We start from the raw sequence: 72,089 nt of genomic DNA on the forward strand, positions 1-72,089 counted from the left end.
TGCCGATGGCCCACACAGGTTCATACGCCAGCACCACTTTCCCCCAATCATTCACATTCTCTGGAAAACAGAAATCAATATTTAAAGTATTTCCTTATACTAAACATGAACCATGCGCACATTAATACTGAAGTTAAATACCCCTGAACACTGAACCATCCTTCAAAGAACAGAAGAGAAACATTTGTACTGAACAGCTGAATATTATGAAATTTATTTTATTATGAAGAGTTGTTTTTCAGTCCTTTTCCCCATTTTCATAAGGGAGAAAATGCAACACAAATGGTACATATATTTCAAAATAAGACACATCGTAAAAGGCAGAGCTACGCAGAAAAGATTCCTCAATCCTTTAACTTGGTTTCTGTGGGAGAAAATCTCACATTACCAGAAAAACAAGACAAATGTGTCTCCAGATATTCCTCTAACAGCAACTGACCTATTTGCATTTTAAATCAGCGTGTAGCCCACTTTGACTGCAGAAGTAGGCTGCATGAAGATAGAGAGTTGACCAGGGAAAGATCATCAATAAAATACTATACATCGGTCGTAAGAACTTACAGGCAGACCCACGAGCAAAGACCGGCCACCACAATGAGATTAAAATAATAAATAATGGAAAAACCTCCTCAGATCTTGATACATTTTAAATATAGAAAAATACAGGTGAAACCTACATTAATGTAAATAATAAATCAGTGAATTCTATCCATAGAAAAGTAAATCAGCAGGCTAAAAGTTACCACAGTACAAAATCCACAGGACTAACATTAAGTAATATTGCATAAAAAAAAAAAAATAAAAAATAAAAAAATATATATATACATATTAATATATCCAATAGAATGAATGAAAAAAAGAACGAAAATAAAAAGTAATCACATATCAGAAAGTGCTAAGAGAAGAAAATTAGATACTAAAATGTTATTGTATTAGATACTCTTACATTTACTATTTTTATCATGTTTGGTTAGTTGCATTTATGTGCTATTGATTATTTGAAATGTCTTCCTACTCCTATTCGGAAATGAAATGATTATTTATTTTGCCTACAAAGTCTGTTGTCTATGTTCATTGTTATTTTTTAAATGTTTTAAATAAATGTATATGTATTTCTCTATATTCATTTCAATTTCCTTCATTTACCTGCAATGACCTGCGTCTGAGCGTAGACAACTTCTTCTGTCGTGCCAGCCTCCCGCTCCTCCAGCTTCTCCCCGATGCAGGCGATCACACTCAGGTCACTCTCCATAGCGTGGGCCACCTGAGGATCAACCACAGCCTCAAGTCTTTACCTTACGTGTGTGCACCATGTAACAACAGGCAGGATTTAACTTACCGAAAAAAGATTTGTTCTGGCTATTATTAATCTCGAGAAACAGGTGGAAGTGAACAGCTGTAGAGTCCGACTCATCTGTAGATGATTTTATTTGCTTTATCTTAAAATATAGTAGATGTTATCCTCAAATCCGACAGGTGTAACCTATTTTCTTCCCTACAGACTAGTCAGTATTTCTATTGGCTTATTTATTTTTGATAAATACTAAACAGCATCCACCTTCAAACATTTCCTACAGAAGCAGGAGGAAGTGCCCCACCTTCTGACCAATCAGCTCGTCACTTTCCCCAAAAACATGGCGGCGCTCAGAGTGTCCAAGTATCACCCATTCTGCCCCGCAGTCCTTTATCATGGCCGGACTGGAAGGAGAAGAAATATGTGACTTCATGTGATCATTAATTTAAATATGCATCAGCCTGCAGTATTATTAATAAATAGGATGCATGTGATTAATTCATAGTGCATTCATTCTGTGGGTGAGATACCTGATCTCCCCTGTGAAGGCTCCCTTGGCCACCTTGTAACAGTTCTGAGCTGCGACTCCGAACCTGAGATCCAGCATGCAGCGAGCGAAATCCAGGTAGATGGAGGGGGCTCCACACACCACCTCTGAAAAATGAGTTCAATGTGAATTTAATTTCATCCTCGTCTGATTTCTTCTATTTCCATTCCGCTAGGCTAATGTTGATGTCGAAAGGTGCCATTGGCCCTGGACTGAAAAGGTTAATACAATTAGATTTAATTGGGTTACAATTATTTTCAGGGGACTTCCATCACTTAAAGCAGCCGAGTGGAAACAAGGGCTACTCATGTTAGAGCACTGGAACAGATTTGCGTTTCTGTGTTTGTTTGTCCTTTTATTGAAACTATATTGGTGTTTTCACTTGTAAAATGACAACTGTTGAATCAATATCTTAAACATATTCACTTAACACCTCAAAAAATATTTGAGTTTGTGAATACATAATGTATATGCCCTGGTATATCAAAAAATATTTACCTAAAATTTGAAAAAAAGTAGTATCTCAAAACAATACATATAATCTCGAAAATATTAGTCTTATAGCTCGAAATGATGGCTAAGCATCCACAAATATTACTCAGTATCTTAAAAATATTGATATAAAACTCAAAATAATAAGAATCTTTCTTGATATTTTGACTAAGGCATACCAGTCCACTGATGTATTATTGTGAGCTTCTAAAGTATTACAATAAAGATCATCATCATGATTAACAGGGTCTTTTTTATAAGTTTCCAAACTCAATAAAACTAACACTTGTTTTATTTTTTAAATGAAGTGGTACAAAAAAATACAATCTTTTCCAAAGAGATGTAGTGGAAGACAAGTATAACATGGCAACAAAATGTAGTGCACTAAATTGAGACTTAACGACACCAGTTACTTGAGTACATTTACTTAGTTACTTTCCAGCCCTGAGGGTAAGACAGAAACGTCAGAAGCCTTTATGCAACTCATCCTGATCACATGACTCAATGTCAGTGTGTCATTCGAGCAGCAGCATCTTCTAACTGTCGCATTCTTTAACGATGGCTTTTCATTATATGTGCACCCTATAACCTGCAACAGTTAATGTGCAGCAGACAGTGTATAAACCCACAGACACATTATGAATCCGTCAGTTACCGGTCTGGTCGTGCAGGCTGGCGGTGTTCAGGGTGGAGATCAGCTCCTCCAGGCTCTCCTTGTTCCCGTTCATCTTCCAGTTCCCCCCCACGAAGAAGTTTCTCTGCGCCATGGCCGGCTGAAGTTGTCTGGTACCCGGAGAGGAGAGAAGAGGATGTCTGGAGGTTCACTTCAGCTGCAGGAGGGTTCCAGCTGGTGGGTATGTCAGGGGATGTAGGAAATATCAGAACTCAACGCCGGCAGGGCTAAAACATCCCTCTTCTTCTTGTTTGTGTTTGTTAAGAGTCACACTGCACATTGCATTAGCGCCATCTGTTGTTACAAGGAAGTATGACAACCCCAGTGGACTGACTTTTATTGGGGCACTATTTTTATTCTAGGGGAAAGTGTGTTTAATTTAGTTTAGAGTCAGTCCATCTCTTCTCGACTGTGACATTTTCCTATACATTTCTTTTTATTGTAATAACTAATAATTAAATGTCATAAAAATGTTGTCTTTCCTTTATATTTTCCATACAACTTCAACAGAATACTTTATAATCTAATGCATGTGTAGTGTAGGTAATTTGTCATTTTGCTATTGTTTTGCGACATATCTTATTTTAAAATCTTACATCGCTTTTCTTAAATATGTCAGTGCCATTTGAATGACCATTTCAATACCAATAAAAACCCTAAATAACCCAGTGCCTACGGTTGTTAAATTTAGATAACAAAATAAAAAAATCTAAATGTAGAGCCTTTTGCTATCAAGCTCCTCCTCTGTAGAATCAACTTCCAGTTTGTGTTAGGGTGGTAGACACTCCATCCATTTGTAAGAGTGCTCTTAAAACCGTCCTTTTGAAAAAGCTAAGGGCTAACTAGATTCAACCCCTAGTTTAGCTGCTACAAGCTTAGACTGTCGGGGGACACCTTACTTCTTTCTTCTCTCTCACTCTACCTGTGTACTCTCATGTTCCAAATAACCCTGCTTCCCTGAAATGTATTTTTGATGTCTGTTTACGCCGGGTACCTGAGTCGTGGCTGTACCTGCTGCTGTGGTCCTGAGTCGTGGTCCTAAGTCGTGGACCTGAGTAGTGGTAAAATGTACGACATTGGGCTATATAAATACACTTTGATTGATTGATTGATTGAAATGTATGATACAGGCCTGGAAATATCCACCAATTCTCAGATTATGACGTACACCCACAGCATGCTAAAAAAACAAACAAATGCCAGAGTGATGTGCTATTTCTGGGTTCATTTCAAGGTCCTTCCACCTCATGGCTTTGTGCAAACAAGTGTGTGCCTTTACTAATCACAACCAATCAGTTTAATTTACCACAGCTGGACTTCCCTCAAGTTTATTAATAATATTAATAATAATAATAATAATAATAATAATAATGCTAATAATACTAATAATACTAATAATACTACTACTAATAATAATAATAATAATAATAATAATGCTAATAATAATAATAATAATAATAATACATTTTATTTGTATAGCGCTTTTCTAAAAACTCAAAGACACTTTACAGAGATACAATTCATAAAAACATAATTAAAACAACACACTTCTAAAACACAACACTCATGTACAGTTTAAAAGCAGTTTTGAAAAGGTGAGTTTTGATCTGGGATTTAAAAACGGTGAGGTCAGGGCAGTCACGGATGTTTTGGGGAGTGAGTTCCAGAGGGAGGGGGGCAACGACAGAAAAGGTTCTGTCCCCCCAGGTCCGGAGTTTGGTCCTGGGAGGAGGTGAGAGGAGATTTGCGTCTGACGAGCGGAGGCTGCGGGAAGGAGTGTGGTGCTGAAGCAGGTCTGTAAGGTAGGAGGGGGCCTGGTGATGGAGGGCTTTGTGGGTGAGAAGAAGGATCTTGAAGTGGATGCGTTGTGGGACGGGGAGCCAGTGGAGGTTCTGCAGGACAGGGGGGATGTGGTCACGGGAGCGGGTGTGGGTGAGGAGACGGGCGGCTGAGTTCTGGATGTACTGGAGTTTATTGAGGAGTCTGGATGGTGTACCATAGAGGATGCTGTTGCAGTAGTCCAGTCTGGATGAGATGAAGGCATGGATCAGGGTTTCGGCAGCAGAGAAGGAGACTGATAAGCGGAGACGGGATATATTTTTGAGGTGGAAGAAGACAGTTTTGGTGATGTGCTTGATGTGGTTCTCAAAGGAGAGGTTGCTGTCGAAGATGACTCCAAAGTTTCGGATGTGAGGGGAGGCAGTCAGCATGGTGTTGTCGATGGTGAGGGATAGGTTGTTATTGTTTTCAGTGAGGGATTTGCGACCGATGATGACCATGTCAGATTTATCACAGTTGAGTTTGAGGAAGTTGTTCTGTATCCAGGATTTTATGTCAGTGAGGCAGTTGGTGAGAGTTGAGATGGTTGAAGTGGTGATGGATTTAGTTGAGATGTAAAGTTGCACATCATCAGCGTAGCAGTGGAAGTGGATGCCATGGCGGTGTATGATATTACCGAGGGGAAGGCAGGTAGAGGATGAAGAGGAGAGGACCAAGCACCGAACCCTGGGGGACACCTTGGGGCAGGGCAGCAGAGGGGGAGGTGCAGTTGTTGATGTTGATGAATTGCTGTCGGTTTGTGAGGTAAGACTGTAGCCAGGAGAGTGCAGTGCCAGTGATGTTGGGGGAGGTTTCGGGTCGGGAGAGGAGAATGATGTGGTAGATGGTGTCGAAAGCTGCAATGAGGTCAAGGAGGATGAGGATGCTGAGGTGCCCAGAGTCTGAAGTGAGGAGGAGATCGTTGGTGATTTTGAGTAGGGCTGTTTCTGTGCTGTGTTGTGATCGGAAGCCAGATTGAAAGGGTTCAAACAGGTCGTTGGAGTTGAGGTGGGCTTTGAGTTGGATGGAGGCTACACGTGTATTTTAGACAGACCGTTCTTTACGAGATGGGAGGGGATGGGATCCAGGATGCAGGTGGAGGTTTTCATGCTAGTCATGGTATTGGAGAACTCAGTCGGGGAAACAGGGGAGAACTGAGACAGAGTCTGAGTGGTGAAGGGGGGGTGAGTGGAGGGTGGAGGCGGAAGGTGCAGATGAGGTGTTCAGGTTGCTGTGAAAAAATGAGAGGAAGGAGTTGCACTTGTCGGTTGTAAAGGATTTTGTGGTGGTTTCACTTGGTTTCAGGAGTTTGTGAATGGTGGAGAATAGAGCCTTTGGGTTGGAGGAGCTGTAGTGAATGAGTTGGGAGTAGTAGGCGGACTGAGTGTTGTTGAGGGCAGTTTTGTATTCTTGCAGGTAGTCTGTGTATATTTGGTGATGTACTGTTAATCCGGTTTTCTTGCAGAGTCTTTCAAGTTGGCGTTTTCGGGATTTCATTGTGTGGAGTTCAGGAATGTACCAGGAAGCGGAGTGAGTGAACATGACCGTTTTGATTTTTTATGGGAGCCAGCTGGTCGAGACAGGAGGAGAGTGTGTTGTTGTAGAAGTGCACACGATCAGAAGGAGTATCAGACATCAGTGGGGGGGCAGCGGATAATATTGTAGAGATGGCAGCAGAGAGAGCGTTAGGGGAGAGAGATTTTATGTTTCTGAAGCGTATTTGACATTTTTCTTTGTGGGCAGGGACTGGTATGTCAATTTCCATAGTGATGGTCAGATGATCAGAGATGTTGAGGTTGAGGCTGGAGAGTTGATGAATTGTTAGACGATTTGAGCAGACCAGATCCAGAATGTGTCCATGGCAGTGAGTGGGGAAGTTGATGTGCTGGGTGAAATTGAAGTATTGTAGCAATTCCAGGAATTCTGTGGCAGGTTTGCTGTTATTATCATCATTAACCTTTTAAAGATGATCAGGAGGAAGTGAAATGCACCTGAGCTCAATTCGTGTCACAGTTAAGGGCCTGAACACTAATGTCAATGTCACATTTTAGCTTTTTAAAACGTTTTGCAAACACTTCTGAAATTTAGCTTTCACATCGTCATGAATTGGCATTGAGGTAAATTAATGGAGAACAATTATTTGGCCCATGGTTGCCTCAAAACTAAATGTGAAATTGAGGATGTCTGAATGATTTCTGAACACAATTTTATTTGCTGGATATGATATACATGGTGCAAAAAGTGAGTAATGACAGTGATGCTGCAGTTATTTTAGCCAACTGTGCAAAGTATGCTCACGTGTAAACTAATGTATATGTGATCAACCAGAATATTTGATCAGATGTTTTCCTTTACTGAGAGATTTGTTTAAATTGCTGCTTGTATGCTCGGGTTGGATGGTCTGCTCTGACCACCCATAGAAATAAGCATTGGAATACCCTTATATATTAGGCTTTTCTTGATGTTCTCCTGCCTTAGTTGCATATTTACGTCCGTCGGAAAAGTACAGGAACCCTTAGGCTATATTCTGAGGACTCTGCTAACTGTCCATTAAGTTCATACCAAGCTGGGGAAAAGGGCGTTTAGTTACGCTGCTAGGGATAGGTTGTTATTGTTTTTGGTGAGGGATTTGGGACCGATGATGACCATGTCAGATTTATCACAGTTGAGTTTGAGGAAGTTGTTCTGTATTCAGGATTTTATGTCAGTGAGGCAGTTGGTGAGAGTTGAGATGGTTGAAGTGGTGATGGATTTAGTTGAGATGTAAAGTTGCACCTCATCAGCGTAGCAGTGGAAGTGGATGCCATGGCGGTGTATGATATTACCGAGGGGAAGGAGGTAGAGGATGAAGAGGAGAGGACCAAGCACCGAACCCTGGGGGACACCTTTGGGCAGGGGAGCAGGGGGGGAGGTGCAGGTGTTGATGTTGATGAATTGCTGTCAGTTTGTGAGGTAAGACTGTAGCCAGGAGAGTGCAGTGCCAGTGATGTTGGGGGAGGTTTCGGGTCGGGAGAGGAGAATGATGTGGTTGATGGTGTCGAAAGCTGCAATGAGGTCAAGGAGGATGAGGATGGTCTGCTCCATTAAGTTCACACCAAGCTGGGGAAAAGGGCGTTTAGTTACACTGCTGGATTTTGCTGGAACCAGCTAACACAAATTTTAAAGTACTTCTTAATGAGCGAGAAGCAGACCACTCTGTTTTTAGTGATGATGTTCTAATTGTGACCATGATATTTTCCCGATTCTAGTTTTAACCTAACCCTAACCCTAACCAATCTTGGCTAGGACTTTCTTGAAAGCCTAACCCTAAAATTAAACTTACAGAACAAATCTAGAACATTTTAGAACAACATGAACGCTGTGATGATACACACATGCCTCTTGTATTTGCTTTTAAATGGAAAATGCATTCATTTGGAAAAAAGTATTTTTTATATTCTGGAACATCAGATGTTCAGTCACATTGGTTTGCTCTGTGACGGAGATGATAGTGTCTTATTGTCATGGTGGTATTATTACAATGACATCTATTCTGCTGTATTGCTGTATAGTCAGGCGATGCATTAACATTTGCATGTCCGCCTGCTGCAGTGTGCAGCTGTGAGTCATGCTGCTGCTGTGCAATGACCTGGCAAATGAAACTTCCCTGCAGACTAATTTGTCCACCAGAGCTCAAGAGCTGCACCTGCAGGGGGGAAAAAACCCACCATTTCCTATATGTACATGTAGATAATAATTAATAATCATTGTAATTATTTCACAACATATTTAAGATCATCCCACAGAAATTACCACTCACAAACACACCGACTCGGACATGGTGTTAATGCAGAATTCTATGTTTATTAGAAAGATCTTCAACAAACATTTCGTCTTTTGTGTAAAAGTACTACAAAATGCAGCTGAACCCAGGGGATTAAAATGAAGTTACGGGTCTTTACAGAATGTTTTTACAGGTTGGACCTTCTCACAGCCTGCTAGCCTGGCTCCACCTTCAAAGCTTAATTTCTCTGGGTACCACATTGGATTTTCCATGTTGAGACAGGGAAACAGCAGCGGCCATGTTGGATCAAAGTCTGCTGGTGGTTAGCAGGAGGAAAATGGCAGCTCTACCGTACACACATACACCGGATATGTGCAGCCCAAAACAAAAATAAAGTACAGAAAAAATAAAGACACTGTACATCGACTCTCCATCCTAATGTGTTAACTATAAAATACAAATAAATGTACATATCAATCTTTGATCTAAATAAGTGCAGGGCTCTTTTACAGGTCACCGACAATAATAAAAATAAATCTGTACGCCTACAGTCTTATTTTCAAGTGTTCTTTCTTTTTTATTGTCAAAAATCTATATGCGTTTAATTGATTTTCAATAGGAGCTTCTGCTCTGTAATCACTTTTGATTAATGTGCTCTTTTATGTTTATTTTTTTATATTATCAGTGTTTGAATAGTCCCGCCAACAATAAAACTCTCTTGTACATACAGCGGGATGCATCGTGCACTGTTTACCTGATGCCATTTATACAACGTGACTCACTCGCAACCTCTCATATTTTGCATACATGAATGAGGAAGAAACAGAGAGGGAGAGAGAAAGAGAGAAAGATCTGTGCTCAAACATCTGCATCCCCCAACCTCACTCGTCTCCAGGTTTACTTTCCTCTCCTCTCCTCCTCCCATCTCCACACTTTTACTCTCCCTTTCCTCATCTTCCTCTCCTCCTCCTCCTCCTACTCTCTCTCGTCCGGTGTTTTTCCGGGGCGCTTTAGTTCCACAGTTTGAGGAAGCTGTCCCAGGATCCTGTGCAGACACCCATACCGTCACCAGGGACACCGGTGCAGCTCACCCTGTTGTCGTGGCCGGACAGCACACCTGGAAGAGAAAGAGTAGAGGAATCGAGGGTATTAAAAGAAAGGAAAGGAAAGGAAAGCATAGGAAAGGAAAGGGGAGACAGTTTGCAAAAAAAAGAAGATAGTGAAGGAAAGGAGAGCGACTTCCCTTTATACACTAATATTAACCTCTATTCTAAAACCTCTACAGGACATTTCTCGGTCTGAAAGTAGATTTAAACCTTTTTCAGTGACTTTAAAAAAAAGGTATCTTTAAAAATTCCAAATAAGTCCAGCCAACTCACCAACTTTCTCTCCCTTCATTGAGTCCCAGATGTGGCAGTTGAAGTCATCGTAGCCAGCAAAGATAAGGCGGCCTGAGTTGGAGAGAGCCAAAGACGTGACGCCTGCATTCAAGCTTGTGTCCTGGTAGCCGATCACTTCCTGGTCAGAGCGCAGGTCGTACATCTTGCAGGAGCAGTCGTCGGAGCCTGTGATGAAGGCATTTCCACTGGGGAAGAACTGCCGGCAAGGAGAAAAGAAGAGAATTTAAAGGCCAGCCTAAAATGCCATCTCACTTTTTAACAGTGTATGCAATACTTAACTTAACAGAAAATCAATACATCAATTTAGTTTAGTTTGGATAGGTGCTTTACAGTAGTTAGCTAGCTCACATTTATATTTGCAGGAGTGCTGAGGACCCCTTAGGGGTCATGGGCAGCGTGTTTTAGACTACGATTCAGATCTTTATGAAAGATATTTTGTAACCCCAGTAAACTGTGTTATCCTAGGAAGTGTTGCAAGCAATCGTTTAGCTAAACCAACAGCAGGTTAGTGATCAGGTTAGTGATATAACATAAAAGTGATTTCAGGTGCCAGTGTGTGTGATGCTTCTTGGCTTCCTCACATTGATAGCGTTGATGTCGCTGGTGTGTCCAGAGAAGGTCTGCTTGCAGGTGCCTTCCCTCAGGTCCCACAGCTTGGCCAGAGAGTCACAGGCTCCGGAGACGAAGGTTCTCTCGTCTTGGGAGAGGGCCAGAGACATGCAGTCTCCAATGTGGTTGGTGAAGATGATCTTCTGCTTGCCAGTCTCCAAGTCCCACAGACAGCTGGAGAGGAGAGAGAGGGAGAGCATTGATGGCAGAGAAAGAAAAAAAAGATCAGCCACATTTTTGGGAAGATTGTCTGATCATCCTTATCTGCAAATTCTTTAAAAAATTACCAGGTCTCTTTTTTTATACGACAATTAATTTAAAATGCCAGTTTTTGGAAGGTTTTCTTCAAGTTTTAATAAAGAACTTATTTGATCATGTGTGAAATACACATTTTTGTTTCAGATTTTTTCCTTAAATGGGAACACAGGACAATGTTTGATGTCGGGCATTAATAAGTTATAGCTACAGCCAAAAAAGACATATAATTTTGTTGATGTTTCCAATGCGTTTGCAGTAAATTTAACTAACCATAATATATTTTGTAACTGATTTACTCACCAGGTAGTGTCACCGGAGGCTGTCAGGATCTCAGTGTCGCTAAGGAAACGGCAGCAAGCCAGGTAACCTAGGAGGGAAGACAACGTCAGGGTCTGATCTTACTTCAAATCATTTCTTTGTATGCTTTTTAATAACAAGTTGAGTATCTGTTAAAATGCGGCCGGCGAGTGTTGGATCCTAACCTGTGTGTGCATCCAGCTCCCTGAGGGTCTTGGGGCTGGCAGACTTGATGTTGTACACTGTGCACATGTTGTCCAGACCACCGCTGGCCACCAGGTTTCCAGAGGGGGCGAAGGCAACACTCATCACCCAAGCAGACTTTAGTGGGACAGCAACCATCTGGGGAGTGAAAATGTAGTTTGGTTGGTTTAAAGCCTCCCATAAATTTCAGTGTTGCATGGGCTACTTCAAATCAGTGTAGATACAATTTGAACCAAAAGCAACAGGACAAAGGAAAAAAAAAAAGCATTATGCAAGTTTTATTTTGAGAATCAAATACAAATTTTGAGAATGGAGTTCAGTTGTCAGGTTTATTCTCAAATGTTTCTTTTTGATCTTGAATTATTATTATTTTTCACATTTTTACATTATTCTCAATATTTAAAACTATAATTTTATATTTATAACTTTAAATCAAAAAGACATTATAGACATAAATTAAAACCTTCCGTATTTAATGGCTGGCATTAAAGCTGAAAGTTTTTCTTTATTCTTGATATTTTTAGCTTATTTAATTTGAGAAAATGTATTCATCCTTTAATTCTTTCCCCTTATGCCTGACCCTAATACTCAAGCGTGAAAATCAGTCAATCTTCCCATCATGACTTTATTCTTGACAAGCAGAAGTTAAACCATCCCTGACATGACTTATCTCACTGCTAAAATCCAGACTAATCAAATTATTTGAGGATTAGAAGCTCCTACAGGAAGGGCAAACCAACCCGACCAATCACAGGCTCAGATCAACTCCTTCACCTTAAACACTGATATTCAAAAATCCTGATCAGAGAATAACTTCCCTTCCTTAGCAAAGAACCAAGAATCAAAGCACTAAACCTAATATCAAGAATATCAAGAACATCAAGACAACACAGCCTTACACAAATACAATAAGACAGCTGATTTGATTGTACTTAAATATTACAAGAACATTTTACTGTTTACGCACTCAAGTGACATTTTTAATGCAGGATGTATACTAGCACCACAGTGTTTTTACAGTGAAGTATCAGCATTTTTAAATAAGTATAGCATCTGTGTAAACTGAAAAAAATGAACTAAATATAGTATATCAACAGATTACACACAATTGTATTAGGTTAATTGAAAGCAATGATATTGAGTTTAACCTACATGTTTTATTTAAACTCAATATTATTGCCTTCAACCACATTTTTTCAGTGTACTTCCTCTTCCACTGGATGTCAGTGTGTCAGCACATTTGTCATAACATTAATATTACATCGAGTCTGCAATCGTACCTTGTTCCCTGAGAAGGTGTCCCAGACAAGAAGCTTTCCATCCTGTGATGCACTGACCATTGACCTGTGGGAGGGACGAGATAGTAGTTACGTTTTATAAAATATTAAAGAGCAGTAATCTATTATCTCTGACTGGATACAATTTTTTGAGCTCCAAAAATGTTGGAAAAAACTTTACTCATGACATTCACTACTTATGACATCATCTGTGTCTTTTTTATAAATGATATGACAGCTGGACAAATTCAGTTGTAGTTAGAATATCTTTTTCGACATGTTGTCTTTCTGAATCTTCCATATTTAAGCTACCCCATCTAGTCTGTAACTTTCAAATAAATAAAGATAATACCTCAGTCAAGTTTCAGTGTCTGGTACTTTGCATGCTAGCTCACTGTCACTCTCTCATGCATAATAGGGCCTACAGGTTATTGGTTCTGCCTGAGCTTTCTTAAAACTGACAGGTGGAAACATTTTATCCAACTTTAAAGGGGAACACAACCTAAGCTCAATTGTTTTAGTGTGTTGTTATGGTATGAATATTTTTTTGTAAACTTAAGCTACTTTCTCTTAAACGCAGAAACGTGAGTCTCAAACTCAATTGAAACTTTTTTTTACCTGACCCATATTCGTTTTTTTCATGTATTATTCTCAGTTGCAAAAATCACACATTTGAGTTTTAAATATCTCAGTTTAAATTTGGGTGTTAGTATTTAACTGTATTTCTATTTTTTCTGGAGTCCTTAGACCATGGGAATAAACTGTATGTTTAAAAAAGAAATTGGGGTTGGTTCCCTCTCGATGTGTTATGTTGAAAAGGCTCCTGTTCCCCCCTCCTCACCTAGAATCAGTGGCCCAGTGCATGGAATAGATTTTGGCCAGGTGACCTTTGAGGGATTTCCTGAGCTTCAGCTGCACACGGCCTACATCAGTTGCTGATCCTGCTGCTGATGACATGCTGCCGTCATTCACAGCCTTACGGGCCGCCTGGTGGTCAAATAGAGAATTACATGTTAGGGTAACTCGTCAGACAAAGTATCAAACAACTAAATGATAATTAAAAAGATTAAAATCATAAAAATGCCATTTGAGTATTAGTATGTGGAATATGAACTAACTCAAGGGGAGAACAACTACATCCTGATAACATTAGTACACTATTTATTAACAGTTAGGGTTAGAGTTAGCAAATGTTAAACATTTTATATGGCCTATTTAATTAATGATTTTTTTTATTATTACCAAATCCTGTATAACATCTTCAAACATTACATAGACAGATTACCCTAACCTATTTTCACCAAAAACAAAGTAGCCTATTAGCTATCTAAATAAAGTAGACAAAGTATTTATTTTTCACTTAACTACAACCAACTACAAAATAGCCATCAAAATAATGTTTATAAACCACAATTTCTTAAAGGTTTAAAACTCATTTGGTATTCATCCAGAACAACTTCCAATAATATTGACAACTTGTACAACAGTCACTGTTAAAATGACATGAATAGCATTACTATCAGTTTAACATGTATTAATAATAGTTCTAGTAGTAAGGGTACTAGCCAACAAGGTTGACTTATTATTTTCTCTGTCCAATAGAAAACATGTGTCTCGGATTTGGATGATTTTGAGATTTTCAAACTGTGTCTTAATCGGTGGAAATGTTCTTCTAGTTTTATATTAGATTAACCATTTTAAAACCTATTGAATAATATAAAATACATTGTTACATGTGAGAAAAGAGGGATGTTTTAAAGCGATATGTTGTTTTCACAGGACATATCGGAAGAAACCTCTACAGGAAGTATGGGGGCTGCTCACCTCAATCTGTGTACGGAGGCCATCGCACTCCTTTTTCAGTGAATCCATTTCAGCTTTCTCTGAAGCCATGGCGACGGTTGTTTGGGGATATTACTGACGGAGAAAATAAACTGTCACTCTGAAAAAGGAAAGAGGGACAAAGGAAGAGGATGGGAATGAAGAACGAAAGAAAAGGTGTTGATAAAGTATCAACCAACAAAAACTCCTGAAGTAAATGACTATTTTCAAACTCCTGCAGCACATCACGTTACGCAGAGATGCAGTGAGCAGGATTTGCATCACTCTGTGACCTTGATACTTTGATCTGGAACACTTAGGTCGCCGTTACACCACCAAGTCTACAGCAAAGATTAGACACATACCTGACTGGTTTAATTCCTCCCTAAACCAAAGTTGTAATACTATTTGCTCCCCCACTGGTCCATCTAGGATATATTGAGTGTAAAGGGATGGAAAGATATGGTATAAGACATGGGAAGATTTAAGGACAGATATGATGTTCATTGTAGGGAAGACAGGAAGGAAAATTACACAAACACAAATGATAGCTTCAAGGGAAGAGAAGTAAAAAAACACAAGGAAGGAAAGGAAGGAGGCCAAGAAGAGATGAAAGAGCTAAAACCTCACCAATGTGTTGTTACAATACATGCAGTGATATACAAGTATTATTATGAGTTATATAGTTAATAAACTCATTATCAGAGTTGACATCAATCAAAAATCTCTACAAATTCCCCAAACTCCTCTTTAATTTTTACTTGCCCTTACTTTGAGTAATTTGACTCAATGTATACTCATGTTTTGGTGGTGCTTTAGGGTTTATTTTGAGAGATCTAAAGCAATAGAAATAAAACCAAAAAACTTTTGTGATTAGCTTTCTTGTTTTTTCAGATTTGAAAGGTCATCTCTTTAAGGGGCTTGTTAGCTCAGTCTCTTAGCAATCTACAAGGACTTCCACCTTAATGTTCATTGAAGGTCACATTTTTTTCTAAGCCTTTTACTCCTGCTTTTTAATGTCCTTTCTGTGTTTTCTAACTGGCTGGTTCCTTTACAACAACATAATTTTCCTCTCCAGCCCTTCGTGCAGAATATTAATAGCAGTAATAGGATACACATGACTCATTTAACCCCAATTAACTCTGTGCACAATTCTGCTTATTCGCAAGGAAACTCTTTCAAAACTTATTATACTTTTCTGACAGTTTAATATGGAACATCTCATGCAAGCTATACATACATGACAAAATGTTTAACATGTTACACAACATAGTAATTGACCAAAACGATTTGTTATCTAAATGCTCTATATTAGTTTAAACCCCTTTCTTCCTGTTATTAACCATTTTATTACTTTTTTAACATGTGATTCAAAACTTAATGTGCTGGGAGACAAGCAAGATACAAAAAAAAATACAAAATTAACAAATTATTAATCTTAAATAAATAGATCACGCAGGAATACCAAATATTGCCAAGTTCCAGCTTCTCAATTGTGAGGAGTAGTTTGCAGAGTCACATCATTACACATTTGATATCTCTATGTTTCAAATATTTAATGGACATACCAATTATCCATGAGATGTCACCTTGGCAAACTGACAGAAAAAATTCAATCTAAAGAATATTTGACGATTGAAAGTTGCAGTCCAATCAAATTGTGTCTTGCACAAATGAATAAATCAGAATCAAATCAGTTTAACAGTACAGTTAAATGTTCAGGGTGAGGCCTACATACAGTGGTGTGGTGGAGGATATGGGAGGGTCAGAGGTGCTGCTGGTGGTGGTGGTGGGCGGAGTTAGTCAGGGTGGCTACAGGGCTTTAAATCCCGGCAGGAGATCTTAAGGGAAGCTTTACCAGTGAAATCTCCTGTCATCCGATTACTGACTGCTCTTTACCTCAGGATCAGAGAGAGAAGGAGGGAGGGTACTATGGACAGTGGGAGATGTGGAGGGTGTGTTGTAGTAAAACATCACCGGCTCCTCCACTACTGTCCCTTTCTCTTACTTAACACACATGATGGTGCATTTGTGCTCTCAAGGAAAACCATTTTCTAAAGCTAAAAGCAATTGAGTTGTGCACCAGTAAAACAGAAAATCCCTGTTTGCAATAGCAACCCAAGCAATATCACCTGCAGCATCGAAATCTGCCGACTAAGTGAGCTGGATGAGGTTTGGCCTTGTGCGAAAGATCAGGCTGCAGCTTACTGCTGCCACACCTGAGGCACCAATCCTCTTTGGCAGCGACCCTACAATCCAAAGATCACCTTCAAAGGGTTTAAGGAACCATTACTTTGGATGCAATTGTACCCAAGGACTAATTCTATGACATTCAAAAAGCTTTAACATAAGCTTTAAAAATATAAGAGTGGAGTAGACTTCATGCATTAAGAAGTGGTTGCTGAATTTCAACTTTCCATAATTCAACATTGAAGGAAAGCTAATGCGTCTTTAAAATCACTGCATACCCACAAAAAGCTTTGCCATGTCCAGATAAAGAATCCCACTTATATACCAGTTTCCCATTTGTTTCCTGTGTTGCACACCAATGGATAAGTCCACTTCCTGCTTGTGGAATTTAATGTCCTTTTTATAAAATCTCACAAAGTAAGATGATGCAGCTCCAAACGTTGTCCAGGAAGCACCTGAAGAATTTAAAGAAGCAGAGAAGAAATCTCACCTTTTCAATACACAATGTGGTTCCCTTCTGTTATTCTGCACCTGTGCAGCTCCTAGTCCCAGACACCTCCGGCTCTGCCTTCCCCTTTGAGCTCTTTTAGATTCCACAATCCCAGGGTGCACAACCTGCTCGCTGGCTCCTCTGACGCTCTCCCCTGGCAGACTGATAGCAGCTTACTTGTGAGAAACTCTCTCTTTCTGTGTCCCTTCCTCCACAGTGAAGAACAGATGAGGATTGTAGGGGATGAAGGAGATAAGGGATGAAGGGATAAAGCTCAAAGATGGAAATAGAGAGGGAAGGAGAGGGAGAGAGAGAGGGAGGCAGGGAGAGGGAGTGAGGCGAGAGGAGGTAGGTAAACCGATTGGAAGGAGAAAATCAGGTTATGAGGTCAAAAGACAAGAGAAGGTGAAGAAACGAAAGAAGAAGGCAGGCTGGGAAAGGAAACAGGTGGTGATGAAATGTGAGAATATTGTAGAGGTTTGCAAAACAAAACAAAGATACCTGTTGCACCAAAAATCAGCTATGCACTTAAACATACATTTTAAACAATGTGCTGTTGTTTAAAGCTACCACTACATGTTTTAGGTGCATGAAAGCAAAACAAAAGCCAGAACTAAGTACAAAGTCAAACCATTTAATCAAAGTAAGGGTGCACATCTAATCATTTGCAACCTTTCATTCATTAAGGTGAGAAATGATTGTCACTTCTTTGGTTCATTTCATTGCAGGATATGTCTCCAATGTACTGTGATAACATAGAGGTGATATTTCACTCTGACTTCTGGCATTAGAGTGCATTTTTTACTGTCATGCAGGAGCGGGGATGGATGCATGGGGCGGAGGTTGACATGGGTGAATTGGTTTGTCAGAGCTAATGAGCTAAACCTGGTTAATCAGGGTCTAATGGGATATCCGGGGACGGGCAATCTCGTTAGGGAATTAGAGCAGGTCAGGCTAACCGTGCGTCACACCTGACACACAGCGAAGACAAGTGGATCAAGAGTCAGACGTTTCGCCTTCAAAAAGGAAATAAATAGTTTGAAAAAATGTGGCAGCTGCTCTTTTAACTATTGTTCAAAATTGAGAGACTGTTTATTTCCAAGAAAATGTATTTACATCATACAAGCAGTGAGGACAGGAAGGAGCTAAGGGTCACGGCATGACAGGAAATAAAGCAGTTATTGCTCTACAATGAGAGCTGATCTCGTTTGGTCCGCCCCTTTCTGACATCCTGTATTCAGACTTGTGTCTTCAGGTGAGATTTCCCCTTTTTCTCCTTCATCTTGGAAAAGTGGGTGGTCCGGAACATCACTTTGGATATAATCTGCATGATAATGAAGAGATTTCCAGAGAAAGGGTTGTTTGCCCTCATCCATACTCATCCATTGAGGAGGTCAGAGGTCAGGATTACACAGCGGCTGATGAAGCAGCTAGTGATTGTACTCAAGGACACCACTGCAGGTTAAAAGTTAAATGTTTGGGTGAAGTCCTCATACTGATACAGCCTTGCCTGCTTTCCTTGCAACTACAGTATTTCACAAATACCATAATTTACTATGAAACGATCATAGAGAAATGTTGTGGAATTAGCTAATAATCTGTGATCAGCTTAACTTAATATATTTAGAACCTATTGATGTTGTATTTTAAAAAAAACATTTAGAACTTAAGACAAATAAACACCTGAATGTTATATTTTGACTTGAAATGAAGAGTTGCATGAGTGCACAGGTTAGTCAATTTGTTTCTAGAGGTTCTTCAAGGTCATTTATTTTTCATTTTACAGAAACAGGGTTACACAACGTGATTCACAGAGTGGTTGCCTCTTCACGCTTAATGCATAAAACATGTGGTAATACTTAAACTTGTCTTGACATTATATTAAACAAACCACAGGAGACCATTTACGATGAGAAGATACCAGCCACTCGCAAATGGAGCTCAGTGCACTGACAAAATTGTTGACATAATACATTTAGTTAAAGTCAACATTTTAGTTTTTTCAGTGTGGCATACTGCAGGGCAACTGGCCCCTTTCCCACTTCCTACACCCCTACTTCTTGCAAACTTGGTTGGACCAGACCCAACCTTCAAGTCAGGCGATCTGTCCAAGGAGTAAAATAGAACAGCCATGGCCCATTGCCCCCTCTTGTTCTGAACATGGTGATCTTCAAACATCAATTGGAATTTAGGACGGGGTTTGATCATTTTGCAAGATGGTCTCTAGACATAAGTGACGTTTATGTCCACCTGATGATTGGAAGTCAATTGTTCTCTCTGATTTCGCTCTGTTTTGTTCTGCACCACCTCTGAGGGTAAAATCTTTCTCTAGCTGCTAAATGTTCAACTTTGTTCACCAGCTGTTATCGAAATGTGTCCCTCCGCAGACAAGCAGGTATTGTTCAGTGTTTATCAGGGACTTTTTACTGCTTGATGCTTCTGAAAATAAGATTAATGTCAGCAGTGAAAGTGAAACAAAGTTTGAAATCTGTTGGTCTGACAACCAGAACAAAGATCTGAAGGACACAAAAATGCTCATTGGAGTTAAGTAATGATTACCCGTGGTCTTCAGCTCAAACAATAGCACAGATAGGGCACTAAATATTGAGGGGGGAGAGGTTTTATTTCCTGCTACAGTCAAAGAGTGTTGTGTCACAGCTCACATGACAGTCCCTACTTCATTGGTTTGGCAGAGGATTAGCGAAGCTGCTCAGTAAGCATTTCATCAAGAGCAATGGAGCAGACAAACGAAACTAATTGTAATAGAACATTTATTTCCAACCTTATTCTGGATGTTATCTGGAAGATATCTAAGCTGGGTTTTCATTTCTACTTCAAAGCACAATATGTTTCTACATCATTTCTACAGATGCGTCTTCTTTTATTTTGGTTATGACAGAACTGCATTACAGATTAGAGGACTTGATGTTATGACGTACGATGAAAAATCACTGTCATAGTCAAGTGACGTAAAGAATGAGTTGCATCGGTTTTTATGTTCAACGGGTCACCAAAACCGCCAAAGTGATAGTCAGGCACCATTCGATCTTTCAAAGAGAAATCTGCCAATGTGCCAATTGGCTGCTTGCCGCTTAAGACATGAGAACACTTGAGAAATGTTAACCCCTCTGCTCAGCTTCAGGTAGTTTAGCCTATTTACTACACTGCAGCTCTAAACCACGGGTCTTCTCCTCATTGGCTGAATACCCTGCTAATCCTGCGTTTGCCCTCATGCATCACGCTGAGATCATCAGTGAAGTTTGATGGCCTCCTCTAATGGGGACTTTTAGAATAAGCCTCACCTTGCACCGTTTCTTTTTTTAGTAATTGATTCAGGCTGTTAGCTCAGGCCTGGTGACGCCATATTGCGACTTCACTGTGAGTCGCCCTGCCCGTGTGCTTCTTTCCATTGACCAAATGGCTGAAAGGTCCATTTACAACCATGAGTTCTGTCTTTTAAGTATACAGTATATTTAAGTCATGGTAGGCAATTGCCACAAAATATTACACGTCATATTTGTGCTTCCTTATTGTGAGGGACATTTGTGTCTGTGATTGTAAAGAGACACACTCCGCTCCACTCTGCATTTCTTCTGCTATGAAATGTCATTCACAGATACTATAACTTTATATACTGCAGGGTAGCTTCACATCATTAATCCAAATCTGCAAAGAAACTAGGTAAATACTTGTACCTACAGTACTGTTTTTGAATAAATGTGCTTACCTTACACCAGTGCTTTCTAACAAGCCTTTCTTCAATCCTTTTTGTGTCATTAAAATTTAAATAATTCTCTTTCTTTTTTTTTAGGAAAATATCCTATAAAGGCCGGTGAATAGTAGGAATGATTGGAGTAAGATAAGTATATGTGACCCTTATCTTTTAGTCATTATTATGAGTTTACATAAATTCTAATTTGTATCAGAACAACAACACACTCTCTTACTTTCTTGAATCTTGAAATTAAAAGAGCGCAATTATTTTTCTACTTTTACTGAAAACAGTACGGCTGATTTATAAGTCGTGACCAGTTAGGGTTTTTGACGCCTTTTCTGTTGATTATACTTCTGATGGAGATGTCTTGTTTTAGGGTCCCTAAAAGGGAAAATTGTTCCGTTGTTTGATTGGCTGATTGGACATATTACACAGAGTTAGAAGAGAGCCTGAGTGATCCTCCTTCTGCCAGCCTGTAATCCAGGCTAATGAAGTGTGACAGAAGAGGGCTAGCTGACTTCCCGATTACTCCCTGTGGTAACGAGCTCAGGAGGAAGGAGTACAAACTGCACACACAACAAACTCCTCTACACATCCCCTCAACTTCTTGGCCACTTTCTTAACAGAGGAAGTGGACGATAAGACATGGAAGACAGATTGTAGGTCTTCCAGCCAAGAAGAGACAAAACCACAGGGGGGCAAAATAGTGATAAAGTAATGAGTCCTAAAACCGGGAAGAGCTTCAACATTTTATCGCTTGTGGCTCCTTCGTCTCAATGTCAACAGTTTGAAAAGTGGTTAAAAGCCTGAAATAAGGTCTATCATGTTTTGTTCTCCGACACAAAATCAAAGTTAAAACCACACTTCTCCGAAGCTCAGTCATGTGACTGTGATTTCTGTGGTCAGAGTGATTGTGAGAAGTTTGTTTTTAGCATTGCGTTAGCTTCTTATTGCTGCCAGTTGCACTTGTGGCTAAAAAATCTAGTCTTAGTATGTGGAGTTTATCGTTCTGCACAAAACGTGTTAAGTATCATAAACGTGCATTGGCCAAAGCTTATTTTCTTCGAAATGCCGAATCCAATAAGATAACTTTTTGTTGAGGGAACCATGGCGAAAATACCTCATCACTGCATCACTCTATTTAAGACTTGTTTTAAAAGTCTATTGAAGAAAAGCTGTTCTAATTTAGGAAAGGGAAACACACCAAAAGATAATTGAGAATAATTCCACATATGTTTAGAAAAGCTGAACATCGAAAAAATACTGTATTATTCCTTTAGTGGAGTTTTTTTTAGGAGAACAATTGAATAACCTGAGGGAGACTTTGAATCTTTCCAGGGAAGAATAGGTCAACGTTTTGCCATTCATTTTGCACTAAGAAAAAAATCCTTATTTATTTAATAATTTTCTTCTTGTAATTGAGTCTTAAGGGAGTTAATTATAATGGAACATGTATTTATTTTATCATTTTTCCCCTTAATTCTCACAACAGGGACTTTCAAACCGTGCCATAGCTTGATTTGGTTTCCAAAACACAAGAATTCAATAATAAAAATTAGGAAAAGTCGGTTGACCCTTTATGTGTCTGTGTTATCTGCACGAAAATGATCTCTTCTTTTCCTCGTTTAATGGACCAAAACTAAAACTTTCAATTTGACAGTCCGAAAAACATCTAACATTTATCATGAAGAATGTAATGGTTTTATTTTCTTCCATTGTGCTGTCTTTAAATGAGACCTGCAGGCTCCCATGTATTTAACAGTTTGACTGCCACCTGCTGCTGGGCAACAACAACAACAACCACAACAACAACAATATCAACAAGGATACATTAGAGGAGACATTACACACCCACATACCATGCTTAATGAAGATGACCATATTATAAAGGATTAAAAATGTTCAATATCAATGTTCAATACAATTTAATAAACTCTGTATTCCTCCGTTTTTCTCCGAAGGTACGCACACTAAAGATAATTAATTCCACTGTTAGAGCAGCTTAGTGCAAAAAAAGATACAGATTAGGAAAGATAAAGAGCAACAGTAAAAAAACAAGTAAATACTACCAGAACGTATGCACTAAAACATTATACAGTACTTAAATAATAACTAGCATTGAAAAAAGGTGGGGGGGTCTACAACTGTTTGGCATCAATTTTTGAAATACTGTGTTGAAAAACCTCAAAATGAAGTTGTTGAAAAAAAAAAGCTAGAGTTCACTTAATGTAATACAAATGTTACTGTTAAAAGAAAGTTAAGCACTTTTTGTTTTTTTAATCCACATAAATTTGTGTTTGTTTATCATGTTAGAAAACTTCATGATGAGAATTGCACAAGTTATACAGTCAGAGACATTAAGACAAAATTATTATCTTCATTATTTATTTACAACATCCACAGGAAACCCTATGCATAATGTCAAATGTTTGATTAACATTTCAAAAGTTTCAATCAACAAAGCAGCCAACATCTTTTGAACTTTCTACTTCTATTACGAAAGTGAACGAATCACACAATCATACTGATGCACAATTAAAGTAATCACACTTGTGCTATGTACAGCAAATATAAATCTATTATAAACAGTATTCATTGCTAAAAAAAATCCAATAGAAAAAAATTATCTATTTTGAATCCCTGATAGAAAAAAAGTAATTTCAGAATATAATATTATTTAACGGTATTAGGCAGTAATACATAGTTAACACCTTTGCTAATATAACTCATGGCAGCACCACAGCTCTGCTCCAAGGCTTCAGAAAAAGTGACTGACTTCCAGCTTAGCATTTCTACATTCGAGTAAAGATGATTTAATATGAGCAGAACATTTCATTTATAATCCTATAGTGGTTGATAGATTAATTAGCAGTACAATGTTTCAGCAAAAAGCATTTTTCTTTCAGATTTTCTTGCCTCTAAAATACGTTGTAGTTCAGAGCTATAATTCAAACGTTTTCAATCATACCTGGATTTATTAGTTGATGTCAAGTCCTACAATCCATTGTATACAACCCATTACTTTTTTATTGTTTATTTCCTTAACCCAGGAAGTCAGAAAGTGAGTTTGTTTTAGTTTGTCTGTCTGTTGATCAGCAGGTAGAAACTACTTGCCTGATTGTCATAAAACTTGGTAAACAGGTGTAGCATGCGCCAAGAAAGAACCCGTTACATTTCTGAGCAGATCAGATAATTTTTATCAATGGAGGTGACCTTGGAAGAAGTCAGCACCCTCACAGAGTGCCTTTCTATTTTTTGTTTAGTTCTACAGACCTAACAAGTAACAATCCAACAATAATCACATTTACCTTATTTTAAATTCTAATATTCATTATAACGTAATTAACCACAAAAGTAATGGAATATGTAAATAATAAAATCAGCTTTTAAGGTAAAGTAACTGCTGCAGATCAGCTGCTTTAAATTTCTTCACACTACTGTAAACTAATTTTAAGGACTATTTCGTACAGATAGAACCACCTATAACTTTGGTCCAAAGTAAGAAATTAAGAAACAATAAGTGTATACTTCATTAATCTCATGTTCCTCTTGTAAACATGTGTTAACATTGCTGACTTGATTGTGTCAGACCTAATAAGGGTTTAAGATGCAAAGCATGCAGTTGAGAAACTCAAAATGGTCCACTAGTTTCCGTGGACAATCAGAGCGGTGTTGAGGTGTCAGTGTGGTATAGCGGTACTGGCGCCTGCGACCATCTCTTTCTCACAGATGAAAGGCCAGTACATGGAGCAGGGAGCATCGTACCAGCTCCGAATCGCTACCCGTTCCATTACTTGTGTTTTCACAATGTAGCCACAGTCCTCATCGATGTGGTTGTTGGGCTCACCAACCTCCCAAAAACTAGTGAGTAGAAAGAAAACAAGACAAAAATCCCTGTGGTCAACAACACATTAAAAGGAATCGATGAACACAAACACTCAAACGACTCTGCTCTGACGCTACCTCTGAATTTCAAGGGAGGGAGCGACAAACTCGGTCGGATTTGCTACCCTCCGCATCGTGCACCACTCAAAATGTGTCGCTTCGCTTCAAAGTTCACATCTTTTCAATTTAAACCTTTTTTACCGCTGATATTTCAATGCTTAACGAATGAGATGACAGTTTTGTGTAGCAGCGCAAGTTAGAAGGGGAGGTAACCATAAAAGAAAAGAAGAAAAAGCTAGCCGTTTTCCTCGCGATGCTCTGCGCACAACCTTGCAGAATGGATGAATGCAGCTTAAGTTGTTAAATTGTTGTTTACAAAGAAGATATGTGGAGATGTGCAGTGCTTCATTGTTCCTGTCAGGCAGTGCCCATGAGAGTAAAAAAAACACATTGTAATTCCAATAAATTATCACAAATCTGTCCAGAAAAGATGTGTGCAGAAAAACATAAAAGTGGCAGACGCATAAAAAGTGTCTCAAAGATTTAAGGAAAAAGTCATATATTACAAAAACTTTCAAATCACCTTGGAACTTTGAGTCCAGCCAGAAAAACATGAGGAAGAAAAAATAAACATCTCAGCAGGAAAGGAGCATGTTGAGGAATGTTAGGGGCCAAAAGAGGAATGATAAAAGGTTAGTCATTTTCAGAATGAGGAAGAGAAATCTGACGATTATCTGAAAATATGTTGAGTTGGCACAAAAAAAAGACACAGAACATAAACAATGGTCAAAGACATACTGTAGAAGATGAAGAAAGGTTTGCGTTTTAAAGCTAAATGTTTACTTTCACGCTCTGACAACACGTTGTTTTTCATTGAAATGTCAGAGGTCAGGGTGATATGGAGTGCAGCCCCCTGCAGCAGTTACATAACGCTTCTCAGAGCTGCTGTTTGCAGCCAGAGCACGCAGCACGATCCTGGCCTCCCTGCAGCTGCTACCTAACTTCGGGAACATTAAGAACCTTTTAGTCGGCATTGTTTCTGTACCATCTGTAACCTCTGCCCCAGACTGTTACATCTGAATGATGTCAATAGTTAGAGAGGGAATCTCCGTTTTAGTTTTTGCAGACTATTTACATGGACAAAAACCTATACAGTGGGGCAAAAAAGTATTTAGTCAGCCACCAATTGTGCAAGTTCTCCCATTTAAAAAGATGAGAGAGGCCTGTAATTTTTATCATAGGTACACCTCAACTATGAGAGACAAAATGAGAAAAAAAATCCAGGAAATCACATTGTAGGATTTTTAAAGAATTTATTTTCAAATGATTGTGGAAAATAAGTATTTGGTCAATAACAAAAGTTCATCTCAATACTTTGTTATATACCCTTTGTTGGCAATGACAGAGGTCAAACGTTTTCTGTAAGTCTTCACAAGGTTTTCACACACTGTTGCTGGTATTTTGGCCCATTCCTCCATGCAGATCTCCTCTAAAGCAGTGATGTTTTGGGGCTGTCGCTGGGCAACACAGACTTTCAACTCCCTCCAAAGATTTTCTATGGGGTTGAGATCTGGAGACTGGATAGGCCACTCCAGGACCTTGAAATGCTTCTTACGAAGCCACCCCTTCGTTGCCCTGGCGGTGTGTTTGGGATCATTGTCATGCTGAAAGACCCAGCCACGCTTCATCTTCAGTGCCCTTGCTGATGGAAGGAGGTTTTCACTCAAAATCTCACGATACATGGCCCCATTCATTCTTTCCTTTCCACGGATCAGTCGTCCTGGTCCCTTTGCAGAAAAACAGCCCCAAAGCATGATGTTTCCACCCCCATGCTTCACAGTAGGTATGGTGTTCTTTGGATGCAACTCTGCATTCTTTCTCCTCCAAACACGACGAGTTGAGTTTTTACCAAAAAGTTCGGTTTTGGTTTCATCCAGGGGTGAAAGTAGTTTTCATTTCTTACAGGTGCTACAATGTCCGGTGTGTCACTCACTGTATTATTTTTTAACTCCGTCTTACCCGGGGGGGGTATTCTTAACTACTTCACATTCTTGTGGGCCTACCTAAGTGTTCTATGTGAAAAAATGACATTACAAAATATTTCAGTTTGTAAATATTTTACTGTGAGTACTTTATTTTCAGTACATTTGGAACTGGACTGAAAAATGCAAAATGATGGAAAAAACTAAAAAAAATATTTTAAAAAATCAAAGTAGGCCTAATTGTCTTCTTCAGGGTGCCGGTGAGCCATGCCACATGAACAATTCAAAATGGTGGATTCCCTCCATCCAAACATATTAAAAACACATTCCAGATTAGTAACTTGACTGAAAAATACAAAATGGTAGAAACAAAAAAATATATATAAAAAATCCAAGTAGGCCTAGTTGTCATCTTCAGGTTGCTGGTGAGCCATGCCACATAACATGCAAAATGGTGGATTCCCTCCATCCAAACAAAATATTTAAAACAAATTCCAAACAGGGCTGAAGTAGTTGTCCTCTTCAGGGTGCTGGCGAGCCATGCCAGATGTGGAATGTGCTGCTCTTCTCCCTTTGGCAAGCCAGGTCTTCACATATGGCAAAGGATTCCACTGGTTGGTTGGGGGGCCAACTGTACTGATGAAGAGAAGGTTTGCAGCATTTTTGGTCGTCAGTTTGCTCCTGTACTCAGTAATGATATTGTTCATTGCGCTGAACCCCCTCTCACAGTCTGCATTACTTGCTGAGAGGGTGTCTACTGCTATGCACAACTTTTTCATGTTGCTTGGAATGCTTCTCCCCCCACTTGCCTTATATTCAACAAATCCAAGGTGTGTTGTTTTCTCATTTACATGTAGAGTATGACACAAAGCCCTCACCTCATCCTCTCCATGTCTGGGATTGGCATGATCCCATTTCTTTGGGTCAAGGGCTGCCATTTGGTTCATCAGTGTGGTGTAACTTTCTTTTCTTTGAGCTGCAACACTGGCCTGTGCTCTGTTGGCTGTGGTTGTGAAGAGCCTCTCATTCAAAAGTCTGCCACTGCTTGGATGAACTTTGATGCATCAATGATGGGGGACCTGCCGACTTTTAAATCTTCTTCCTTGAATTTCATGTCTTTCTCGGCCTGACTTGCCTCAACTGCATGCTGTCCTGGGTATGTGATAAGGCTTCCTATCCTCTTGGTGTATGTTAGCATGATGTCATGAGCTTTTGGCAGAGTGATCCCCCTGTTCTGAAGTATCTCAGAGAGATTCTTCAGTTCCATCAGGACATCAGCCATCAGAGCAAGATTTTTCACAAAGTTGATGGAGCACAACTTAGAGAGCAAGCCTTGAAATTTGGCCCTCTCTCTGCCATCTTTTGTGCAGTCTTCTGATGCTTCACGGAAGTGCTGTGCCAGTGCTCCATAGGAATACCAGACTGCATTAACAGCTCGCCATGAGGAGGCCACCCATCGGACATTGAAGACTCTTCCGATTCTTCTCAATGTGATATGGAGATTGTGGGCGCACTCACTCAGCTCCCGCATGCTTTTTGGGGACTGGCTGTATAATGTGTACAGGGCATCAAGGAACGCCTGGAAGTCCTTTGTCCCTCCAGTGGCTTCCAATGCCTGAGCCACCGCCAGCTCCAGCCTATGATTCAGGCAGTGCCATAGAACTATATTTGGGAAGTCATCTTGGAGCAGCTTCCCAACGCCTGACTTCACTCCCAGCATCACATTGGCCCCATCACTGCAAAATCCAATAAGCATCTCCTGCAGGAGCTCCATTGTGAAGCCATTGTTGAGGAGACAGTGCATTATCTTGCCTTTGATGTGAGCAGCAGACAAATTGTCCAGCTCAATCAAATCTAAGGGAAAAGCAATGGGCTCCATCTCGCCGTCAATGCTGGCCTTTAAAAACACAATCAGTGTCGATTTGTGCCCCACACTGGTTGACTCATCAGCCAACACAGTAATTTTACTTTTATTTTCAATTATCCTCCTCACAATTTGATGTTTCATTTGAGTTGATACATGGTCAATTATGTCAACACAGACTGTCTTGCTGTGCAGAATGCGACCTAAATTGAGTGAATTTGCTTCTTGAAGATCAATTAATTTCTCAAAATCTGTAAAAGGCTTGTCATGTTTGGCAACAAAATAAGCGGTCCTGAACACTTTGGCAGTGGCCTCAAACGCAGACTCCTGGCTGGTGGCATTCATGTTTAAAAGGATCTCTTTCTGTGCAGTTTTAAGAATCTTAACAGCTTCATTGTGGGCTGCAGATTCTCTGTGCTCATGAATTTTTTTGCGGAGAGATGACAGCTGCACGGTCCTTGAATGGCCACATGGGGCGATATTCCCCTCTGCCCAATTGCTTACGATATTAACACCTCGAGATGCGCTGACACCAAGGCCCTTAACATCACGGCATGAGATGCAGCCAAGCATGCCATTTTGGGCATACAACCATTCGTTTTTTGTTCTGAACTGTTCAAATTGCTCCTTTGACCAAACAGGGGGGTAAGCGGTAGACCTACTTGCAGCAGGCCCAGCATCACTTGTTGACGGTCCTGCACCTGCAACGTTACTCTCATTCACACTTGCGTTCTCATTCACTTCCTTCGCGCAAGGGACTGCATGCACCGAGCCATCTGTTTTTCTGACTTTTTCCTGATTTTCATTTTCAATAACTCGGTCCTTTCTTTTAATTAGCTCGGTTATTCTTTTCTGCATTCTTTTATCTCTCCGTATCACAATGCTTTTCTTCACAGCACGCACTTCCTCAATCAGCTTCTGAAAACATTCCCATATATTGGCTGTCTAGTTGATACACTGTAAATATTTTAACACGTGATAATGTAAATATTACAGGGAGTGAGAGGGCTCATATGAATACTTTTTAGGGTGTCAGGAAAACGCTTGCTTACTTTACAAAGCATGCTCACATTTAAATCACAAGCTTAAGGTCCTGTAGCCCACTAAAGCGGACGCTCTGCTCAGCTGTGCCCCCGTTACAAACAGCGTGAACAGCCTATTTGAAGAAGAGTAATTTATTATTTGTCCGAGTAGAAGACATGTCTCAGTATGCCACCCAATCACAAAAACATGAAGTTTTTGAAAAGCCGATTTAACATTTCGCTGACAGTTTTAAAGACGAGAGTCGAGACGACTTCATTCACTAGAACTAACTGCGGAGCAAGCGCGGGCAGGAGATGGAATCAAACCGAACGCAAGCTCCAGAAAGGCACCAACAGAAAGACCAAAATATATGGGATATTTGCAGACGTTTTGAAAACTGATTACCATAGGCTACTGGATGGCTTTCCCATTAGTACAATTTAGTACCATTATTTCCAAATATTTTTTGTTGGGGTCTGAATAGGGGTGGATTTGAAAGCGTCAGTCGATGCAATTGGAAGCTGCGCACGCAGGAGATCCTTTGACTAATGACTATTTTAAGCAAGCCAAGCTGTTATCTTCATCGGAGCTGGTCAAAAATGACATATTGTGGGTAGCCTAGATATGTTTTCTTCTTAAAAGGCGTGCGTTACTGCATTTTTTGGATTTAAAAAAAAAAAGAAAATGTATTCAACATAATAAACCCTTATCAAATCTTACCGGTGCGCCGCACCGCCGCGAAATCTTTTACAGGAACGCAGCACCGCCTCGCACCGGCTTACTTTCACCCCTGGTTTCATCTGACCATATGACATTCTCCCAATCCTCTTCTGGATCATCCAAATGCCCTCTAGCAAACTTCAGACGGGCCTGGACATGTACTGGCTTAAGCAGGGGGACACGTCTGGAACTGCAGGATTTAAGTCCCTGGCGGCGTAGTGTGTTACTGATGGTAGCCTCTGTTACTTTGGTCCCAGCTCTCTGCAGGTCATTCACTAGGTCCCCCCGTGTGGTTCTGGGATTTTTGCTCACCGTTCTTGTGATCATTTTGACCCCACGGGGTGAGATCTTGCGTGGAGCCCCAGATCGAGGGAGATTAGCAGTGGTCTTTTATGTCTTCCATTTTCTAATAATTGCTCCCACAGTTGATTTCTTCACACCAAGCTGCTTACCTATTGCAGATTCAGTTTTCCCAGCCTGGTGCAGGTCTACAATTTTGTCTCTGGTCTCCTTTGACAGCTCTTTGGTCTTGGCCATAGTGGAGTTTGGAGTATGACTGTTTGAGGTTGTGGACAGGTGTCTTTTATACTGATAACGAGTTTAAAAGCTGCCATTAATACAGGTAACGAGTGGAGGACAGAGGAGCCTCTTAAAGAAGAAGTTACAGGTCTGTGAGAGCCAGAAATCTTGCTTGTTTGTAGGTGACCAAATACTTATTTTACCGAGGAATTTACCAATTAATTCATTACAAATCCTACAATGTGATTTCCTGGATTTTCTTTTCTCATTCTGTCTCTCATAGTTGAGGTATACCTATGATTAAAATTACAGGCCTCTCTCATCTTTTTAAATGGGAGAACTTGCACAATTGGTGGCTGACTAAATACTTTTTTGCCCCACTGTATAACACACCACAGGAAAAGGAAAACCCCCCAAGCATATTAGGGCCTCTTTAAAAATGACATAATACAACCTGGGAATCAATGTCATGTCTTCCAGTAGTATTTTCCCCAACAAACAGTCCACATTTCCCAAATATAAAATTTGACAAAGAATAAAACTGTATCTGTATGATTTGAAGGCACAATGACTAGGATGTGTTCTTTACAAAGAAAAGTTCAAAGTTGGACCAATGGGTAAAAGCCAGCCCCAGATTTGACTTCATTGTGTAATCCAACATTGTTTTCCAAACGCTTTTGGAGTGAAGGAACTTGACTTCCTTTAAAAGATTATTTTCCCTCCAAAAATGTCCTGACCCCCATGACACGATTTTCCAGTGAAACAGGAAGAATTGTATTAAAGTTCCCACTTTATTCCCCTCATGTACTTCCCCCATTCTGTGCACCACAACAACAACAACCGTCAGCTTGCAGGCCAAATCCTGCTCCGAAGTCTAGGTATGTGAGAGGTCAGTATTCAGCAGAGGTCCAATGATCCGTTTATCTGATTGTGGGTGTTTGACTTAGTTGTGTGTATCACAGACTGTGTGGATCCAGAGATGAACTCACAGGTTGGGCTTTAAAGACTTGGTAATCACATGTCAAGTCTACATGTCCTGTCCTGTCTTTTATAACAGCTCTTCCCCTTTTCACGTTTAATTGCGCTTTTGTGTGTTTTGCACGCTTCAGTTGTAATGTGTTTTTTTTTCAAGTCATGCGTATTCTCCCACTTCCCTCGTGCTGTTTTAAATATAAGCACTGACCAATTGTTTAATACTATGATATCTGTAATCCAGTGGCGGGCCGTGCATTTCACACCTAGGCCTTCAGTGATGTCCTACACAGTCCTACCTGAATTATTCCACCTCATAATGCCATCATTATGACGCCATGGCTCTAGAAACTATACATTTAGACAGAAACGCAGTATAACCGGGCGTTGCATCACCTTAACATAGTCAAGTACAACAGAGTTATATTAATATTTCTGAAGCATTTATAATCAATACATCAGCATTTACAGTTAACTTAATTAATCAGATTATCTGACAAACCGCTCCTTGACACCTGTGTCCGTCACATAACGCAGGACAAGTGCCAGCTGTGCTACATTACCCACATCTGACGTCTCGTCCACCATAACAGCGACAAAGGGTGCTTTTTTAATCTTCATTTTGATCTCTTCTCCCATCACTTCAGCAATAGCATAAATCAGGTCGTTTTGTATTTTGCCTGACGTCCCAGTAAACATGTTGTTTGTGTACAGGTGGTAATGCAAATCTGTGTTGTTCTCAGCAAGAAAAGAAAGAAGCTCCACGTAGTTTCCTCTGTTTCTGGACTTGGCGCTTTCATCGTGTCCCCTAAATGAAAGTTCCTGTTTACCCAAAAACAGGACACAATCAATCAGTCTTTCAATATTTTCCTATTTTTGTTCACCCTTTCGTTGTGGAGCTCCGTTTCCCTGCGCACTTGTTCGTTGAGCTGTAGATCCACTCGGGTGTCCCCAAAGGTTTTCAAAAGCACCAGTGCTTCCAAGTGCCCAGCTGTGCTTTGGTGTCTCGTTGCTGCCTTGGTTAGACAACTCAAGTTTGCAAATTTAGTGTGGCTCCAAACACCAAATCGATCAGTTGCAAATACCAGGCATTCCCGGCAGTACAATTTGCAGTGCCTCTCGGAGGCTGTGAGCCAGGGGTACCGCTCGTAGTTTCCCTGCTGTGCTAGGCTCACTAGCGTTGGAGTTGGTCGTTCCCTTTTCAAGATGTGTAGCTTTACTTGAAAAGTTTGTTTTGAAAATGGCGTTGTAATTATATCTTCGACCAAATTGATCTCTTCTCCTCCTTCAGCCATTGTGGGTTGAAAAAAATAGCTTGTAGAAATCTACACAAATTAGCTCGCTCAAGTTGTAGTTCTGTTTGCTAGCTTTGCCCATAGACTGTATGGCTCTGCCTACTGCCTAGCTCTGCCTCTCAATAGTGCGTATCCAATCAGAAGATGTGCACGTGCTAACGTTAGCGTACGCCTGCTAGCTGGCCCGTTGTCGCCACCTCGAAATCTGATTGGTTAACGCCACAGTTTTGTTTGCGTTCACTTTAAGCTACAGCCGCCCGCACTGTTGATTCTGAAGGCCTAAGGGCAGATTTCTTTGACCCTAGCAACACATTATGGCTGAAATATGATTGGATAAAAGCTGTAACATAAAGGCCAGCCCTCCAAATCTCGTTCTGAGGCTGGAAGCAGCGCAGCCAAGACGAACGCTATAAAATGAAGAGAATAGACTATGGGGAATAATTTAATACGTATTTGTGGAAAAAATATATCAAAATTTAATTTATATTCTGATGATGTTTAGGCCAGCAGAGAAGGCCTTGCTGGCCCTGACGGCCCACCACTGCTGTAATCACAGCGTTTACCATGACTACTGTTTAGAAATGGACCAACAAGAATGTTTAAAGATTTTTTTGTTTTTTAATCAATGCATAGGGATGTTTCCAGATGTTTGTGAGAGCTTTAAGTCTAGAGTTTAAAACCAGATGACTAACGGAAAAATAAATGTAGCATTAAATCCAATTATTGATTTACAGCTGGCTTGAAGTTTAGCTTTAAAAATATGTAAACCTACTATTTTAAAAATGATTCAGAGAAAATACCAAATATAATTGTTTATATTCAGTATTTTTTTTACAGGCCTTTGACGAATACCATTTGTTATGGGAATCAAGACTTCCAGAGCTAAACATCAGAGTACATGGGTGCTGCAGTAAGTTTAAACATGTTTGTGTTAACAAAATGAAAGACTAAACGCAGACATTTTTAGACAGTAGAGATTAATAATAGAAAGTAGGAAAAATTACTCTAGAAGATAACTTTTGGGAATTGATGGGATACGGGTTAGTGCCAATGCTGCAGCCCTGGTAAGTTTAACAGGAGCTGTAGCTTGACCTTTGCACGATTGATGATTAACTGACATTTACCTTCGCTGTAGTGGAGATCATTTATGTTAAGTAAACCCCAGGAAAATTATTATGTTTTTTTAGGAAGACCAATGAAAAATGTTCAGACCTACCCTCCGACAAGCGGGTTGCCATCCACCCATTTCCACTGATCCTCCGTGTGCTCGTCACTGATCCCAAACCAGAATGCGTTCCAATGACCTCTGGGAAGAAGATCCCACAGGAACGTCTGAGAGGAAACACACACCAAGGGTTCAGAGGAGATGCCGGCCGCTTCACATTTGAACACATTCCTTTATTGTTTTTGTCTGTCAGAGAGATGACTGAATGCTTGACATTTCATTTATACTTAAAGGTCCCCTATCATGCTACTTTTCAGGTCCATATATGTATTTTGTTGCTTCACTGTGACATGTTTTCATGCTTCAATGTTGAAAAAGCCCTTTATTTGCCTCACACTTCCTGTACATAAATGACCACTTTTCACTCCGTCTGAAAAGGCTCTGAAGAGCCCAGCCCCGAACTTTGCAAAAGCGCACTCTGCTCTGATTGGTTAGCTGGCGACTCTGTTGTGATTGGTCAACCACTTAGAGACTTGTCAAATGTCCCGCCCTTGAAAAAAACTGAAAAAATGGCATCGCTTGTTGTGCCGTACCAGTTTATTACAAATAAATAATGATGGATGATCAGTAATAATTTCAAAGTGACACAGAGACTTTGGATTAACCTTCAGCAGTGTTTGTATGACCTTGAACATAACTTTTGATCACAAACAGCAAAGACTGTTTATAGCTATGGCTCTGTAAAGTGAAGCAGTTTTCTTGCTCTTTCTTGGCTGCTAGTTCAGTGAGTTTTGTTCATACAGTGATGAGACTTATACCAATGGAATCCGTGGACTCTCAGGTTTCATATGATATGTGGTTTGTGCAGATAGCATAAAATAAAAAAATAGCCGTAGCTCACTCGCTGTAGCGTTAGCTCGTTTTCGTTCAGTGCTGATTTAGACGCTTGGTGTTGCAATTATGTTTCGTTTTGGTAAAACTGGTTAATATGGTCTGGTAGCTGAGTTTCTTTCCGTTAAGTGGGTATGCCATATTAATAGGTTGTTAAATATTAACATGCCCTGAGACGCTGTTTCAGTTGCTGCGTCTTGGCTTAAGGGGTTAACGTGTTGTGATGAAAAACCATCGCCGTATTTCTGCACAGTTCAGGTTAGTGGGCATACAGCCTGAAAGCTTGGTAGCGTAGCATTTATAGCGTTAGCTTGCTGCTTTGAAAACAGCCCCACAATTCATCTGCGTCTGGAAAGCGGGTCTGCTACCCACCGGATTTCGTTCTGCCTAGTTCTGTCAAAAAGTCTATGGGCGGTTACAAGCCAAGTGGGCGGAGCCATGAATAATAATTAAGCTTTGCTACGACACACTGACGGAGACTTCAGATTGGCCCATATCTTCCGCCTATTTTTTTTAATTGGCTATTGCATACAGCAGACAAGTTCCATAGTTTTCAAACCTACCATAGTTCATAAACTCATATTGACCTATCTTATGTCAAAAACTACAGGGAAAAACGTTTTTTAGCGGAAGATCCCCTTTAATATATCACCAGACAGGATGTTGATAGAAATACAATCCAATGATTTTTAGACTGGTGATATTCAAGTATATTATATCTTTTTGAAAATAGTCCCAAACAAATGTAATTAACTCCTGTTCTGTATTATGTAGTGATAGTCATGTTGCAGCCGTGCAGCTGTACCTGCTCCTCTGCCGTGTGGATTATGGCCAGGTGGCCTCCTTTGCTCTGGCAGAAGGACTGGCTCTCGGGCCAATCCCTTGTGGTTCTCGAGATGAAGTAACAGCTGTTGTTGAAGAGATGCCAGTCCACGGGGCAGACGATAGGGGCCTTTGTTGCTGGTTTGATCACCTCAGGAGCTGATGACACGCAGAAAGAGGGAGATAAGGCATCAAGGAAGCAGAACACTAGGCTCAAATGTGCACTTCTGTAATTGAATGTGTGCTAAAGTTTAACATGAATGAGACGTATTGACACCTATGGAGCCATCTACCTTTAGTAATCGTCTTGGTTGCCAGTTTAGCCAGCAGCTCGTCCTTCTCTATTTGCAGCTGGTTTTTCTCCTGCTCCAGTTTGCTGATGGAGGCAGTCAGAGCCGACATGTTTACGTCCTGCGTCTGCTTCTGGATCTCTGATGTTGCTTCACCTCCGCCCTGCTGTTTGTTCTTATCTATAGAACATACGGTGCAACACACTGACGTGTTTAAGGCCAGCCACCAGGAATTATGGGTATGTGGACAATATTTTCTAAATAGGACCCCTTATTCAAGGTTCAAGACCAGTGGTACTCAACCTTGTCCTAATCAGGAGCCACATTGACGAAAAAATATTTTTGCAAGAGCCACAATCCAAAAACGCTCCTTTCCTCCCTGAAAGCATTATGCATTTGAGAATATGGATCATAGTAATATGTTACTAAGGAATGAAAAGCATAATGTACAGTGCAATAACTGTGATTTATTATTTTCACTGCAACCACAAAACACACATTGCTGATCATCACTGCCCATAACAACAGATAACAGACAGCATGTTTACTGATCATCACAGTCCATATAACAGCAGATTATAGACAGCAGGGGTTGTCAGAAGAGTAATGTTGTGCTTACTTCACACTCAATGTGATTTCTGACACTCCTTCTGCCGCACAAGTGATTTGAAGTTGGGCTCTGTGCTGGAAACGGCGATCCGAAGGGCCTCTGTTGTGTGCTGCAGACTCAATCTGTTTCGGTTGGGACATTTTATTTTTGAGAGCGCAGAGAATGCTGCTTCACACCGGTATGTGGACGGAAACATTGAGATGATGCGTCTTGCCAGTCTGGAGATATTTGGTAGATGCCCCACCAGTTTCCAAAAGTCCACGACATCTGTAATCCGAAACTGAAGCTGAAGTTCATCTGAGCTCTTTAACTCCACAAACTCCATTTGAAGCTGCACAAGTCTGAGCTGGTCGCTTATTTGCTTCATTTCATTGACCTCAATCAGGAATGGGTTTTTCACAAGTAAAAAAATATTGCTATGGTCCTTGAAGTCGTGGAATCTTGATGTGTAGTTTTGCTTGAGCTCAGTTAGCACGTCACAGAATTGTGATTGACAGGGCAGGAGAGCGTCTGCATGCATCGCCATCACTTTCTGCACGGTGGGGAAGAAACGGTAATCAGAACCACGGACACTTCGTTCAAGTACATCCAGTTTGTCAGAGAATACTCTGACAGCCGTGTAGAGCTCATACACGGTCTTGTTTCTTCCCTGCATCTTGAGATTAAGTTCGTTCAAGTGCTGCGTAATGTCACACAGGAACGCAACAGACAGCACCCACTCTTCATCATCCAAAAAGGAAAATCGGGAAGTCTCCCCTTGGCCGACAATGAAGGATTTCAGGGGTTCAAGCAGGTCCATGAAATGTGCAAGCATACGTCCTTTAGACAGCCATCTGATCTCGGTGTGTAACACCAAATCTCCATAGTGAGTGTTAAACTCCTCACACAGCAGTTTAAAATGTAGGTGGTTTCTTGCACGGGCCCTGATATAATTAACCACTTCGATTACATTTGCCATCACTTCATTCAGACATTTGAACTTAGCAAACAAGGCTTGTTGATGCACAATACAATGGTATGAGAAAATACCCTCAGCAGCAACCCCGCCGTTTTTCAGCGTTTCTTTCAACAAAGCCACGGCTCCGTTCCTCTTACCAAGCATCGCCGGTGCGCCATCTGTTGTGAATGCTGTGATTTTTTCTGGTCCAATGTTCAACTTTTCTAATGTTTCCAGCACAGCGTTTTTTATTTCAATGCCCGTTGTTCCATTTTCCAGTGAAACCATGTCAAGCAGTTCTTCTGTAATGTCAAACTTACTGTTGATGGCTCGGATAAAGATGAGTAATTGTGGCGTGTCATTGATATCCAAGCTTTCGTCCATTGCAAGGCTGACAAACTCAGCGGATGACAGTTTGTCCTTAAGAGTATGTGCAATGTTCTCTGAAATGTTTGATGCCCTCCTAGCTACAGTAGAATCCGACAGTGAATTTTTTTTGCCTCTCGTTCCAGGTCTTTTTTCTCAGGAAACAACGTTGAACAAGCCAGCAGTATGCAATCCTTCACCATTTCTCCATCAGTATATGGCTTCATCTGTTTCATCAGTTCATGTGTGATTTTGTAGGATGCCTCTGTCGCTCTTTCACTCGTATTAGTGTGGAATAAGTTTTTTTGAGCAGTTCGGTTCTGTTTGAGTCTCGCCAGCTTTTCCGCCCTCAGCTCTCCACCTTTCGGAAAGTCGGTGCTGAACTTCGGGTTAGGGTGACCATTTCCATAACACCGAAAAGGAGGACATTATGCGGCATATCAATAAATTACTATGATGTACATAGGACTCTGGTATACTCTCATTTACAATACAATTTTGTGTGGTTTAAAGATGATGTTTGTGTAGCTGAATAGGAAAAAATATGAATGAAAAGTCAAAAAGGGTTTGTTCACAGTATTTGTATTTATTCAATACATTGTGGTGTTCAAAAACTGACCACTGAGATGAATCTTTTAAAGTGCAGAGTGCCACAAAGCAAAACATGTGTGGACTTAAATGGAAAAAACAAATAACAGGTAACATACATAAAAATACAAAAATGCTTTTTTGAAAAGCATAAATAACCTTTTATGTAAACAACAAAGGAGATTGTAAAAAAAACAAAAACATTTACATTCAACTGCTCAAAAAGTATAGCATTTCTAAAGTGCTTCAGTCTTTTGGGGACTTGTCTTCAGTGTCTTCATCTGTATATGTGTGTGTGTGTACAGCAGTCCACCTGTATTTAGGCAAACTCCACATTCACCCTCTGTAGCAGCTCAGGAGACAACAGCACCTCTGACATCATGGCTTCCAAGCCCCAACTGCCCCTGGGCCTGTTTATATCCTGCAGGGACTGGTACAGATAACAACATAGCAAGAATACTGTTATCAACCTTCAAAAATCTGTATTGTTTTCAACCAAATAAATATAAATATTTCATGCAGCCCATCAGTGAACTCATAAGACTAGTGTACTCACCAAAGTAGTTGATTGTCTATCTGCAATGCTTCTGTTCTTTCCTGGCTGCATCCAAGAGTTTTTTGTTTTCAATTAACTTCTTGTACACCTCTGTGCAGGGATAAGTGAAATTGACACACACTTGCAGCTCAGCCTTGACACTGTCCACATCCAGGCGATTCCTCTCGTTTCTCCATGCAGTTATCATTGAAAAGACACGTTCTGTGTGTGCATTGCTGCATGGGATGGAGAAAATATAGGCGCTGACCTTCCTGAGATTCACAAGTGGTACATCTGCTTTGGAAAACAGTTTCAAATATCGTTCCTCACTGTGGCAAACTTCCATTTCTGGTGAGCTGAAGGAACCTTCCACCATGGCATATTCCTCATACAGTCCATCCATATCAATGTCCAGATTGCAGGCCTGGACAGTAGCACTGTAGTCTTCAAATGGCACAGAAGTTTTGAGGCCAAGCTTGGCCACTTTGCTATGAAAGCTTGTGTCAGAGAAGTCATATCTTTCACTGATGTATTTCTTTGCTCTTTCATAAAAAAGCAGAAAAATCTGCTTCACATTTTTTTGACTGGCAAGGGGGCAGCTGCTTCAGTTTGCTGTTAACAATAAACCCAAAGAACCTGTCCTTCATCCTTCTTTCTAGCTTTTGTTTTAGTTCAGTCATTACCTTAAACACTGATGTAATGCTGAAGGATTTTGCCTCAAGTGCTTCGATCGTGTCGGAGAAGACCTTAAGAACATGGCTGAGAAACAGAAAATATGTCTCTGACACCTCATTGCTTTCCTCTCCAAAACATCTCCACACAGTTCTGGCACAGTCCCCCTCACACTCACTCTGGAAGTAGCTGGTCAGGGCCTTCCAATATTTCAGGATTCTGTCAATGGATGGCAGCAGGGACAACCACCTGGTGACAACATGCCGCAGCAGGTTGCATTCCTCCACCTCCACAAACTCACAGAATTCCTTTAATTGCGCTGTTCTGCTTGCTGATATGCTGAAATGGCTGTAAACCTTCAGCACAGCATTTTCCACATCAAAATCAAGGCTGTTTGCTGCATATCTGGTGCGTTATGCAGAATATGGGCCAAACTGTTTGCAGGGAGCACATCTTTTTGGCTCAGTTTCAACTTCTGATACTCACTGTTATGTTTGCCATAATTGACACTGGCATTGTCTGCTGCATATGCAGACATGTTCTTCACTTCTAAGCCAGACATCTCAAGTTTTGCCAGCAGCTGGATTGTTATGGCCTGTGACGTTTCGTTGCTGTCACTATAGAAATCCAACAGGACATGTTGGATGCCTTCATCAAAGTGAAAATACCTTACCACAATGGGAAAACACTTGGTCGTTCCTTTATTTGAGGCATCGGTTGCCACGGAAAAGGGTAGGTTGTTTTCTTTTATGTAGTCGGTATGTAACTGTACAGAATAGGGCCGAGGACGTTCTCGCACAATGCCTTGGCTTTTGTTCGGCCACAGGTCATCCCTTTAGCTGTGGGCGAGTCACTGAAAATCTCCCGGTCCACTTTCACGCCGCAGTCAACACTTCTGTACGACTGGTGTTGCTTTACAGCATGGTAAACCTTGCATAGCTCAGCAGCGGTTATTTTATTATCCAGGGGCGACGAGGCTTCACGAAAAAATGTCCTCATTGAAGAGGTACCTGCCGCACGTCTATTAGTTTTATGCTTCTCCGTATCCGCATGTCGTTCAATGGCAGCTTTTCCCTTACTGCTTATGTCAAAATCACAACGACAAAGTGTGCAGAAGCCATGAAAGGAGTCTCGACTGGTTTTAGATATAAAATCGTGCTCTTTCGTCCATTCTGGATTGAATGAGGTCTTACGTTTTGGTATGATGCAAACTTTCTGTCAAAGAAGCCGGCATATGTATGACGTGGCAGCACATGGAGCCTTGTTTACGTTTTTAACCAATGATATAGCAGATATTTATCTGACACCGCTCTTAGCCAATCATTTGTTAGAACAGATATGTTACGGCATTGGACGTTGTGCTGCGTCCCAGCAAAGATTCTAGAACTCCGCTCTTCAAGCCTAGTGCCTCAAGAAGGAGGACAAATACGCGTCAGGCTTGATGCTGCGCCGGACGCCGGACAGGGCATTGAAAAGCCGGACTGTCCGGCCTAAAGCCGGACGTCTGGCCACCCTACTTCGGGTGTTTTGTGTCGTGATGGCGCTGCAAATTGGACCTTTTAAATTGTGAAATGACGTTGTCACAAAGCAGGCAGATGCATTTTCCCGAACCGGTGGAGACGAAGAAAAACTCGAGTTCCCAGTCCTCTTTAAATGTTCGATATTCCTCTTCATATTTTCTTTTCCTATATTCCTTTGCCATTTTTGCGTAGTGCTGTATGCTAGTTTTCCCAGTGTGACGGAGCATTTATCTCGCGCACCTGCAATCAGAGCGGGAAACCTGAAATCATTTGTGATTGGTTGTTCAGAGGGAGGGGCGGCTTAATACACGTGACTTGTGAGTGATAATGAAATGTTGATGAATTCTGCTGACAATGTTTTTGTTTTTCGTTTTTTAAAGATTTTTGAGATTTTAATTTTTTTTAAGTGGGACTTAAAAGAGCCGCAACTAGTCTTAAAGGAGCCACATGCGGCTCGCGAGCCGCGGGTTGAGTATCGCTGTTCAAGACTGAAGTCCTGATAAATGATTTCTACTTTACTGATGTCAGTGTTAAAAGTCAAAAAAATGTTGTTACAGTTTATATAATATATAATAACATTTTGTCCTTTTACTTTGTCAATGTCCTCTGTATGCTATTTGAAACACACACACACACACACACACACACACACACACACACACACACACACACACACACACACACACACACACACACACTATTTAAATGATAAATTATTGTATTTTTTTATATTTACGTATTTCAAATATTTGCTTTGATTAAAAAATATCTTGGTATTAGTTGTTCTATATTAAAAGAGATGCTTAGAGCTAGTATTAAGGTGTTTATCAGGATACAATGACCTCGTTAATACATAGGAATTATATTGCTGTGAAAACATCTGCTTAACTAACTGTATTTGTTTACATTTCTTGACCAAAAAAGCTATATTTTGCAAGATTGCAAACACTGCATCATATCTTGACAAAGTTATGTACTCTTGTTTACTAAATATAGATTGAAAGCATCATAGTGCAACTGTAGAGATCGGTTTTTGAACTGACGGGTCGTCGGTTCACATCCCCGGTTGGACTGGAGAGTTGCCAGTTCACACCCAGGTCACTAGAGCAAGGCACCTAGTATAAGTATTCTGAATGTATCTAGAACCCTTGTATCACTTAGAAAATGTCCACTTTAGACTTCTTATCACTTAGCATTTGCAGTATCTCTCTGACTCAGCTGGCAGCAGTTAAGCTAACGGGCTCTTAAAAGCAGCTTGGACTGCCTTCTGACTGTTTCAACATAACACGCAAACACTCACCCACATGCTTTATGTGCGAAAACAAATCAGGCACACTTTTGGCAAACGTTCCTAAAAAAATCAATGTTGCAAGGCCTTAACCACTGGATCCTCTTTTATCTTCCCTGAAACTGTTCATTTGGCAATTTTCAACTCACTGCTTCTGCTTTTTTTTCAAAACATCCGAGTGATACGAAATTGTATATTTTTTATACATTCCTGACTAGTACCCTGAAATGTTTGCTGGTTCTGTTAGATTGTCAACAGCTAACGCCTGTGTTGAAAGTTTAGTGGTAGAAGTAGAGGAGTGTACTACATAGCCTCAACCTTATTAAATTAAAACAATATGACGTTAATACTAAAGAACTAAAACGGTGTTTCCATGGTTAAAAAAATGCAAAATAAGCTAAAGATACATTTATATACTCCTCACATAGCTCTCAAAAATCAATAAACAAACCTATTCTCGCTTACTACCTTAGCATGAATATTTATAAGTGTACCAACAATGTTACAATTATCATAGTTTAGAGATATCAAAATATTTGCATGCCTTGAACTCAAAAAGGATCACAGACTTACTGTATGTATGATTTTTTCCTTACCAGCATTAAGATGGCATTTTTTTATCTCATAAAATGTTTTCCTTTTTCAAGTTTTCAAACCAGCATGATTTTTCTTTTTACTCAGCCTGCAATCTTTCTGTGTTTGATTAGCACTTGGCTACCTTTGATAGCACATTACAGCTTATAGATGTTGAAGTCTCCTCTGTATTCAGCAAAAATCTCCAGAGGGTTTCTTCTTTAACGTGTTATGTTTACTTTAATACACAAAGCAATAAAATAAAGAATTACCTGACAGTTTGTGTACTCACAGTGTGCGGTGACGGCTATGATGGAGATGATAGGACGGCACACAGCGTAGCCAGGCACATGGTGGCGAGGCGGTAGGGACCAGGGCCGCTCGGCCTGGGGATTACTCTGACTGGGGACACTGGGTGCGCTGAGGTGGCAAGGGGGAAAAGTTGGTAATTAATACAAATTGGGGAAAAACTAAACAATAATTTCCCATGAATTGTAAGAATAGGGAGTTAAACAAGTCATAATTGACTTTCTAATATTGATATATTGCCGTGAAAACATCTCTTTCAAACAACTGTATTTATTTAAGTTTGTCTCCAAAAAGCACATTTTACAAGACTGCATTGAACACATCAATACCAATGCCAGCTATACATTTTACATAATATAGAGCATGAAAGCACCTTAGTGTACGTTTAAAACGAATGACATTTTTTGTTCCTTGGCTGCTTAAGCGAATAGCTCTTCTGCATAATTCAAAACAAAAGTGTTGTTCACAATGTAGCATTATCAAGGAAAAACTAGGCCGCGTCCCCTAGATCAATAATGAGTTTAGGAGTTTACTGCATCCCAAACATATTTTCCATGATCCTGGGGAAGCTGTTAGTCCCCAGCCCTGACATATGGTACTTGTTTTCATTCTCTCAAAGCTTGAAATTCAAACCAGGCTCTGTGTATAGAATTAAAATCTTGATGCCTTGTCTAATAGAAAAACTATTGTACTGTCAATTTAAATGTCTGCATAACATATACAGTCCCTATCATTTGATCTGCAGCTGAACACTGTTTATCAAAGTGCATTACACTTTTCCAACAATGACACATTTTCTCCCAACTTCACTCTCAGTAACACAAATGTTAGATGAACTTCTTAACTGACAAGAAGAAATATCTCATAATATTTATTTGTAAATATATATATATTTGGTCATCTTTGCAGCAATGTTTAAAACACAATATATCAGGAATAACACTTCAACTCTTCACTATGACTAAAGAGCTCGTACAGCTGTATTAAATCAAATAAACACAATTCAACAAAAGCTCAAAATAATGTATTCAAACTAAACGTATTACACAGAGAAAATTTCTCCTGCTCTGTTCAGACTTGTCAAAAACACACATCAGGACATTTTCCAGGACGTTGGAAATCTGGCTGAACTACAAATGATCAAATCAAGCCGACAGCCTTGGGGAAACTGACTTTAACCTGTTTGAATTTGAAGGAGAAACCACCATGTGAAATTATTTATTCCCACACTCATTCAAGAATTTTCCCTTATGGCTAATGATGCTATAGGCTGTCACTTGCAGAATACTAAGGATCCCTACTTTGTTTTAGATATTGATTTAGTTTAAATTATTTTAACCCCAGGGAATTTACCAGGAACAAATAAAAACCTAATGTCAAGAGGTGTATTATTCAACAAGTGCAACATCTCAATTTAGGGTGTTAACATTTCTGAGTAAGCAGTGAAACACTGAAACAAAAAGGATCTGTTGGTGGCGCAAGGGGAAAAGTCAATGACTGTCAGAGGGTTCATCCTCTAGGGATCATGAATATGAAGTTGAATATATGGATTCTGTTCAACTTGTTTTAAGCCTGTTTTGTTAAGTTCTGGTTTAATTGTACACTGTTGCTGTTTGGTATACTTTTATGTTGTAAAATCCTAATTGTTGTTTTCATTTTGTAAAGCATTTTGCAACTTTTGTTTTCTGAAGTCTTTAAGTTTTAATTCTATGTTTTGATTTGTTAACTTTTTTCTGCCTTAAAGCAGCAAGCAAGAACCGGGCGAAAGTTCCGTATATATGAAAACACATCAGTTTGATTAAATTATTGAAGTTGAATCCTTACCACCGAGTTCAACATCTGGCCTGCGGTTCAGATCGTCGTAAACCCCGTCGTCGTCTATCAGTTTGGAATACATCCCTTCACAGGCCAGGGAGCTCCCGGCAGTCGACATTATATTTACGTTTAAAATAAAAAACTCAAACGTTTGAGTGTGTGGTTAAACAAAGATAGTAACAGGGTCTGAGTCAGTGACCTCTTCTCTGTTTCAATTGTTTTTAAAACGGTCCCTGATGCCTCACTGGATTCAGCTAAGAACCAAGCACGGCAGCTCAGAAGATTTCCGCTCATCCGTTTCAAAATAAAAGCCCAGATGAGGCAATGGTGCTGCGTTTTTAAAACATTTAAAGTAATTCAATTACAATGTAACACTTTGGTACAACGCTGTTTTAATGTTATCAGCCCATATTAGTCGTTTTGGATTATTACTGGACAGATACGCACTGCGCCTCACTTTGTGTTACTTGTTTTCTGGTACACAAAAATGATACCGTTGTAATGTATCGTTGTCTTGTAGATGATTATCTTCCAAACTTTATTTTGAAACTCAATTCGTCATCAACTTAAAATAAAGTTAATACATTCAAACAATTGAACATTTACTACTATAAAAATATTTGAATTATTATAACAACTGTTTGTACATGACTTTTTAACAACAAAAGCACTTGATTGTTTACATCTTTCATATATTGGGAATAGAGAAACTACATTTCCCCTTATTAACGACTAAATACCATCTCTAATTGCGGACATGAGGAATTATTAAAAGGCAAAGTAACGAGTAAGAAAAAAGTTCTGCTAGCAAACTCCAATGCAAACTTTTGTGTTAATGCTTGTGGACTCAAAGGACAGATCGGATGAATGCAGATAATGAGGACATTTAAGAAGAAGAAGACGACTTTTGCAAAAACATTTTATTACATGTTAAACAAATATGCATTTACTTCAAATAAAGTGTTTTATTGTGCAATAAAAAAAAACTTACCTAAAATAAAAAACTGTGCAAGGCCTCGTTGACAACGGGAACCATACAATGTCTTTATAACACCAACATTGTTTAAAAACTTCCAATACGTTTTTAAAAACGATGCTCTTAGCCTTTGTTTGGGTCGATGTTGCAAACAGGGCCAAAATTTTCCCTTTTGGGTTCTTTTCCTTTTTTGTTTTTCCCCTCTGTTCTTTCCCACTTTTAAAATAATAGCCATTTTTTGGGTTTTACCAGAGAGGTAGTTTAGGGACTGCCACTTTTCCCCTTTCTTGTCCCTTTCCGTATGGAACCTCCCATGTAAAAAACCCTCGGGAAAAGCTATATTAAAAAACAAAAAAAAAAAAGTTAAAAGAGAGAAGAAACCCGAGAGTCTCTGGCACCTGTAAAAAAACCTGGAAAAACCCCTTTTAAAAAAAAAAAAAAAAAAAAAAGGGGAAAAAAAAGTTGGGGACAAAAAGGGCAGGCAAGGGGGGTTAAAATGTCAAGTTTTTCCAGAAAGTTTTAAATTCAGATTCAGCTCTGCCCAAACTTGAAAACGGCTTGTTCAACACAAATGATGCAAGGGGACAACTCTGTTCCGTCTGGTGATTTATTTTCTTTTAGATTGATGGCACAAAGTGAAATTCCAGAGGAAGAATAGGTTGATAACCTTTAAGAAACAAAAGGGCAAATTACATTCCACATCAGTATGCATCAATCATGATCATTGACCTAAACATCTCATTTAAATTCAAAACAGATCAAAATCAAACAGCAAACAGCAAACAAATGATTCTTTCAAACAAAATATTTGAAGTCCATACCAGTTGCGTCTGTGGTTGAACATGAGCTGTCAGTAAGCTGAGGAGACCGAGCAAAGAGGACTCGCCGAGCTAACTTCAAACATTTTATACTCATGCTTGATTAGAGGTGCGCAGGTGAAATCGGTCCCTCCAGAAACATGGGTTGCATCCTTTCTGTTGGGTGTCTGGGGTGAGCTCTCTCTGCCCCCTTCGGGCCTGGAGTTCCTCCACAGATGCTGGTCGTATGCTCACACTTGTTTGACGCCACATAAAAGAATTGGAGGCGATAGCGCCGTGTAGAATTCTCCACTGGAGGTCGGCAGTAAGTTTTTTTAAGGGCGGTTTTTATAGAATCCTCCACTGTGGGGCCTGGTCCGTTTCCGGCACCCAGTCTAGTGCTCCACACAGTGGAGGCCCTGTCCTTCAGTCCATTTTTGTTTATGGTTTTAACAATGTTCATATATATTGTCTTTTGTCAGCTTTGTGTATGGTCATTTTCTCTGGGTTTGCAAACTTGAGCAGGGGGCCCGTCAGCTCTCCGAGCCCTGGGCTCAGGTATATCTCCGGGAAAGGGGTCTGTTGGGTCTGGTTTGGCTCTGCCCTGTCCATAGCTCCTTAACAGTCTCTGTTCCTCAGCGCAGAGGCTCCGGCTCCAGAGTTGCAGGATCCTCTGGGCCACCCGAACAGAGTGTAGACCCAGCAGAGAGCCCAAGGCCCGGGCATCGCTCAGCTCCGGCCCCACTGCATCCACCACCTGCTGAGGGCACAGGGTCTCAGATCTGCACAGCGCCACCGTCAGTCCTGGTGTCTCGTTGCTGCTAACGTCCAGCCTGGCTCCATGAATCAGCGGCTCTTTTAACAACCAGTGCACAGTCAATCTTTGGACACCTTTTATGGTTAAAAAGGGCCCAAGACTTAAAGACACCCTGATAAAAAGGAGGTAGCCCACTTAACTTTAAAATGTTGAAATCAGTTAAAAACAGAGCAGCATCCAGCCCCAGGTTACTCGCGCGTCTTAGAATGCAGCTGCTCTCATCTCACACCAATCAGCCGGGCCGTAAGATACCTTTGCAGAAACTGCACTCTAAAAGTGGCTGTTCGGCTGCCAGGCGGACAAGGCCCTGTCCCCCCTCGTCTCTAGATAAAAACAGCTCCCCCTGTGGCACCCAGTGTAGCCCATCCCAAAAGAAATCTACCAATCTCTTTTGTATTTGGGCCAGTAGGCCTGAGGGAGGGTCTACACAGGTAAGACGGTGCCACAGTTGGGATGCCACAAGGTTGTTGAAAACCAAAACTCTACCTTTAAAAGACATCTGCGGGAGGCAGCCACTTCCATTTGGACAATTTTTCCTCAATCTTCGCTGTGGCGTTCTCCCAGTTCTTCTGGACTATATTTGTGTTCCCTGCGAACACACCCAGGTACTTTATGCCATCTCTTTTTCCATGTCATGCCCTGGGGAAGACGTGGGAGACCGCCACGCCACTCAACGACAGCGAGGGCCTCACTCTTCTTCCAATTGACCCTCGCTGCCGATACTGAACTAAAATCTGTCACAATATTGGTAAAAATGTCTGCATCCCTCTGGTCACTAATAAAAACAACGATGTCGTCCGCATACGCAGATAAAACCGTGTTTCCATTAAAACCAGGTAAAAACAGCCCTTGGAATTTGGAGCGTATTTTGCAGAGGAGGGGTTCTAGGGAGAGTGCATAGAGCATCCCAGACAGAACACAGCCCTGCCGGACCCCTCTACACCAGGGGTGTAGTGGGCGTTGGACGCGGGGGTACGCCGTCCACCCACTTCTCCCGACGTGATATATAAAAAAATAATAAATATAAAATAGCTTAGGCTACAACTAAAAAATTTTTTTTTAAAAATAGCTTACAACTCAAATGTCAATCCGGAGATATTGGCAATGGTGAGAACAACCTACATAGGCTACATAAGACATCCCCAGTATCTGTCCGTGACCTATATTGGCTACGACATGAACATAACATGAACATTCGATAATCGTCATCAACCTGAGACTTAAAACAAGACAAAAAAAAAACAACGAGAACGTGGATGTGATGTGTAGCCTATTTTGATTTCAGTGTGGTTAGTGTAGTTATTAAAATGTCAAATCGACAGAAAAGTATTGATTTTTATTTTCGGAAAGATGTCAGCAATGAAATTCAGGAGCCAGAGACGTTGACTGAGCCACAAGCCAGCACCACCACTGAAGTTCCCACATCTTCTGCTAATGCTAGCGCGGAGGCGGTGGGGAGCTCCCATATTTCTATGGGGAGCTCCGACAGCTCACCGTTCGCGATCTGGACTGAGGAGATGTGGAAGAGAAAAAAGGAGGCCTATCCCTGGATCGACGCAAAGGACGGGAAACTGGGCTACAAACAAACAATAATCTATATGACACCTGTGTGTATTTCTGCATGTTAAGCTGAATATATGTATGGCTTTTTGGGTGGGAGTGTGTGTGTGTGTGTGTGTGTGTGTGTGTGTGTGTGTGTGTGTTTGGGGGGTGACGTCACAAATAGCGTACCCTCACTTAAAAAATCCCCACTACACCACTGCTCTACACACTCTAAAAGGAGCACACAGCCCACCGTTGAACTTCAGCACACTCTCAATCTTATTGTACAACACTTTGATCTTAGCTATGAAACCAGCGCTGAACCCAAACTTCTCCATTACTTTCCAGAGGAAGCTGTGCTCGACGCGGTCAAAAGCCTTTTCCTGATCTAGAGAAATCAGACCAGTATTAATGCCCAATGAGCTGGAGACCTCCAAAACATCTCGAATCAGGTGAACATTGTCCACCATGGACCTGCCGGGCACACAGTAGGTCTGGTCCCGATGGATGACCTGCTCAATAGCTCTCCCCAGCCTGGTGGCCAAAGCCTTGGACAGAAGCTTGTAATCCACAAACAGCAAAGACACAGGGCGCCAGTTTTTGATGTCCTGCAAGTTCCCTTTTTTTGGCAGCAGCGTGATCACCGCTCTGCTGCAGGACATTGGCATAGAGCCAGAGGCCAGACTCTCATTAAAAACGTCTAACAGGTCATGAGACAAGATGTCCCAATAGGCTTTAACCGAGAGGCCGTCGATGCCAGGAGCCCGCCGTCCCTGCATGCCTTGCAGTGCGGCCTGCAACTGCTGCGTCGTCAACGGCCCTGCAAGCTGTGAGTTCGCCTCCTCAGAGACCTGAGGTAGTTCCGCACAAAACTCCTCTGAGAGCGTTTCGTCCTCATTATACTCGCTCGTGTAAAGGGTGGAATAAAAGCTCACAGCTCGCGTCCTGATCTGGCTTGGCTCTGTTAATTCCTGCCCTGTGTCTGACAGCAGTGAGTGGATTACCCACCTCTGTCCATTCTTTTTCTCCAGGCCGAAGAAGAAACTAGTGGGAGCATCCATCTCATTTATGTTTAGGAACCGGGACCTGACCAGTGCCCCCTGAACTTTAACGTCCAGCAGGCTGGCTAGAGCCATCTTTTTCTCTTTGAGGATTTCAATATATCCTCGATCTCCTGTGGAATCGCTTATTGTTTCTAGTTCCACTATATCACTCTCCAGGTCTTTCATAGATCTGATGTTGTCCTGTGTGACATTGAGGGTGTGCTGTTGACAGAGCATTCTTATCTCAGTCTTACCATGGTCCCACCACTGCCTAAGACTGCTAAACTCTCCCTTCCTCTGTCTAAAAACACTCCAGAAATAAATAAGGGCCTCTTTAAAATGTTTATCAAATGTTAAAACCGAATTAAAATGCCAATAAGCACTTCTCTGTAAAACATTTCTAATAAAAACATTACATAGAAGCAAAGAGTGATCTGTAAAACCAGCAGGGAGTATACTGCACATTTTAGAAGTATTAAAATGATGCTTAAAGCAATAAATGCGATCTAGTCTGGCTGATGAAATCCTATTCTCTCGGATGTGGGACCAGGTGTACTGCCTATCGTCTGTGTGCATCCTTCTCCATACATCCACCACGCCGTGGGAGTGGACCAGCTGCCTCAGAGCATGCTGGGATGCTGGATGCGGCTCTGCATGGTTGCGATCTAAAGATGCATTTTCCGTACAATTAAAATCCCCACCCAAGAATAAAAAATCCTCCGCGACACAGCCGTTTAAAACATCATTAACTTTTTGTAAAAACAGCTTCCTCTCTGCACCGTTTGTTGGAGCATACACATTTATAAAAACAGCCGTAAAAAGGTCAAACCTTGCTTTTATTAAAAGCAACCTCCCCTTGATAAACTGCTCGACCCTCCAGTGAGACAGGATTAAAAGACTTGGAGAGAAGGAAGCCCACCCCTCCACCGAGAGAGGTGTTGTGGCTTAAAATGACTTCCCCTCCCACTCCTTTTTCCAGTCATTCTCCTTAACAACGTCGCTGTGCGTCTCCTGTAAAAAAAGCACGTCGACATGTTTTTTTCTTGCCGTTTGATAAATTAAAGCCCTCTTTCTTAGCTCTCTGGCTCCATTGACATTCAGGCTTCCCACTCTAAAAGTGTCCATTGTGAGTGAGGTAGTGCATACAATAATAAAAACAAATAAGTTAATTAAAACACACATAAGGGGTTTTAACCTCATTGCTGCTTATTTGAACATTAAATGATGTAAACACAGTGGAGCCACTAAATACTGATATACACCTGAACCTCAGCACAATACGGACTCAAAGTGGCAGACACACTTCAGAGTGTACTGCAGGGAATCTACACACAGATGTGCTTCTTCTTCTTATTTAGCAATAATAAGGTTTGATTATCCCTCTGTTCTTCCATCAGGTCTCTCTCAGTCAGGTGTAAGTTATATTTCAATAACTTCATGATAAAGATGAACTGCTGCGGCTCCATGATATTCGACCACAACACTGAGACGCTCTCCATCTCCGTACGTATACTACATTCATTCATACAACTGTCACTCCTGTCTTTCTTCTTCCAGCATGTGCAATGGAAGTATAGTAAAGAGCAGTGGCGTAAAATATTCTTAAGCCCCCCTGAATAATTTTATGTTCATTTATTAATAGTTTTTAAAAAAAAATTAAAATGCCGACAAATTCAATATAATGTGGCCAGAATATGAGTTCACATAAATAATCATACAACCAGTCATTATTCACTTAAATATGATCATAAATCTTAGTTTCCCTATAGTGAAAAGTAGAGAGTCAGGGTCAGTGCGTCGTTATCCAATCCATTCCACTTGTTCATAGAGCACGCCCACATCACTGAAATCCAGTCCACGTTTTCACTGCAACCTAGGTTGCACTCGTCTCTGCATCTGGGTACCCGCAGCATGTGTGTACCGGGATTGGAGCACACAGAACCGACTAGAGCAGCATAAGGAGAAGAACGTGAACAAGAATGGATATACGAAATGTTTTCAAGAGAGTTAGTATTGATCACTGCTGTTGGTGACAATAAGTTAGCTCCGGCCCCCCAGCTAACAACAGAAAGTCCCATGTAATTAATGAACGAAATGCTCCCTGTTTGACAAATAAAAACCGGGCTTGCAGAGAGCCCCCTGTACAGGAGACAGCGTGTGTTGTGTGCTGTAGAAGATCTCTGTGCATGTCTTACCTTAGTTGTTTTGCAGTCAAAAGTTACATTTCAGCTCTAAAAGAACGCTGGTACATAGCTAGCTAGTTAATCTGAAATGCACTGTGAAGGTCCTGGTTGTTTATAGAGTTAGCTGTGCAGTCTTTTATTTTTACCATATACTATCTTTTGGGTGACTTCCTTCTGGAGCATCAGATACACACAGTGAAACAGGAGCTGAGCTCATTCAGGTATGATTATGTGGATAATAATGACAATAAGAATAATATGATGATGATAATAATAATAATAATAATAATAATAATAATAATAATAATAATAATAATAATAATAATAATAATAATACACTAATAATAATCACACCACCACCAGTAGCGGTGCGTGGCCAATTTTACAGAGGAGGCCAGAGAGATCGTAAGCTACTGAATGACGTCATACCCATGTCAACAATGTGACTAAAAGTAGCATAAATAAATCAGGACAAATGATTGCAGCTACTGCTATTTATTGACACCATATCGCAACAAGCTTAAACAAACACAACACAACACAACACAAAACCTTACACCCATATTTGTAATCTCAATAATACACTGAACTGTAGCCTACAGGTGGCCTCACATTCTAAAAGTCTCTGACGGGTTCACACCGCTGTCCGCAGGATGCTAAAGTGAAAGCCTCGGCTGTCACACTGCGTAAAGAAATAAAGTAAGCTTACTCACTATTTGTAGAGAAATGCCATTCTCCTATCCTTAATGGTGGCGAAATGATCTGTGACCCGGTCATACAGATCCCCATGGGACCTCAGTGCTCGTATTATGGATGATTCCATTGATATCTTTGCCAAGTGGGAAAGTCTCTCCTGTGCACAACTGTTTCTTAGGAAGGTTTTAATCCTTTTCAGGCAGGAAAATGACCTCTCTGCAGACGTGCTTGTAGCGGGTATGGTGAGCATCAGCCTCAGCAGTTTGCAAACCTCAGATAAAGAAGAGGTCAGTTCATTAACGTAGCGAACGATGACAGTCAACTGGCACTTGCAAGATATGTCCGTGGTGTCATCTACTTCGACTGCTATGAATTCGCATGTGTTTATCTCCTTGTTTATTTCCTCCTGAATGACATGATCAATGCTCTCAATTATTTCATTTTGGATTGTACTTGACATACCCACGAATGTCGTAGCAGTGGCTAGCAGGGGCGCAGATAGGTTTTTGAAACTGTGGGGGACAAAGCTGTCAGCAACGCCCCCCCTCCCCCCAACCCTGTGTTGTGCGAAGAATATACTCTGATGCCCTCAGGGCGGCGCTATTACTCAGCCATGACATAACCCATCAAACTTATTTGCCCATCATTGCAAGAAATAAAGCATATTGGTACTGCTTCCAATCACTCACCAAGCATGCCACATGCAGTATGCAAAAACTGTTTTATTTAAACATTAACTGACTTTAAGCACACTGATTCACACCAAAAGAGCAGGCTGTAAAAAACAAAAATGTAATTAAAACACTTCTTACTGTGCCTTACAAACACAAACAGCAAAGCCTACATATATACAAAAATAAGTTTGTAAAAAAGTACTCTACATGAGTTTTCAATAAGTGGCCTCAAATGCAAAAACAGATTAAGTGAAAGATCCAAAAATCTCTCTCCTCCGATCCTTGCCCTGAATATACTGTTGGGCAATGTCTTTGCTATTAAGTTTGTCCAGCCTCTCTTGGTGGATATGGCACACTGCCATTCCATTCACCCTTTTTTGGGTGGTGGTAGACCGCAACCATGTTTTAAGCCTGCGCAAGCCACTGAAACTCCTCTCTGCCTCAGTAGACGATGCAGGCACAACCATTAACAATCGGACCACTGTCTCAACTTGCGCAAAAAGGGCACGAACTTCAACAGGCATTGCTTTTAGGAGCTGTGCAGCATCTGCAGTGGTTTTGTAATTGTACTTGTTCTTAAACATAGCTAATTGGATTTTCAAATCTTCCCACTGGAGCTCAGGGTATTTCTCTGCATTTCTCTGGGCATCTCTCTCTACATTGCTTGCAGTGGGGGTCAGCAGCAAGGCCTCCAATTCCTTAAGTGCATCTATTCCAGGCTGCATAAACCTGTCGGTAAGTTGTGTGTCTACTTTGTCCAGGACTCGGTAGAACTCCACTCTGTGGAACTCCACAGCAGATGCAGGCCTGTGTGCAGGTGCTGGCCCAGAATACCTCTTAGGGGGCCTTTGTGTGCGAGGTAGAGCAATGGGCTCTAGAGACAGCTTCTCAACCATGTCCTCTGCTTCCTTAAAGACTGCCTCAAAGTGGTCTGACTTTCTTTTGGATCTTAAACTCTCTTGGACAACAGAGACTGCAGAGACCATGCCCTCCACTGTCTGGGTTCTTTTCTGGAGAGATGTATTCAGCAATTCCAGTTCCCTAATCACATCTAAGGCCAGCATGAGCCCCAGTACAACATTGCCTTGTTGCAGCCTAACATGTAGGCCCTCTGCCCAACTTGCAGATTCCGAATTGCTTGCAGACATCTGATCGAGTGATTGCAGCACTGTGCCATATTGCCCGAGAACAGCACGGATAGCAGGTGTGCGTACTGTCCACCTTGTGGGACATAAAGGCCTGATAGACTGCACTGGCCCTTCTCCTTCAGATGCGGCAATGGCTTTGAATTTGTCTTTCAGTTTGCCAGACTGACCACAAAATGTGCCAAGGTCATGGATCCAGTCAAGGACATTTCTGATGAAAGGGGAGGTTGTGCAAGCTTGCTGTGTGACTAAATTTACACAGTGTGCACCACAATGGATATATGGTGCTAATGGCTGGCTTCTTTGGATGACTGCTTGGGCGCCTGCATATTTGCCAGACATATTTGAAGCACCATCGTATGCCTGACCTCTAAGGCTCGATATTGGCAGATTTAATCTCAACAGCACATCCAAAATGATTTTGGCAAGATTTTCGCCTGTTGTTGAAGTTGTCTCATACAACCCAATGAACTCTTCATGCACCATCAAATCTTTGTCAACATAACGTAGACACAGGGCCTCCTGCTCCACGCCTGAGATATCCCTTGTCCCATCCATTATGATGGCATACTGTAAAACTGGGAGGGACTGTATCTCATGTGCAATTTCCCTGATGATTGATGTACTCATCAAATCTAACATCTCATTTTGGCAATCCCAAGATGTGTGCACTCCCCTCTTTCCAGACAACCATCTTGTAAAAGCTGGATCCCCCTCAGCTTTGTATTTCAGGAGCTGGTTAAAGTTGCCTTCATGATGTTCATGCCCCCTAAAGGCCATCCCCTGCCTTGCCAGGTGCATAACACCCCCTATTATTTTTAACAGGCTTTCTCTGCTTTCTGCCTGTTGCGCACTGACTGCACTGCTCAATTGTGTGGTTATAGGTTTACTTTCATATGCAGCTGTTGTGACAGCCACTTTGTGACCAGCTGATTTTTCGTGGATGGAGAATCTTTCCAGGGCTTTTCTCCAGTTTCTAAAGCCGGAGTTTACAAAAGCTGGGTCTATGCTCTTGGCTTGAGCTGGTTTTGCACTTCTGTAATATTTAGAGCACTGAAAACACAGAACACCATCGATGCCAGGATTGACATGCAGCCAGGGATGCTTTTCATACCATGCTTTCTGGAATGACAGAGTACGGTCCTTCATCACTTGTTTTTTCACAAATTTAGGGTCAGGTTGATTTGGTTTCGTATATGTACTAATCATGTCAACCTCCTCTCCCTTTCCTACATCTGCCTCTGGCCTTGCCATCTCGTCTCCTGTCCATCCTTCTTCTGACCCTCCTCCTCTCTCTCCTTCTTCTGTCCCTCCCTCTTCTCCCTCTCTTCCTTCTGCCTCTTCCAGCTGTAGGCCTAATGCACTACTACTGCTGCTACCCTCCAGTGGTGGATCACTTTCAGTTTCACCTCTCTCACTGCCATCTTCAGGAACTACCTGCAGGCCAGGACCATGATAACATTTTAATATACTATAAACATTATAACTGCTTTAAGGCATTAGCACCATTAACAGTAACTTAACGTGGACATACAAGCTACCACAGAGGCTACCGGTCCCAGACGGCATATCTCTACAAGAGATTGTAAGATTCTATAAGTATGCCAACATAATGTGTTGCTATGGGAGGCAAACTTCCTGTCTGTATAAATGAGTGTGTCAACCAGCATCATAGTAGCCTACAAGCATTTTATTTTCATAAGCTTCAAAATAATAAAATATATGTAATTTTGTGTAGTGCACTTTTGTCTATAATGGTTAGTAATGCCTACAAAGTTCGATTCTGGACAAAAAATAATGTACTGTGTCTGGTAAGATAGCAAGCTAACAGGCTCAGTCATTCAAGTTCAATGGAGGTTCAATGGGGATCTGCTAAACGCCAACACTGATTCACCTTAAATTGAACACATTGCGTCAGTCTAAATGATTGAATATTACCATGTCCATTTCAGTTAATATCTGTCATGATATCTGACTGAGTGTTAGTAATTAAAATTACTGTTTATAGTTTAAAATGATCACGTTAGCGCCACTACAGTGGCATTTGTCTAGCTCTAAAGTTCGTTTTTCTCATGATTCAACCTGTAACAACTTAGGCTAAGCCTACACCATTAGATACACCATCACAGATTCAAGTACACATTTCCAAAAGACCCCCAACAACTCCAGAAAGTTGCAATGGCCGATTAAACTGATAATAAATAAATAAATAAATGCATAAAGGTTGATTCCCTCCCCTTGTGAAATTGGCACTTCTCTTCCTCTACGTTCTCACTGTCTGTCTCTAGGCCTACTCCATACAGTTTTTCTTAAACGGCGACATTACTCCGAACAGACAACCAAAAAAATGCAAGGTGATATGATACCGTAATGCACAGTTTACTTACAGTTGATGCTTTTAAAAAAAACGATGCAATAGTTTTCTGCTTCTTAGGTTTGGCTGGCCTCATCCTGCATGTGTTATGGGGTCCTGAATTAGGAGGTGTCTCACTGATGCCTGTCATACTCGTTCTGGGTAACCATGGAAACCAGGCGTGAGACAACGCCAGAAAGATAACTTTTAGAATCTCTGAAAACGAAGATCCGTCTTTGATCTGACTGTTTTATGTGAGTTGTTGCAAAGCAGTAAATTAGTCTTTTGATTGTCTGAGAGGTTCGCCTTATGCAAAGACAGAAAGCTGATTTTTTTTTCCAAATAAAAGTGAGGGGGACGGATTGAAGGTCGTTCGAATCTGTGTACGTCAGAACCCCCACGACGTACACGCTATCTGCGCCCCTGGTGGCTAGGTGTTCCATCATGTTAATATCAAACTCAGCAAAAGAATTAACAAGTTCCACAAAGTTCCCCTTATTGCTAGAGCTAGCAGACTCATCATGACCCCGGAATGCCTGCTCTTGGCATCCGAGGTACACCACAGCCACAATCAGTCTCTTTAAAATGGCACGATTTTTCCCCACCTGCTGGTTATGTCTTGACACACTTATTGCAGCCGCTTGATCTAGTGCCTCATCTATCCTCACTCGTCCAAAAAGTTTGAGTTTGAGTTCGGATGTTATATGACCACGGGACTTTGAATGCCTCTCTATTCCCCGCGAGAGGTTTTTCAGATCAACAAATCCTGTCGTTGTCCATGGGTTGTTCAAGGTGCTGGAGCGGTCAAACAAGAGGCATGGCCAGCAGAAAAGACAATTTAGCATTACACTCCCTGTTAGCCAGTCCGTTCTCGTATAGTTCCCTTCACAAAACGTCCGGGTATTTCCTTTAGCTCTTCCCTGAGTAAGGTCGAGATTCGGAGTGGACCTACCCTTCTGTTTTATTTTTAACTGAATTTCAAACGGTAGTTTAGTGAAATCGTTTCTCAGAAAAAACTCTGGGTCTCCGTCGCCATCCATTCTTACTTTCTAACCTTCCTTCACAGTTAGCAACAGCATGGTTGTGTGTGGTTACGTACTTACGTATTAGTGTAGGAGGCACGTACAAGCTAGCCTCCTCATTTTTTAAATTTTTACAGTTTGATTGACCTTGATGAGCGTTCGGTGACAAGCCGAGCTTCAATCTGATTGGCTAAAACCCTTAGTAGTAGTGGAGGCCAAGTTAAACGGGCCTCCTTAGATGGCAGTATTTCACCTATAGGGGCGCTGTTTTGCTCGCTCAAAGAAAAACATGACATCAGGGAATTAAACACGGCATATTTGGAACCTAAAATGTGCGTCATGAATCCCAACTCATGGATATTTTTTTATCGAATATAAATGAGGAGGCCACGCCTCCCTTGGCCTCCGGGAGAAAACGCCACTGACCACCACCCCTATTGACCTATAGGAGTCAGGGCAGAGGAGCAGAGAGAGTGAGAGGGGAGAGAGCTCTACTGGAAAGGTGAGTCGCAGGATAGTCATTTGTGATGCAGACAGTCTTTGAATTTTATGGGGGGACTTCCTTCTGGAATATCAGCTGTGTTTCTTACTTAACACATGCACACAGTGAAACAAGAGCTGAGCACATTCACATATGATATCTTCAGTGGATAATAATAGTAATAATAATGATACATTATGGTAATAATAATCACTCCACCGCCCCTATTGACCTGTAGGAGTCAGGGCAGAGGAGCAAAGAGAGTGAGTGGGGAGAATCCTCTACTGGGAAGGTGAGTCTAAAGGATTTCACAGGATAGTCATTTGTGATGCAGACAGTCTTGGAATTTTATGGAACTCGATATGAATATGAAATACGAAACATTTCAGTCCAGGTGCACCATATAAGACTTATTTAACTTGAGCTTTTATTTAGGAGAGTAGCCTAATGCTTGGAAAGTGGAGATAGCCAAGAGAGAGATATATAAGCCAAATTAGCCTGGCCCAAATATTTTCAAGAGTAGGCTACCATAATATGACTGTAAGTTAAGTAATCAAGTAATATTATTCAGGACTTGAAATTACAAACATTTTAGTCACATATGTGCCCAAATGTAATCTGTGCGTCTTCAAAATATTTGGGAGTAAACCATTATTGTGTTGTGAGCAAAAGTCATGGCATTAGCCTCTTTGTTGATCAGTTCTTAATTCAATTCATTGTGTTCTTAATTCAATTCGTAAGGGATAACGGCCGTCGAGGTGTACATTACACAAAGTTAATGGACGCAGCGGGGCAAAGAACTCGGAGTTGCCTCCGCTAAGTCCATGCGTAACAACCTGATGATTTATTGATTTGTAGCCTAGTGCTGTCGTTATAGAAAGTAGTTCGTAGTTAATTTAGTTGTCATGGTTACCTTGTTTGTTTATACCGGCCCGCAAAGACACGTAGCTGGTGACGCTGTATTCGCGTCCCTTGGCATTGTTTTTGTACGTACGTTTTTAATTTGTTAAAAACAAATATATAGGATCAATACGAAACATGATAATAAAACGATTAGCTAGACGCTGATCAACCGTTAGACCAGTGATACTCGCTATTTTTTTCTCAAGAGCCACATAGGAAGAAAAAAGACAGGAGGAGGGCCGCACATGTACATTAACATACCAAGCCTTTGCAAATGTGCACAAACGTCCACAAAAAAGACAAAAGCAATATCATTTCAATTAAGATATTTATTACCTTAGTACTGGGATGAGCGGAACATTGCTTGCATGGCCTTGACCTTCTTGATGTTGTATTTGTAATTTGTTGTTGCAATCACAGTGAGACATTCAAGATGAGCATTTGTCAGTCGGTTTCTCTGTTTCCTCTTGATAATGTTCATAGTTGAAAATGTTGACTCGCAGGTGTACAGTGGGGCAAAAAAGTATTTAGTCAGCCACCAATTGTGCAAGTTCTCCCATTTAAAAAGATGAGAGAGGCCTGTCATTTTCATCATAGGTATACCTCAACTATGAGAGACAGGATGAGAAAAAAAATCCAGGAAATCACATTGTAGGATTTTTAAAGAATTTATTTTCAAATGGTTGTGGAAAATAAGTATTTGGTCAATAACAAAAGTTCATCTCAATACTTTGTTATATACCCTTTGTTGGCAATGACAGAGGTCAAACGTTTTCTGTAAGTCTTCACAAGGTTTTCACACACTGTTGCTGGTAGTTTGGCCCATTCCTCCATGCAGATCTCCTCTAAAGCAGTGATGTTTTGGGGCTGTCGCTGGGCAACACGGACTTTCAACTCCCTCCAAAGATTTTCTATGGGGTTGAGATCTGGAGACTGGCTAGGCCACTCCAGGACCTTGAAATGCTTCTTAGGAAGCCACTCCTTCGTTGCCCTGGCGGTGTGTTTGGGATTTCATGCTGAAAGACCCAGCCACGCTTCATCTTCAGTGCCCTTGCTGATGGAAGGAGGTTTTCACTCAAAATCTCACGATACATGGCCCCATTCATTCTTTCCTTTACACGGATCAGTCGTCCTGGTCCCTTTGCAGAAGAACAGCCCCAAAGCATGATGTTTCCACCCCCATGCTTCACAGTAGGTATGGTGCATACCTACATCTGCATTCTTTCTCCTCCAAACACGACGAGTTGAGTTTTTACCAAAAAGTTCTATTTTGGTTTCATCTGACCATATGACATTCTCCCAATCCTCTTCTGGATCATCCAAATGCCCTCTAGCAAACTTCAGACGGGCCTGGACATGTACTGGCTTAAGCAGGGGGACACGTCTGGAACTGCAGGATTTAAGTCCCTGGCGGCGTAGTGTGTTACTGATGGTAGCCTCTGTTACTTTGGTCCCAGCTCTGTGCAGGTCCTTCACTAGATCCCCCCGTGTGGTTCTGGGATTTTTGCTCACCGTTCTGGTGATCATTTTGACCCCACGGGGTGAGATCTTGCGTGGAGCCCCAGATCGAGGGAGATTAGCAGTGGTCTTGTATGTCTTCCATTTTCTAATAATTGCTCCCACAGTTGATTTCTTCACACCAAGCTGCTTACCTATTGCAGATTCAGTTTTCCCAGCCTGGTGCAGGTCTACAATGTTGTCTATGGTCTCCTTTGACAGCTCTTTGGTCTTGGCCATAGTGGAGTTTGGAGTATGACTGTTTGAGGTTGTGGACAGGTGTCTTTTATACTGATAACGAGTTCAAAAAGGTGCCATTAATACAGGTAATGAGTGGAGGACAGAGGAGCCTCTTAAAGAAGAAGTTACAGGTCTGTGAGAGCCAGAAATCTTGCTTGTTTGTAGGTGACCAAATACTTATTTTACCGAGGAATTTACCAATTAATTCTTTAAAAATCCTACAATGTGATTTCCTGGATTTTTTTTTCTCATTCTGTCTCTCATAGTTGAGGTATACCTATGATAAAAATTACAGGCCTCTCTCATCTTTTTAAATGGGAGAACTTGCACAATTGGTGGCTGACTAAATACTTTTTTGCCCCACTGTATGTGCTCACAAAAAAAGACATCACTTTCTGCACAAGGGGTTTCAAAGTGGGAAAACTTTCTTCAGAAACCAAACTCCAGAAGTGACCAACACCTTCTTTGAGTTCAGCTTGGAGAATGGCATTTGTTTGCAGCTCAACTATTTCACACTCCAGAGCAGCACGATCACCAGGGCAGAGCTGAGTGATGGATGGAGTGAGAGAGGTTACATCCATGTTGAAGGGGTTCTCAATAAAATTGAAAATGTTCTGTTGCTCAATCACGTCACTGAACCTGGACTCAAACTCAAGCTTCAGTTCCTCCCAAACTTTAACAAATCCAGTATAGCTGAAATGCTGCAGCAGTGATGGGTCTCGTGTGGTTGTTTCTCTCAGTTTGGGGAAGTGAATGAGTACTCTGTCAGGTATCCACAGAGCAGTTATTTTGCTTTTGAATGCTATGACTGCTCTCAGCATGTCACTTGGGAGCTTGTCTCTTCATTGGAGTTGCAGGTTGAGAGAATTCAGGTGACATGTAATGTCAGTAAGGAGGGCCAGCTGCACAATCCACTGTGGATCTTTCAACTCTAGCTGTTGCTTCCCCTTGCTGTCCAAGAAGGTGCTGATCTCAGGAAGGAGGCTCAGGAACCGCTCCAGCACTCTCCCACGAGACAGCCATCTCACTGCATTGTGCAACACTAAGTCGCTGTATTCTGTTTCATAGTCTTCGATTAATTGTCGGAACTGTCTGTGGTTTAGTGGTCTTGACACTATATAGTTGACCACATGCACAACAACTTGCATGACGTTTTGAAATGCATGGTTTCTCAGTTTTGACACCAAGGCCTCCTGGTGGATGATACAGTGGAAGCTGGTGAAATTTGGCATTTCATCCCTTTTTTTCATGAGGCCAACAAGACCCTTCTCTTTGCCTCGCATGCTTGGGGCACCATCAGTACAGACACTTGCGAGTTTGGACCAGCTGAGATTATTTTCCTCAAAAAATGCCAAAAGTGCATTCAGGACATCCTCGCCTCTTGTTTGGCCCTGGAGTGGTAGTAAACACAGCATTTCTTCTCGAAAAGCGTTTTCTTTTGGGAACCTCACCCAAACGCACAGCTGAGCTATATCTGTGACGTCAGTGCTTTCGTCCACTGCGATGCTGAAAGAAGGTGCGGCACGCAGATCAGCAAGCAGCTGGTCACGGATGTCCTTTCCTATATTTTCCATCCGCCTTATTATCGTGGAATCAGAGAGCTGTAGTGCTTTTAATATTTTGATTATCTCTTGCTTGTTGGCGAAGTCTCTGAACACTATTTCAGCGGAAGCCAAGAAACAGTGTTTAACCGTTTCGGAGTCCGAGAAAGGTTTTTTGTCCCGGGCCAAAATCCACGCTATCTCAAAAGATGCCTCTGTTAGAAGCTCGGCAGCGGAGCTTGTCTTGTGGATAAGTCGTTGCTGCTCCCCAACTGAAGTAATGAGCTGTGTAATTTTATTCTTTCTTACTTCACTGCCAGGTGGATACTTTTCATTAAACTGTGGATGCGCTGTTCTGAAATGCCTCTCCAAGTTACTCCTTTTAAAGCAGGCACGAGTTTCATTGCACAATAAGCACAGCGGGGTGTTATTATGGAGAAGAAACAAAAACTCATCCGTCCATTTACCTTGAAATTTCCTGTGCTCATCTTTTATGCTTTGTACCTTCCTTTTTTTACACTGACTTTCCGTCTGGCTGCTTGTCCCCTCGTCGGGGTCTGCATGCTGATCCTCACACTCTCTCCCCTCTCTGTTTCTTGCATCTGTCTGTGTCTCTCGATCTCCTGCATCTATTCTTGCAACTCTTCCATCTCCTGCATCAGCTAAATTCGGTCCCTTCCTAATTAAAAAACGATCCATTTTGTGATCACTGATTTTTGCATATCACATCCGACGTAGCATTGGCACGTGCGAAGTTCAAATGTTTAAGTATCTATAAACAAATGTTTGGTGGGATGCGTTGCCAGGTACGGCGGCCCCTTTAGAACAAAAGTTAGTTCGGCTTTTTTTTGTTGCATAGGCTACTTATCGGAATGCAGATGATTATGTTGTAGTGTTCACTATATGGTTCGGGAGCACATTTGAAAGGTTGTGTTTTTTTTTAAAATTATTATTAATATTTTTTAGGCTTGCGCGAGCCGCCAAGTAAAGCTTCACGAGCCGCATGTGGCTCGCGAGCCGCGCAATGAGTAACAGTGCGTTAGACTATCGATACTGGTTGTTAATGGTAACCATTCATAAAAGCATTGATATGGAACGGTGATTTAACTTTTCTAGTGGGACTTTAAGGTGTCCAGGTTATACAGAATTAATGTACACCCCATTAGCCAATCAGAAAAGAGTATTCCATCGAAGAGGGAGATAAATTGTTTTAATTTATCTTGAAGGGTCAGGCAGAAGGAGATGCAGTGGGAGAAAAAGATCAACAGGCAAGGCCAAGGCAGGGAGAGCAAGGGGATCCAGAGATGGATCAAGAGCCAGAGGAAGATCAAGATATTACAGAGAGAGAAAGAGAGCAAACAGACCAAGAGAGGGAAATTGATGAAGCAGCTGCAGCATCTCACTCCACTACAGGATTTGATTTAGGTGACAAAGACACAGGGCCCAGACAGGTAAAGCTGAAGAGCTACCCACAAGATAGTTTTGGTATGCAGAAACGAGCATTTCACCATTTGAGCATTTGAAAAGCACAACTGGTTAGAATATTCAGTCGATCACAATACAGCTTTCTGCTTCCCATGTAGAGTGTTTGGCAAAAACATCAAACATGATAGTTTGGTCAGTAGTGGTTGCAAGAAGTGGAAGAAAGCTTTAGTGATCTTTGACAAACATGAGATTGCACGAACACATAAAGACAGTGTTGTTGTATGGAAGAGCTATCAGGCAACTAGAAAACAGGGAAATGTTGCACAGATGATAGCTTCAGCAAATGTGAGTGAGATAGAAGAGAGAAGAGAATATCTCAGGCGAATTGTTGCAGTCACTTCTATGTTAGGGAGACAGGGACTCCCTTTTCGTGGCCATGATGAAGGAAAAGACAGCACAAACAGAGGGAACTTTCTTGCGTGCATGGAGCTTTTGAAGGAATTTGATCCTTTTCTGCAAAAACATAACCCCCCCATCAAATGCTCATTATACCTCAGCAACCTCCCAGAATGAGATGATTGACTGTTGTGCCCAGGAAGTGACAAGTGTCATTGTATCTGAAATGACAAAGTCCAAAATCTATGCCATCATGGCAGATGAAGCAAGAGATGTCAAATCAGAGCAGTTAGCTGTTTGCGTCAGGTATGTGTCAGACGGGGCAGTGAAGGAACGTTTCCTAGCGCTTGCGAAGATTAAGTCATTTGATGCCCAGTCCATTGCAAAGGAGCTGCAGCAGCAGATTAAAAAAAATGGTCTTGCAGAGCTTAAGTGTGTAGCACAAACTTATGATGGTGCAGCTGTCATGAGTGGGACCACTGGAGGTGTACAAGCACATTTTAGAAGGCTCCACCCTGAAGCTATCTATGTGCATTGTTACGCTCACAAACTCAACCTGGTGTTGTGCCATACTTGCAAGGCCATCCCAGAGGCTGTGGAGCTTTTCAGCTTGTTGGAGTGCGTTTACTCCTTTTTCAGCACCTCCCTAGTGAATCATCATAAGTTCATGGAGACTCAGACAAGGCTTGGATTGAGAACAGTTGACCTTGTCCAACTTTCAAACACTCGCTGGGCTTGTCAGTTGTGGTCAATCAGTGCAGCTCTTGACATGTTGTCTGCCATTTTGGAGTGCCTTTCTGCTATTAGATCCCCCATGGCTGTTGGTCTCAGAGCAAAGCTCTATAAGTTCTCAGCAGTCTATGCACTACTGATGTTTCAGGCCCTTCTGTCTGTAACCGAAGGACTCCACAAGCTCCTTCAGAAAGAGACTTTAGACCTGGCTGAAGCTTTGATCTGCAAACAAGCAGTGTGTGACACACTTAAGGGAAAACGCACAGATGCATTTGCCACAGAGCTTTATGACAGAACCAAAGCCCTGTGCCACACACTCAGTATCCCTGAAGAAGGTGCTAGGACAAGGCAAAAACAGAGGAAAATGGGTGATTTTGTGCTGGAGACAACTGCAGGTGCACGCAATGAATTGAACAGCTCAGACACATTGAAAAGAGAGTTACTTTTCCCGTGTGTGGATAGGATGGTTGGCGAGCTTGAGCAAAGATTTTGCAGTGTAGATGCAGGGCTACTAAAAGGCATCCAGGCATGCAGTCCGAAATCTGAGAACTTCTTGAGTGAATCACACTTGAATGAACTTGCAAAACACTACAGCATTGACCTGAAAACAGAGGAGGTTCTGTTGGCCAGAAACTTTCTTGCCCGGAAAACCGAGGCTGGATGTTCACCCAAAGATATGTTGACTGTGCACAACCTCCTTGATTCAGACATGTTTCCCTCCCTGAAGGCAACCATCCAAGTTGCTTTAACAGTGCCTGTAAGCAGCTGCTCGTGTGAAAGGTCCTTTAGTGTACTGCGCCGGCTGCACTCCTGGCTACGCCAAACAATGGATCAGAAAAGACTTCACAGTCTTGCAGTCATGTCAATTGAAAAAGACGCACTTCAGCACCTAAATCACAATAGAGTGATAGACGCCTTTGCCACCCTTAAAAACAGACGACATTCTTTGATGCTTCCACCCACCAAGTAACTGCCAATTGTAGCCATGTTATTTTAAAATATACTTAGTGAGAACACAGTGCTCTTTTTTTTGCATAGTTTTGGATAATACATGTGGGCTGTTAATGAATAAGAAGCATTGGTTAAATACGGCACTGTAACTTTGTGATGTTTTCTTTTGTTGTTGTTGTTAATGCTGTGAACATACAGTACTTCCTGTGTTTGTTGTTGTACTGTATTAAAGATGTAATGGTGGCCCGAAACATTTACACAGTAAAGGATCTGTTAAATCTGTCCAAAAACTGTAAGGCAATTTCTCAGTTTTTGTTAGCTGTTTGTGAAATTAAACGTTCACTCACATCCTGTGCATCTCCTGGGGGCTTAGCCCCCCGTCCTTAAAACCTAGTGACGCCCCTGGTCAAGAGTAGGACTAAATCCACTATTGAGCTCCTGCGGTCACGTGACTTTTGGTTGGGAGCCACCATTTTGGCAGTCAACATGACCACCGGTGCCAGTGTTTTCTTACCGAGCGAGTATACTTCTCATTTTAATTCAAGTGAAATTCGGCTTTATAGTACAAAATTAGAGAGATTAAATATAAGCGACCCATATAATTCACCCGGTGTGCTTTTCAAGAGCATAACCTCCTGCTCTGAAGACGATGTACCCGACTTGCGCTACGCAGACATCCACAGCTATCTTGTAAGCTTTCCATCAGTGTACTCAGGAGACTCCCTCAGAGCGTACAAAAGCTTGGAGGCTTACAAATGGTGTCAGTCCGGCTTCGTAAACAACATTCAACTGTGGAGTCTTACATCCAAAAACTTCGGCATCATCACTGCAAGGGTAAGTATTAAATTATTCCAGTTTGATAGGCAGTGTCACGTTAGCATTGTTTGTTTATTAGCTTGGCTAGCTACGGAAGTGTCACGTTAGCATGTTTTTTAGCTTGGATTTTATCTTTAGCTTTTTGCAGATATCTTTGCCTGCTCTACTTTGTGCAGTTTAGCCTTCTGCCTTCTGTTAAAAACCTCCAGTCTCGTTTTATGTCTCCTCTTCTCTGGAGATGGAAGGTAATCGAAAATTGAGGGGATAAAATCCGGACTCAACGGATTATCACTCTTTCTCCCTACAAAATAAGAAGGAATATTTCAACACGGGTTTGTTTACCACTAGCTTGCTACAAGCTAACTTGCTAACTGGCTAGGCTGCGCCAGAGCCACACTTGTTGAGTTAAAAAGGGACATCACAGTGTCCGTTAGCTATAATAACTGGGTGCTACTTCTTAAATTAAACTAATTAAATTTAATTAAACTGACCAGAAACTTTTTGTAGCATTGTACTGTATTCCTTCACCCACCTGATATGAAGTGATCACTGCATAAGCGAAAGCCAACGGCCGGGGGGTCCCATCTTTCAGTCTTTTTCTGAAGGCTCCTGGCTCTTTTAATCGCTCCAATCCACTTCTCCCTCCTCTCCGCGTCTTTAGGAATGCGATAATACGATACACCTTTCTTTTTCCCACGCCTATTTGTGCAACCTGGTGCACAGCAGTTATCCACCATCCTTGACAGTCTGCCAGTGCCTGTCAATTTACTGCCGCGATGACTGCCAAAATGGCTGCCCCTGTCGTATCTCGTCACGTGACCAGCATATATGACATCATCTGCAGGAGCTCTATAGAACAAATAGTTACACACTGAAGTTACACACCTGTGTTTGCTGACCTGTGCAGGTGATGCCCCCGGGCCGGGAGGATGGGGGGGGAGTGAGTGACATGCGCTCTCTGAGTGGGGGGGGAGCGCTCGTTCTCCAGCTTCTGCTTCATGCTCTCTCTGTGGGAGATCACCGATTCTCCCTTCAGGTGCCTCGAGTTCGACGTGTACATGGTGAACATACACACACACACACACACACACACACACACAGTAGGAATTGTTCGTTTATTCGAAGTCCAGGAGTCGATTTAAAAGAAAGAAAGCAAACCTCCCTTAAAAGTTTTAAAAGGAGTATTTAATAATGGATGCAGCAGTAGGTTTTACAAAGGTTTCACAGCTGTGGCCCAGTAGCTCAAATCACACTTGAACAGGCCCAAAACATGAATAGAATTCACGAGGTATTCACTGTCCGAGGGTCCGAGCAAAAGAGGTCGATTCCTTTGTTGCATTGCTCTTTGTCCAGTGGTTGCCTCTTCCTATTGGTCGCTTCAAGTCGTATCAGTACTTCCGGTCAGTTCAGTGTATACGTGGCAAAGAGTCATCTCCCTCTTTAGGGTATTACAGCGGCAATAAGGAGAATTAATCATTGTGTGTTTTATGTATAAGTATAACACCACAAGAGATTCCCCTAACCACTCTTATTTACATTCCACTCGTTGAGGAAAACAACGCTCAAACCCGCAGCTTTCCTCTGTCCGGCATCAAGCGTCATCAATGTTGTATACTTCCGGTTACAAATTGACCATTTCAAAATAAGATTATATTTCAAAATAAGACAGTGTTGCGGTTACTCGGAATATTGATTATTATTTCTTACAATTCCCTCCTTACACACCTTTTAAGGTGTGTAATTATTAATAATGATCAATATGTTCTTCATCCAAACATTACACATCAGAGAAATCACATCAGCGACGGACAATTCAGAAAGTACAAAAATACTTCACAATCTGTGTGTCACAGAACAAATCCTTCAGTGTATGAACTTCCTATACCCTCCTTTTGAACATCTTCATGGAATATAGTGGTCATTTAGCTTAACATAGATTGTCTGGTTTTAAGTCACATTTCGGCACAGTATAATACAATTTGTAATGTCTCATTGAGGTAGAAGGCACTTAAATGATTCTTACTTTTACACAGTGATGCAACATAATTACATAGTCCTGAAAATTCATGTACGTGGCTATTTAAACACCAATAGTCATAATACTTAATAAAAAATAATGGGCTCTGTTATCCCTTAAAAATGCACACTATATTAGAATAATGAAACATTAAAATAACCTGCTTGTAAAGTATTATCATAAAACCTCACCCCCTGAGTTTAGCAGGATTCTGAATTTGAACCATATGAAAATAGCCCCGATCAAATTACGTTATCTTTCTGTCCCAATACCCGTAATTCTCCACTTAAACCACATTCACATCTTCATTGTCTGTATATGCAGGTGGATCATCCTGCTCTTCGATCAACAAATGTAACTGTTCTCTTAACAGAAATTGACCTTGATTTTGTTCTCTTGAGAGGGCTGTAGTGATTAATCGGTTAGCCAAGGTGCGAATACATGGTATACAACAACATCCACATAATATCAATTTTGTAGCCATTCCTGCAATGGATAACATTGCACTCATTATCAGAGTCTTATATTTACCGAACATTCTTTCGAACACTCCTACAAAGGGGTCCTCCACTCCACTATTGTCTGCAAGTTCAATGCTCAGGGTAGTAAGTCCCTTTAATGCTCTGGTTATGGATCCATCTGGGGAGGTGTTATTTGGGATGAAAGTACAGCACAGAGTTCCAAATAGTTTACATACACCCCCTTTTTCAGCCAAAAGCATATCTAAGGCCATCCTGTTTTGCCAAGCCATTAGACTGGTTTTGTCCAACTGCTCGTGCAGCCCCTTTACTGCATCTCGGGTGTAGTTTATGAATCTCTGCTGGTTGTAGTAAATATAGTTGATCCAATCTACATTCTTGTTGGCCGTAGGCCAAAGAAATATTGATTTGAATCCTGCAGTTATCTGGTTTCTTGCTTTAAACTCGTCTGGAACTCCCCTGGGTACCCCGATATAGTCAATGTAAACGGAGGAACTGAAACTCCCTCCTGGGACTGACCTCTTCATTCTACTGGTTGTGGGGTGCAGTGCAAGCTGTGTTAGCTGTCTGGCGGTCATGGGCACTGCATAGAAGGGCATCACCAATTGCACCAGTGCACATGTTCCAGTCCAACCATGGGGAAGGACTGGATATAATGTTTTGGTACCACAGTACCACCAAACATCTGCCCTGGGGTATTGCATGTTAGCCACGACAACTCCTGCAAGAAGACCCTGGCTGGTTACTGCTATTGTGGAATTGCACCACCGTAATGTTCCCATATACAGTGGTATGCAAAAGTTTGGGCACCCCTCTGAGATTTCATGACAATTTGCTTTTCCTTTATAATAGAAGATCACAGCAACAACATTTGTTTTCCTACAAAGATGTAGACGTTTTAGTGTTTTCCAGACCAAAATTCTTAGGGTAGCATTACATAGTTTTATTATAATAAAATAAAATGCAAAAAATGGGATGTGCAAAAGTTTGGGCACCCTTATAAATAGCATTCATTTCAACACCTGTACGGATTTATAGCTGACAGGTTGCTGCACAAAATTGCTTTGATTAGCTCATTAGACCTTCAATTACAAAGACAGGTGGAACCAATCATGAAAAAGGCTATTTAACATAGGTAATAGCTGGCTGTGCCTGGCCTAGGTTCTTTCTTAGGGAGTGGCAAGATGGGGACCTCAAAACAACTCTCCACTGACCTGAAAGCTAAGATAATCCAACATTATAAATTAGGAGAAGGGTACAAAAAATTATCTGACAGGTTTAAACTGTCTGTCTCCACAGTCAGAAACGTAGTTGTGAAATGGAAGGCCACAGGAACAGTCCGTGTGAAGGAAAGATGTGGTAGGCCGACAAAAATAGGGGAAAGGCACAGGCGAAGGATGGTGAAAATGGTCACAGAGAAGCCACAGACCACCTCCAGAGAACTACAACAACATCTGGCTGCTGATGGTGTAGTTGTTCACCGTTCCACAATCCAGCGTACTTTGCACCAGGAAGAGCTCATTGGAAGGGTGATGTGCAAAAAGCCTTTCCTGAGTGTTAATCACAAGAAGAGTCGCATGAGGTATGCAAAAGCACATCTGGACAAGCCAGAAGCATTTTGGAACAAAATACTGTGGTCAGATGAGACCAAGATTGAGTTATTTGGTCATAACATGAACAGGTATGCATGGCGAAAAAAACACACTGCATTCAATGAAAAGAACTTGTTGCCCACTGTAAAATTTGGTGGAGGATCTATCATGTTATGGGGCTGTGTGGCTAGCACAGGTACTGGAAAACTTGTTAAAGTTGAGGGCCACATGAATTCCTTACAGTACCAGGAGATTCTTGACAAGAATGTTCTAGAGTCAGTC

The 72,089-nt window shown here is 41.2% G+C and overlaps 3 protein-coding genes and 1 pseudogene across 4 annotated transcripts in view; all 4 read right to left on the bottom strand.

Annotated features, from left to right (window-relative positions):
- The window catches only part of LOC134874513 (triosephosphate isomerase), a 4,820-nt gene extending 1,560 nt beyond the window's left edge, over window positions 1-3,260 (bottom strand). Inside the window, exons 1-5 of the mRNA XM_063898545.1 lie at window positions 2,989-3,260; window positions 1,825-1,948; window positions 1,599-1,698; window positions 1,147-1,264; window positions 1-60 (exon numbers count right to left, since the gene is read on the bottom strand). The exon at window positions 1-60 is cut by the window's left edge and continues 26 nt beyond it. Of these exons, the coding sequence (XP_063754615.1) occupies window positions 1-60; window positions 1,147-1,264; window positions 1,599-1,698; window positions 1,825-1,948; window positions 2,989-3,100 (514 nt within the window). The 5' untranslated portion in view covers window positions 3,101-3,260. The remainder of the gene's footprint in view (window positions 61-1,146; window positions 1,265-1,598; window positions 1,699-1,824; window positions 1,949-2,988) is intronic.
- Window positions 3,261-8,647: 5,387 nt separating this feature from the next.
- On the bottom strand, window positions 8,648-17,384 carry gnb3b (guanine nucleotide binding protein (G protein), beta polypeptide 3b). 2 transcript variants are annotated; one of them, XM_063898528.1, is made up of 9 exons: window positions 17,134-17,384; window positions 14,457-14,574; window positions 13,474-13,619; window positions 12,636-12,699; window positions 11,337-11,493; window positions 11,155-11,221; window positions 10,569-10,770; window positions 9,967-10,183; window positions 8,648-9,704 (listed from the first exon to the last, which is right to left on the bottom strand). In XM_063898528.1, exons 2-9 carry the CDS (start codon window positions 14,523-14,525, stop codon window positions 9,598-9,600), a joined length of 1,029 nt encoding a protein of 342 aa, XP_063754598.1. In that variant the 5' UTR covers window positions 14,526-14,574; window positions 17,134-17,384; the 3' UTR covers window positions 8,648-9,597. The 2 variants fall into 2 exon arrangements, with proteins under 2 accessions (XP_063754598.1, XP_063754599.1); XM_063898529.1 differs by lacking the exon at window positions 17,134-17,384 and adding an exon at window positions 16,022-16,224.
- Window positions 17,385-23,211: 5,827 nt separating this feature from the next.
- On the bottom strand, window positions 23,212-45,736 carry LOC134875314 (CD209 antigen-like protein E; annotated as a pseudogene).
- Window positions 36,481-40,353, bottom strand: LOC134875312 (general transcription factor II-I repeat domain-containing protein 2-like). Its single transcript, XM_063899840.1, has 2 exons — window positions 39,334-40,353; window positions 36,481-39,207 (listed from the first exon to the last, which is right to left on the bottom strand). The coding sequence occupies exon 2, from the start codon at window positions 38,205-38,207 to the stop codon at window positions 36,903-36,905; it is 1,305 nt and encodes a 434-aa protein (XP_063755910.1). The 5' UTR covers window positions 38,208-39,207; window positions 39,334-40,353; the 3' UTR covers window positions 36,481-36,902.
- Window positions 45,737-72,089: the final 26,353 nt, after the last annotated feature.

The sequence above is a fragment of the Eleginops maclovinus genome, chromosome 13, assembly GCF_036324505.1.
Source record: "Eleginops maclovinus isolate JMC-PN-2008 ecotype Puerto Natales chromosome 13, JC_Emac_rtc_rv5, whole genome shotgun sequence".
NCBI lineage: Eukaryota > Metazoa > Chordata > Actinopteri > Perciformes > Eleginopidae > Eleginops > Eleginops maclovinus.

Excerpts from the sequence above, each read along its gene's own strand:
- gnb3b (XM_063898528.1), bottom strand. The coding sequence starts at position 14,525 with ATGGCTTCAGAGAAAGCTGAAATGGATTCACTGAAAAAGGAGTGCGAT. Across the intron at positions 13,620-14,456 it reads GCCTCCGTACACAGATTGAG|GCGGCCCGTAAGGCTGTGAA; the intron begins GTGAGCAGCCCC and ends TTTGACCACCAG. Across the intron at positions 12,700-13,473 it reads CACTGGGCCACTGATTCTAG|GTCAATGGTCAGTGCATCAC; the intron begins GTGAGGAGGGGG and ends TCCCTCCCACAG.
- LOC134875312 (XM_063899840.1), bottom strand. The coding sequence starts at position 38,207 with ATGGACGAAAGCTTGGATATCAATGACACGCCACAATTACTCATCTTT.